This window comes from Sorex fumeus, unplaced genomic scaffold (assembly GCF_029834395.1).
Source record: "Sorex fumeus unplaced genomic scaffold, SorFum_2.1 ptg000006l, whole genome shotgun sequence".
Taxonomy (NCBI): domain Eukaryota; kingdom Metazoa; phylum Chordata; class Mammalia; order Eulipotyphla; family Soricidae; genus Sorex; species Sorex fumeus.
The window spans coordinates 59377865-59449953 of record NW_026606063.1 but is presented as its reverse complement, the minus strand read 5'-3'; positions in this window follow the sequence as shown (position 1 = coordinate 59449953).

Sequence of the window (72089 nt, the reverse complement as noted above, 5' to 3'; positions counted from 1 at the left end):
CAGGGGAGTTGGAGGCAAGAGAGCTGGAGAGAGGAGAGAGCAGGGCAGCAAGATGGACTGCGGAGAGGCTAGCAAGGGGTAACACATGCTTGAGAGAACCTGGGCCCTCCATAACATAAACTTCTTCTATGGGATAAAACTCCTTGCAGTAAAGTGCTACAAGATCAATCAGCCTTGCCCTCTTCTCTTCCTTCGTCTGCCCTTGGCCAGCAGCCATCCTGATCCAGGCCACACACAGTGGCTCAAGAGCACTAAATGCGAGCTGTGAGACAGAGCCATCTAGAGAGCCCATGAACACACAACCCACTGCGTGCAAAGTTTTTTAAAAAAATTTTTTATTAGTGAAACTCCATGTGGTACAGTTGTTGACCTTACAAATTTTTGTGCTTGGGTTTCAGTTATACAATGATTGAGTACCCATCGCTCCACCGGTGCCCATTCCCCACTTCCAATGCTCCTAGCATCCTTCCCACCTCACCCCCCCCCCCCCCCCCCCCCCGTCCCTCCATCCCACCCCACCCCTGTGGCAGGGCATTCCCTTTTGTTCTGTCTCTTCTTTTGGGTGCTGTGGTATGCAAAACAGGCATTGAGTGGCAATCATGTTTGGTCTATAATCTATTTTCAGCATGCATCTCTCATCCTGGGAGGGTCCTCCCAACACCCTTTACTTGGTGCCCCCTCTCTATCTGAGCTGCCTTCTCCCTCAGCATGTGTGGCTGGCCTCCAAGCCATGGAGTGAACCCCCTGGTACTTATCTCAGCTATTCTTGGGTATTAGTCTCCCAATTTGTTACTTTATATTCCCCAGATGAATGCAATCTTTCTATGTTTTCCCTCTCTTTCTGACTCATTTTGCTTAGCATGATGCTTTTCATGTAGTACCACTTGTATGTAAATTTCATGACTTCATCTTTTCTAACAGCTGCATAGTACTCCATTGTGTAGATGTACCAAAGTTTCTTTAACCAGTCATCTGTTCTTGGGCACTTGGTTTTTCCCCCCAGATTTTGGCTATTGTGAATAGTGCACCAATGAACATATGTGTAAACTCACACAAAGGGGACACGGCACACAGCGGCGGTGGCTCTATCTCTCCCGCCGCCCGCGTTCGGTAGTCTCACCCTTCTCCCACCCCGGGGAGGTTGATGGTGATGGTCAGGCGGAGGAAGGAACGAGGGCCAGGCTGGTAAGTATTAGTAGTGGTTTATTCTGATCCTCTCTTCATCTCTGTCTCTGCTTCCTCCTCTCCTTCTTCCTCCCCCATGCCACTTCATTCTCCTTCTCCATCCCCCTTCATCCTCCTTCTCTTCCTTCTGATCCTCTGCTTCTTCCTTCTGATCCTTTCTGCCCACTCCTACAGTACAGTTAAATTCCAAAGCATGAGGGGTTGGGGTAATAATTACACATAGGTGTGGTCACAATCAATAGGGGTAGAAATCTTAACCTCAGGGAAGGCCACTCCTAGGACAGATCCTTTCTCAGCAGGAGGACCCATCCTAGAGCAGAATCCCATGGGTGTGCCTCTCCTCTCCTTGTCCAACAAGCATATAAGCATATATGATATAAATCATTTTGTATGGATACAGTAAGAAATATCTTAAACTTACAGAATTGTTCTCCTAGGGCCATCTCAGTCTCAGACTACAGTGCTCAGGCCAGATAGTCTTTCCTACCCCTAGCAGGATCCTAGTCTCGTCGTTACCTTTGGATCATGACAGCATTTGTCTATGATCAAACTCTTAACTTATAGTTAAGAATCATGGCACCTTGACCTGACCCATTTCGCTGCCAGGGTAGCTCACCACTTGCCCTGGGTCCATTCAGTCCCTCATCGGGACCCTGCTTTTGGGGTGTTAGGAACTAAGGGCAACTGAGGCTTAAGTCGAGAAAGCAGATGCCCGGGAGTGAATAATATTCAAAGCCAATCAAATCCTAAGTTACAAAGCATAATGTTAACGGTCTTCCTATATCTATACAAAAGGATATTACTTTAAGGTAAACTGTTCATAAGGCATAAGGAGAGGAGAAAGGCAATATTTCACTCATACATATAAAATCATAGATTTCTGGGAAACTGACCTTACAAATTAACAGTCTGATTAAGAGGAAAGCTGATTAACTGGGTCGGAAGGAGAACATAGGGAAGACTGTTTACATATAAACACAATGGAAGTGCCTCAGGAGCACTGTGATGGGTGTAACCAGATTGATGGGTGTAAACAGATAAACCTAAGCTTCTTGTGGAAGAAGGACAAAACAATGTTATCCTACAAACATAGAAGTGCAGATGTCATTTTGACTGTACTTTTTTGCCTCTCTGAGATATATTCCCAGTAGTGGTATTGCTGGGTCAAATGGGAGCTCAATTTGTAAATTTTTTTTAATGTAGGAGCACTGCTATTTATTCAGCCACTGACTAGCTGACTGAATTGGGCATGAACTCCACCTTACTTTTTTCCCCCCATTTCTTATAATTTTATTCATTGGATCACCATGAGAGCAGTTACAAAGCTTTGGGGTTTAAGTCTCTGTCATACAATGAAACACCTGTACCTTCACCAGTGCCCATTCTCCACCCCCCAAAACCCCAGTATAACCCCATCCCACACCCTCCCCCTACCTGTGGGGCAGATGATTTCCACTTTATTCTCTCTCTACTTTGATTACATTCAATATTTTGACACCAGACCCTCCATATTATTTGGGATTTTACCCCAACACTCAGATCTGCTGAAAAGGCAACAGTAGACAATTTGTTTTCTATTGCTGATTATGAATAACATATGATGTCACGTGGCTGCAGTAGTGGGTGCTTGATTTTGAAATTCTGAAATTTTAACAATTAAATCTGTAGGGATTTCTTCTATAACAGACTGGGATTCGAGATTTGTTCCTGAGTCTCTTGGATCATGGCCGTTAAGCAGCTTGATCAGGAGTCAGAAAGGTCGTTCGTGGATGGTGACCCGGGGTCTCGTTGGGATGGGGAGGAAAGGGCCAGCTTCATCCCCATCCCATGAGGCCCCGCATGTCTTGTCACTGCGGGCCCAAATCTGACTGTCCAATGGCCTCTGGGGGATGGCGTCCATTGAGCCGCCAATGGGGGGCAGGCAGAGGGACAGCACCCTTTCCCCCCTGGGGTGGCCCGGCGACAGTAACCTATTGCAGGGTCTAGACACATTTCTGCCAAAAGCCGCTGGGTTTCAAGATTTGTTTTTGAATCTCTGGGATCATGGCCATTAAATGGCTTGTTCAGGAGCCAGAGAGGCCGTTCGTGGGTGGCGAATAGTGTCTCGTTGGGACCGGGAGGAAAGTCAATTTCTAATTTTTTGAGAATCGTCCATACTGTTTTCCAAAAGGACTGAACCTGTCGGCATTCCCACCAGCAGTGAAGGAGAGTCCCTTTCTCGCCACATCCACGCCAACACCAGTTGCTTTTGTTCTTTTGGATGTGGGCCAGTCTCTATGGTGTGAGATGATAACTCATTGTTGTTTTGATCTGCATCTCCTTGATGATTAGTGATGTGGAGCATTTTCTCATGTGTCTTTTAGCCATTCGGATTTCTTCTTTGGGAAAATTTCTGTTCATTTCATCACCCCATTTTTTGATAGGGTTATATGTTTTCTTCTTGTAGTATTCAACCAGTGCTTTGTATGTCCTTAATATCAACCCTTTATCAGATGGGTATTGGGTAAATCACGAATCACAACCATCCTGTTATTCTTTGATTGCCTCGAGCAGGCCCCAGTAACGTCTCCTTCATTCTTGCCCTGAGATTTTTAAGAAAGTGCTGTATTCAAGGCTCTTTAGGAGAATGAGACCCATCATTGTTACTGGTATTTGGCATATTGGGTACGCCACAGGGAGTTTGCCAGACTCTGCCGTGTGGGCAGGTTACATTCGGTAGCCTGCCAGTTTGTCCAAAGTAGGAATGAGATAATAAGATGAGGGTAAATATCCCTTCCCATTCTGTAGATTGTATTCTGGTTATTGTATCTTTTGTGGTGCAGAACCTTCTTAATTTAAGATAGTCCCATTTGTTTATCTCTGTTTCCACTTAGTTGGTCAGTGAAGTGTCGTTTTTGAAGATACCATTAGCTTCAATATCCTGAAGGGTTTTGCTGACCTTGTCTTCAATGTATCTTTTGGATTTTGGCCTTATGTTGAGATCTTTAATCCATTTTGATCTGACTTTTATGCATGGTGTTAGGTTGAGGTCTAAGCCCATTTTTTGGCATGTGGTTGAACAGTTTTGCCAGTACCATTTGTTGAAGAGGCTTTCCTTGTTCCACTTCACATTTCTTGCTCCCTTATCAAAGATTAGTTGTCCATACATTTGGGGTTGTGTGTACGCATGCAAAGTTTTTTACAGTCTTTGTGGGGATAGCAATCATTATGGTAGTGATGGTGTTGAGATGATGGTTAAGGTGGTGGTGGTGGTGGTGGTGGTGGTGGTGGTGGTGGTGGTGATGGAGATGATGATGGTGGTAGTAATGGAAGTGATGACGGTAATAGTGATAACAAAGTGGCACAAAAACAAAGCTGTGCAATACAAAGGTGGTAGGGGTGGAAGTTAGTGTGGAAGAAGGGTAATTATTATTACGGATTATGTATGGGATGAAAGGGTTGATTTGGAGGATATAGTGCTCAAGCTCCCTCTCAATGGGATTAAGTCTCTGAATCCCAATCAATCTTTGACATGGGAATGGAAGTGATATTTTCTGATTTTCCCCCTCTATCTAGGTGAAGCTAGTATTGGAAAGTTTTTAAATTATAAATGTGTGTTTCTTTTGGTCTTCCAATCAGTGCTTAGGGATCTGGGGTCCCTTTCCCTCTGATCTTGTTCTGCTATTTGAGCTGATGGTTCAGTGCCAGGGTCTGAGGATGTGGTGCTGCCTGGACCTGCCCTGCGAGAACCACCAGGGTCACCCCAGTCATGCTAGAGCCTTCAGAGTTGCTGGGGAACTCATGGTGCCAGGGATCAGATCAAGATCGGTTAGATTTATGCACCTTAATCTCTGCTCTATCTCTGGGGCTCCTAAAATTGGTAGATTTAAAAACACGAAGTAGCTTTGATGTAGGCAGGTAGACAGGGAAAGGCTCTTGGCAATGAAATTTAGATAACAAAATTTGGGGAAGGAAACAAGACCTAATAAGCCCTTCAGCAGACCCAGAAGAAATTTGATCCCTCACCGGGGAGCCATCAGACACATCTGCATCCTTTAATCCACTTTTGGTGAATCAGCCCAGAGAAGATTCCAGAACTTCCGGACCAAGACGACCCCAAGAGCCTATAAAACCCCACCCAAAAGCCCGTTCAAGGCTCTCTCCATTTCTGGAGAAGCCCGCGCTCCCTCTGAGCGCATTACTCTCTTATTCTTCATTTCGCAACTTATCTGCTTGCCCCTCTTTTCTTCTCCCAAAACCTCCAAATAAAACCTATTACTTCATTGCTTGTCTACTCCTGAAATTCCTTTCTGCGAGCGAGACAAGAACCCTAGAAACCCCGGGTAAGGCTTGGGACTGGTCTCTCCTTTCCTGCAAAGAGCAAATTCTTGCCCCAACTTGAGTCCGTGGGTCCCCGAGCAATCGAGCAATCGGGTCGCGGGGATTAACTCCGGTGCTGAGAAGACCAAGCGGACTTCAGGTGTGGCTTGACGGCCACCTTGTGGGGCTGGCGGGGCTTAGGCCTGTGCCAAGCAGGCGCTCACTGCAGACTTTACCGGTCCTAGCCTACCCAGGGACTCTTGGGTGGCAGAGGAGGAGTGAGAGAGAGTGATCGTCTTTCTCTCCTCCTGACTCGTGTGAGCCACCCGTGGGGTCCACCGACATCAGCTTAACTTTTAGAACACTGATAACATATTGCTTTAAAAGTTATAATACTGTGAAGGTCAAATAAATCCACTTGGAAATAATATCTGACCTCCAAGTACTTTGCTTTTTCTGTTTTATGTAATAGCACTGTCTTTAGCACTGTCCTCCTGTTGTTCATCGATTTGCTCAAGCGGGCACCAGTAACGTCTCCATTGTGAAACTTGTTCCTGTTGTTGGCATATCAAATACGTCACAGGTATCTTGCCAGACTTTGCCGTGCAGGTGGGATACTCTCAGTAGCTTGCTGGGCTCTCCGAGAGGGGTGAAGGAATTGATCCCGGGTCAGCCATGCTCAAGGCAAATGCCCTACCCGCTGTGCTATCATTTTATCTAATGAAGAATTTATTTTTTCTTTTTAAAGTAGAATGGTTTTATTTAGAGAAATATGAGAGTGAGAGAGAAAAATAGAGGTAAACACTTATCAGTTTGAGATTCAGACAAATCTCCAAGCTAGAGAGAACTTACCTAATAATTTCTGGCTTCCCAGTAAAGGTACAGAATAAATTGTCAGAGAATCAGTGTCTAAAGAGAAGAACTTGGTAAAGATCCATCTTCCTTACTCTCCCCTACCAACCTTCAAGAATAAGTCAGGAAAGAGCACTGATCTGAGATATTTTTAGTCAACTAAAGGTTTTAGGCCACTTCCCAGTGTTAGAAGCAGATTATGTTTGAACCTTTACTTGAGTGCTGAGGTAATTAACTTCAAATCACTCACCTGCTATTTTACCTGTACGAGAAAATTTGGGTAAGAGATTATTAGGTAAGAGATATCAAGAGATTAAAAAAAGTGTGTGTGTGTGTGTGTGTGTGTGTGTGTGTGTTCAACACTCTTACTCAACACTCAAAGCCAGTGAATGGAACTGATGAGTGAGAGACATTAGTTATTAGGCAGGGGAGATGCTGGAGGCTTAAGCCCACATCAGAACTTCTTTAAACTCTTGGCTTCTCTCTTTCAGAAACTTCACTCTAGGTCTACCTTTCTCCACAGAGTCAGGCTTTTAGGGACACAAAAGATGAGGATTTGGTTCTATCATTATACTCTCTTGAAAACTATGTGAGAAATTCAGACCTCCAGGCAAATTATCACCAAATGGGAGAGCTTTTTGTTCTGGTAAGTTAGAGCTTCCAGTTCCATGCAGTGAAAAACAGGCCAAAGGAAGTTTAAGAAATAAGAGACAAGGTCTTGAAGAAGGCTAACATCCAGGTGTTGCCTGACCATCTGCCCTAGAGACAGATTCCAAACTCAGACCTTAAGATGCTGATGGAGTGTGTCCACTGGGCACACTAGCCCTGGGGGGGGGGGGGGGTGTCAATTCTGATTCCCTCTAGTCTTTGGTTCTCAATATTTTTACTTCTGCAGACCAGCACCTATCCTGCATAATGGTCAATGAACAGGTAGTTTTAGCCAGGGTGGCAGACCAGTTGGTTGTAACTTTTCTTCCCTTGTGGATCATCAGAGTCCACTGTCCGGTCATTGAAAATGATTGTCTAGTCACTCCTGACAATTGTTTCTCCTTCCCTGAGGCAGTGACCACACTGTTGATGTGAAAGCATTGAGGCCAGAGCTTGGAAGGAAGGGAAGAACCTGCAGATGGGAGGCGCGATTAGACTGAACTTGGTGTTTTAGCATTTCTCACACATTACCCTGTGCTTTCCCTAACATGCTAATTTATGGAATTACAAAAGGGAAAAGAGGAGAGAGAAGATAGCTCAAAGGACAGGAGCACAGGCTTTGTATGCACTAGGCCCCAAATTTGATCCCCTCCACTTGTCTCCCAGAAGAAGTGGGCCTGGCATACATAATGAGAACACTGGGAGTTGCCATAGGGTCCTTTAAACACAGTTCAGGAGACTCCTCCCCACAAATAGTAGCCCATGCAAGGCTGTGACAGTAGTGATGGGCACTATGGTAAACACAGCAATGGATTCCCTCATTAAATCCTCAGCACCATCCTTCAGGTTTCACAGTAAAAAAAAAAAAATCTCTCCCCAGAAGAGATAGGGGGAAGGATTGGGACCCCATCCCTGGGCTGCACTCAAAGCCATTAAGCTCTAAAGAAGTCAGTTCTAGCATGTTCTACTGGCCTTACATTCTCTTTGTCCTTAGCACCACCTGTGGAATCTTTGTTTCCCAGGGGATGGACACAGAGATGCACAATCCCGAGAGACCTTCCACGGGCTTGTCAAGGCTTCCCTGCTTGTTCCAGAAGCTCTGCTATTGGATCTCTTCAGGCCTTAGGTTCTGAGGGGCTCCTGATTTGTCTTGTCACTTCCTCCTTCTCTGGCAGATCCTGGATTGGCTCAGAATGGGGGTGCCTGGGCTGTGATCACCAATAATCAACTAATCACCCCATGCTAGGGACTGAATGTTCATGTCTACCCCTCAACTTCAAATTCCTTTATTGAAATCTAAACTCCCAATATAACGACTTCTCTCTCCAAATACTGGCTCTATCAGCCCCTTCAACTTTGATTCTATCCTCTGGAGTTGTTTAAGTTATAGGCCTGTGGTTTTTGTGTTATAGTGGCTGAACTGAGTCTGAACTGCACTCTGTTCAGCAGAAAACAAAATCTGAGTCATTATGTGTGTGTGTTTGTGTGTATGTGTATGTGTGGGTATGTGTGTTTTCAATACTCTTTCTCAAAGCTAGTGAGCCAAGGACATTAGTTATTGGGCAGGAGAGGTGCTGAAGCCTTAAACTCCCCTCTCCACACATACACATCAGAGATTCTTTAAACTCTTGACTTGTCTCTTTCAGAAACTTCATGTTAAGTCTATTTTTCTCCACAGAGTCACCACACCTTTCACGTTCCATTGGACATACTGTTTTCGTAGATTGGCAGGAGGAGCACGGTGAGATGTCTGGCTGCTCCAAGTGCCCAAACCCAGAAAAAGAGAAGAAGCCAGTGTTGGAGGCAAGAGGACCATAATCCTCTTTAGGACTATGGAATAGCAGTGCAAGCCCTGACCTGGGCCATGCTGTGCTCTCTGGGCTGTGCCACTTGGGAAAGGCATTTGCCCCTCAAAATCTCAATTATCTTAACCTCAAAGTGAGAAGAAGGCTTCTGCTCTTTAGGTGATATTTTACTGGTATGTTCAATTCGATATGCCAAACACAGTAACAAGTCTCACGATGGAGATGTTACTGGGCCCACTCGAGCAAATCAATGAACAATGGGAAGACAGTGACAGTTCAATAGCAATGCTTATTTTGATATAATTAGTAGCTTTAATGCTTTTTCATTTCAACAATTATTTCCTCCTATTAATGAGGATATGACCCAATTTAAAAAATATCTTCTGGGTCCATACTATATGGCAAACCAAAGACCTATTTGCCTGATATTCTGCAACATAAGGTTTTCAGATGAAGGTGAGTGTTGAAGAGATGACTGTGAGTAAGATTTTGATTACTCAGGGAAGGAGACGTCCAGGAAGGAGGCTCTGAAGAGGTGGTTTTCAGGGTGGGAGAGGCAGAAAAGGATACTGATCCAGAAGGCAGGAGACACTTTAAGTATGAAGAGGCTATGAATCTGAGGAACAAGGAGAATCACAGGATTATTGACCTTGACTCCATCTACCTCATAAGGAAAAAGAGGACTAAGAAAGAGCTCAGGAGGGAAGATGTTGATAGGCCTGGGAGGTAGGAATCTCCTTATGCCATTGAGTCAAGATCTGTTCTGCTAGCTCAAGTGTTGGTGTGAGCCCTCCAAGCTCAGACCCAGGTGGGCACTCAAAGTTCAGAGGCCATTGGCCAACAGCCCATGGAGGTAGCTGTGTGCTCTGAGGATGGAGGAGTCTGGTCACACTCACCACATGTTCCTAAATGATCTCTTTGGATCCCATGACCTTTAGTTTCTCCTTTTGCAATCTGGGCTACTAGTATAAATGGTTTCCTAGAGCTTTGAAAGATCAAATGGAGAAATCCATGTAAATTACTCAGTATCATGAGAACACGTGTTTAATACATGCCTGTAAATGACACAGTAAGTACCATGCAGAATAGTGTTTAATACATACTGAGTGTTATATCTGGGTCTTCAGTTTTCTCATATTGCAGTTGAGATTGCAATTGCTTTCTTGTTCTGGAAAGAAAATAAAAAGTGCTATGTGTGTGAAAGTCATTTGGAAATGTAAGCTTGCAATATTGTATTATTGTTGGAGGAGCCTTCAGCTCAATTTTATCGGGGAGGTAGAAGGAATGTTAGGGATATGGGGAATTTTATGTGTTGAGTTAAGAGAACAAGATAGAGAATCACATGCTGGATTTTAAATGAAAAAAAAAAAAAAAGAAATACAGTCTTAAACAAAGCTGTGTGTTTCCCAAGAGGCTTTTGGAGAGAACAGAAAATCCCACATCACTGGCTTCTAGTTTAATAAAAGAAAGGTAAACTTGATTTAAAGAGCTTGCTGACCATATCAACAGTGTGTGGGTAACTTTAGTGAGAGATGGAAAAAACATCAGGACAAGCCAAACTTTTGAAAGGGGTGTGGACTCCTTGGAATCATTTACAATGTATACAAAGCCTTATGCCAGTCCACTCAATATTTGCAAAACATGGTACTTTCAGTAGTTACCTGTCTATTTTTGCTAAATAGAGGCTTGCTGTACATGTGATCTACACATGTTGCCTTATGCCAAATAAGAGGGCTTCTTTAATTTTGGTAAAGAGGAGAGAAAACCATTTTTTTGGGTTTCTTATTGTGAATTTCAACTTGAAATAGTTAGCTACATCTTAGTCATGATGTTGTCCAGCAAAGACTGTCTGGGTGCTTCCTCTTTAATCTGTACCATGTTGAATACAGTAAAGAATGTTCCCAACAAAGGAAGTTGTGGGGGGTTGTTAGAAAATATAGTGAGACTCATGATCATGAGGTGTTGAGCAAACAAAGCTAAGGGATGGGAGAGGGTGGCATCTAGGGGCTAGGAACAGGGGAGGGCATGTTCATTCCAAAGAATTCTTTGATGAAACCATGTCTTACAGTTTCAACCCAGTTCTGGCATTACCCAGAGTTAGTATAGACCCCATAGGAATGGGGCTCAGCACCAACAAGATCCTGACCTCCTCCCACTATTTATTCCAGTTAAAGATCTTGAGTCCTCAACTATGAAAGTTCAGTCTGACTTGCCTGCAATTTGGAGGTTCCCCTCACTTGCTAGAAGGACTCCCGGAGCTCAGGAAAGCACTATCCTTGAAATCCCCATGGTAATCACACATCTGAGCTGACAGATGAAGAAATACAAAAGGTATGGAGGTTAGCAAACAGAATAAGGAACATTTTTACAAAAATCTCTGTCCTGCTGGTATAGGATACACCTGTTGTTCCAGCACTCTAATATGTTCATCCACCGGGATTCCCTGTGTATCTCCTTGATCAGTCTCATCCGGGGTTTCATTAGTTCAGCTTGCTTGATTCAGCTGCTCATGAGGTCAGGCTAGGGCTGACAGTTCCTTTTTACTCTTGGTAGTTTTTAGTTGTAGATTGCAGATGGTGCAAGAACTGCCTTTGGGGATTTACACTCACATTGGATAGAAAGGTTTGCCCAGGGGAAGATTTGCAAGCACTAGAGGGGTCAAACCCTCGGTTACAGAGTGGTAGTGGCCTTGAGTCTAAAATCCCTGTCCACACAGCCCCTAAACAGTTCTTTCAATAATTTTATTTGCCTTTGTGTTGTAAAAAGCAATATTAAGCAAATTTGTTTATTTCTGCTAAGGGGGCAGGCTTAGCAGAAATAAACAAATGGTGGGTTCTGGGTGAAAACTTGGGACATTGGTGAAGGGAAAAATACTTACTGGTGGTAGGATTGATGTTGGAGCATTGAATACCCGACACAACTATATTATGAACAACTTGGTAAATCACTTGATCACTTGACTTCCTATTAATCATCGATTTGCTCTAGCGGGCGCCAGTAACATCTCCATCTGTCCCTGTCACGTGCTAATGTAGCCCAATAGCGTCTGTTCATTCTAGGAACATGAAGAGCCTCAAAACGATCGTTCAGGGTCTTAACGAAGAAGTCTGACCATCTGGTAGGTGAGCGGCCACTTGGTTTTTTGACGTCCAGTGGAATCCCGTGGAGTCGGTAACAGCTCTAGTCCAACGGTCATCTTCAAATCTCATTATGTGTCCAGCCCATCTGATTTTTGATGCCTTGGCAAATGAGATAGCGTCCCTGATTCTTGATCATTGATAGGTTGGAACTCCAGATTCTTTCTCTCATTTGAGTGAAACGTGATACTACAAGCATAGCTCTTTTGATTCCTCTTTGGGAGACCCGAATAGCGTTCTCATACTGTTTTCATAGGGTCCATGTCTCTGAGGTGTATGTTAATGCAGGAAGAACAGTGGACTCGAAGAGATGTGCCTGGAGCCGGAGGTTCTTCGTCCTTTTAGCTATTTCTTCAATGCTCTTGAAGGAGTTCCAAGCCGCTCTCTTCCTTCTGCACAACTCAGGTGCCAGGTCATTTGTCATGTTGACTTCTCTACCTAGGTACACATAACTGTTGCATTCGGAGATAGTCATTCCGTTAAGAGTGAATGGAGTGTCAGGAACGAGGCTGTTTCTCATAAACATTGTCTTCATGAGATTCAGCTGTAGTCTGACCTTTCGACACTCACGGTCGAAGTTGGTCAGCATTTGTGCTGCTTGGCTAATGTTTGGTGTTATTAGAACGGTGTCATCAGCAAAGTGGAGGTGGTGTAGTTGCTGACCATCTATCTTCACTCCCATTCCTTCCCATTCCAGTCATCACATGATGTTCTCAAGGGTGGCACTGAAGAGTTTTGGTGAAATGGTATCACCCTGCTGAACCCCTCTCTTGACATTGATGATCACTTTTTTTGTAGAATGGTGAGATCCTGGTAATTAATCCTGTAATACAGCTCACAGAGGATCCTGATGTATTGAGCAACATGGTAAATCATAGTGCTAAAATATGTATTTTAAAAAGCACATTATAAGATGAAGCTTTAAAAAGTATGCTAAACAGTCCTTTCAAAGCTTCGAAGGGCAAGGACAAGGCAAATACCTGGGTAATATTGGAATTTACTATCTTGATTAAAAGCTGAAATAGTCTGGAGATGGCTGAGAATGGTGTCAGCAAGAAGACTAAGCCTTCATGGGCTTTTTTTGGGGGGGCGGGGAAGGGCATTTTAGGAATCACACCTCCCTTGTTGGTTCTGAGATGGAAGGATTAGATTTCTATCCATGCTGTGTCCAAGAGTGTGAGGGACAAATTCTGTTCTTACTATGATGCCCTTTCTGGTGATGGGTGTCTTGATCTCACCCTCTGCCTCTCAGTGGGAGAGAGGGAAACTCTGCTGCCTTCAGTGTGAGGAAGCTGATGTGCTGGTTGTGAGCAAATGTCTCTGGGACAGAAAGTTGGTTTTTGAGTCAGACCAGGTTTTTATTTTCTTCCTTCTCACATGGGTAATCTCATAGCCAAGCCACTCAGATCTCTTAGGATGGTGTGAAGAGGAGCAGGGCTACAGGCGTTCACACAGCTAGGTTGGCAGGGAGAGCACCATTTATGCAATGGGTCCCCCACTGTAGGGTGGAGGGATCCAGTCATAGGCCTTTACCCTGGCTTTCCTGCTCTCCACTGCCCTCCCAGAGATATCACCTCCCAGCACTCCCTTAGGCCAGGCCTGATGTGCTTCGGCTGTCTCGTCTCGCCCTGCCTCCAGCAGCAGCTGTATGGATGAGATGAGTGGTCTGAAGCACAGTCACACAACTGCTCTAGGGCCTCCCAGTTCAACATGAGGGGGCTGGTTTGGTATTGAGTTGTGTCATATTTACTGGGAGCAAGAGAACAAGGCAGGAGAGAGGGGAAATCTGGCTTCAATGACCACTGAGGGATGGGGTAGAGAAACCACACAGAGAAGGCAGGAAGAGTAGAGGACAAAAATTCGGATAAAATTTACAGAGAGAAAGGGGTATTGTGGAGGGGGGGGGGAACAGAGATAGCCAGAGAGAGAGAGAGAGAGATATACTGAGTGACAGAGAGATACAGAGACAGACAGAGTCAGAGAGACAGAGAGACAGAAAGTAGAGAAAGATGAGAGACAGAGATCGATACAGAGACAGAGAGATAAAGCGATAGAGACAGAGAACAACAGATACAGAGAGGAGCTGGATTGATTGTATAGTGGGTAGAGTGTTAGCCTTGCATGAGGACGACCTGGGTTGGATTCTCAGCATCCCATATGGTCCCCTGAGCACCGCCAGGAATATTTCCTGAGTTCAGAGCCAGGAGTAACCCCTGAGCATCGCTGGGTGTGGCCTCCCTCCAAAAAAAAAAAAACAACAGATACAGAGAAAGACAGAAAGGTGGATATATAGAGAGACAGAGACAGATAGTGAGACATACACAGATACAGAGAGGAGAGACAAAGACACTCATAGAGAAAGAGAGACTGAGTGCCCCCCAATTTCCTGGGTAATTCCCCTCTTCTATGTGTGGTCTTGGGTCACCATGACTTCTTGGCCATTCCTGTGAAGGAGAGAGAGACTGTCTGTTTAACTTAGAAGCCCATGAAGACACACCATCCAGACCTTCGTTCTGGAACTGAGGATAATGTAAAGGAATGTTGAGCCAAGGTGACAAAGAACAGAAGTAAGCACAAGGCAAGATAATCCTCCAAAAACCAGAGCAGGTTTGTCTGTGGACTGTGGGAGGAAGGCACACTGACGGTTTCTGACCTGCTTTCTGCACGGGCTCATCTGCCCAGCAGTATCTTGAAGGCGGGAGGGAGGAAAGGGAGCAGGGAATTGAAACCATTTGGTCTCAGGACTCAGATTGTGTTTTGTGGATTTGGCAAGGACATTTTTAGTTGTTGCATCTATTAACCCTTGCTGGGAAGACAGAGGGTGGTCCTCTTTGTGCTACCCTTTCCTGGGGAAAACTAGGGAGCAGGCAGAGTCTCCCTGGGAGCCTCATCACATGCCCTGCAGAAGAAACAATCACCTCCCTGCATTTGTACCAATGGTGGGTAAATGCACAATGGGAGCAAAATTGAGATTGTTCTCTACTGGTGTGTCTGGTCTGTCTGGATTAGTCCCCTTGGTCAGATTTCTCTTACTCCTCTCCCAATCTTACCCACCTTGTCGCCATCAGTAAGCATGAACACAGTCAGAAGTTGTGGCACCTCAGGCTCCTGAGGAACACGTGGAGCAGAACTGACCCGTCCCTCACAGAGATCTGAGGGAAGTAGTGGCAGCAGAATTTTGGGCATATTGGTGCCAGTTTGGATAAACTGAGGGTGCACTGGGCACTCTAGTAACATGTGATGTGATAATCAATAAATGGCTTAAAAATCTAATGAAGAAAAGGGTGGGTAGATAGTACAGAGAGTAAGGCACCATGTAACTCCTGAGCAAGAAGCCAGGAATAAATGCTGAGTACAGGCTGGATGTGGCAAAAGCAAACCAATAAAGCAAACATTAAAATCCAACAGCATTACTCTTGGGAGTGTGATTTATCCATAGCATCTCAATAAGCTAATAGAAGAAGAGGAAAAGCTTATGTGTTGAACTTTTCCTTAAAAACGAAGAATAGTCTTGAGGGTAAGAGGTGTTGGAAACTCTCTTAAGAGTCTTGAGTCATGCCAGTTGCAGTCTTAGGTTCCCCTCTCCCAGTATAGAGTTGAAACAATCTTTATGTTTTACAGCATATATTGATTGAACTTGAGTTAAAAAATTAGTTCTCAGGTTGAATGACTTAATGACTTATTTCCTTCCTGAAAATGCAACGTTAGGTAATTAGGAAGAGAGTTCAAGGGCTGGACGGATAGTACAGCAGGTAAAAAGCACTTGCTTTGCATGTGACTGACTTGGATTTGATCTCTAGCATCCTTTATGGTCTCCCAAACACCACCAGGAGTGATCTCTGAACACAGATCTAGGAGTAATCCCTAATCACTGCCAGGTGTGCATCCATCCCTGCCTCTGCAAAGGGAGAGTATTCAAAGGGCTGGTGTGCATGTTTTACATGCAAGAGTTCTGGACAGAGTTCAATCCCTGGCACTGCATGTTAGGAATGACTCCCTAAGCACTAAGCTGGGAGTACCCTTGAGAACTCCAGAGGTGACCCCTGAAACAAAGCAAAAATATATGTATATAGATATATGAATATTCATATATATGTAGACATTTATCTATATATCTATAAAACTGTTGTTTATCAAAAACTGGGGTGAGGGGCCAAAAATATAGGAGAGTATGTGAGGCACTTGCCTTGCGTGCTGCCCACTTGTTTTCTATTGCTGGCACCATATATGGCCCCCTAAGAACTTCCTGGAGTGATCCCTGAGTACAGTTGGGTGTGGCCTCCCAAAACAAAACAAAACAAAACAAAACATCTTTGGTGAAATTAAATCAGAGAAGAGTAATTCCATTTTATTTTATTGTTTGTTGTTTTACACCTGTCAGTATTCAGAGTTTACTCCGGGCTCTGTGCTCATGGGTTTCTCCTGGTGGTACCTGGGTTGACTGCATGCAAGGCAAATGCCGTTTCTCCAAACTATTTCTCAGGCCCCCAAATAACTCATTTTTTAAACTAATGAATTATTCCAAATATTTATTTATTCATTTTTTAAAACGAAGTTGCTCATGATAATTTGTTATATTCAATATTCCAACACCAGTCCCACCACCATTGCACTTTCCAACCAAAATTATTTCCAATTTTTCCAACCACTTCTCAAGCCTGCCCCTAAGCAGGCCCCTGAATAATTTATTTAATATTGTAGCACTGTAGCATTATTGTTCTGTTGTTCATCGATTTGCTTGAGCGAGCACCAGTAACATCTCCATTGTGAGACTTGTTACTGTTCTTGGCATATCAAATACGTCACAGGTAGCTTGCCAGGCTCTGCCATGTGGGTGGGATACTCTTGGTAGCTTGCTGGGCTCTCCGAGAGAGATGGAGTAATCGAACCTGGGTTGGCCACTTGCAAGGCAAATGGCCTATGAGCTGTGCTATCGCTCCAGCCCTTATTTAATATTACTTGTTATAAATAATTAGCTAAAAATGATCAAAAACTGCTTTCTTAGAAGAAAGTGTGTGAAGGTTGTTGTATCTCACCATGGAGCTCTCAAATCCCCGTGCAAGAGACTACAGCATGTTGCTGCAGGTTAAGCCTTGCATGTTTAAATCTTCTTAATTGAGATTGGTTGCCTTCTACTTTACATCCTATCCAATCTGGTGTGCTACTCCTAGTTTATCAGTAAGGTAGAGTTTGAGGTGTTGTGTGGCATGGGGTGATAGAGCAGGAGTTAAATTTTTAACTGAATGGTGATATTTTGTGCCCTTGACAACTCAGCCTGGTGTGGGGTCTGGAACCATCTCTGCAACTTGATGATCTCCTTTGAGGTTTATATATGAGTTTCTGGATCATGGTCAGTTAATGAGCTTCTCTGGTGTCAGAGACAGTTCATGGGCGTGATTATCAGAATTCCAGAAGAACAGGGAGATGGTGGGGAGGTAGTCCATCCCTGATTCTGTGAGCTGAGTTACTCCATTTTAAAGAGAAACTTGAGGACAAGGGACAGTTCCCTGTCAGCCTGGGTGAAACAGAGATGTATTGTGCCCAACCTCAAGCCCATCAGAAACCATGCTGAGATGTGAGCTCTCACAAAAAGTCAGCAGAGAGCACATTTGTGGGTATTTTTGAATTTGTTTTTCTTCCCTAAGCTTCAGAATCAGCTGTGCCTTTGTGGACAAGGCAGCACTGGAACACTGTTGAACAGAAGTAAATCTCAGATTTTCAGTTTTCCTCTGGAAGGCGGTGGGAGGGTGTGGAATTTGCTGGTGGAGGATTGTTAAGGCAGTAGCATGGAGCAGGTGTCTCCCCCATCCTCCCCACAGCAGAACCATCTGAGGCTTTTCCAGTTACGTCTTCCTAACACAGAAGAGAAGAGTTTGTGTCAGTCTCAATCACTTACTCCATTCTCCGCACAGCCAGTAGATAGATGGAAACAGCTGGGCTAACAGGTGAGGAAAGGGATCCTGGGAGAGAGTAAGTGGCCATTTTAAGGCCATCCAGCGGTTAGCTCGGGAGCTGGGTAATAGGGGAAGGTGGGCTCTACTTCCCTGTATCTTGCCAGCCTGCACAGAGCACCTCCTGCCCAGTGCTGCCCTGTGTGGTAGGCAGGGATTTTGATACCAAACTGAGAATCAGTGCAAATTCTCTTTGGGCCATATTTCTAAATTTCCTATAACTGGATTCATGTCTGGGTCTCCAACACCAAAGGTGCGGTGCAGGCAGGAAAATTCAAAGAGGAGACATTAATTTGTCTTTCTTTTTATGGTTGGGATTCAATGTAGCTTGATGAGACTAAGAGGTTGGCACCCAAAGCCGTACATGTGTCTCAGAATGAAATATTGTGATTCATAGAACTACTAGAAGTCAGAAAGAATTTTCTTTTGTTTTTGGTTTGGGGCCACACCTGGCAGTGCTCAGAGCTTAGTCTTGGTCCTGTGCTAGGCATCACTTGTGGTGGGCTTGGGAATCATATGTGCTGCCAGAGATCAAACCCATGCAAGGCAAGTGCCCTACTCTTTGTACTATTTCTCTGACCCCTCAGTACAATTGTTTGGTGTCCAGACAGCATCTCTCATTGATACAAAACTTTGTACCATCAAGGTCAAGAGAGTAAATTTTGTAGAAATAATCTGGAAAGGAAGACGGATGTGCACCAATAATTAGACCCTTTTTTTCCTTCCCTGAACCGTCCTTGAGTATCTTTGAGGCAATGGTATCCTTTCACTTGGGCACAGTATTGCCAACTCCACACCCTGAGCAACCACATTATCCCTCTAAGCTTCCTTTTTTGTCCCTTGGGAATCAAGAATGTCTAGACCTAGTATTAAAAAGCAGTGATTTCTCTTGTGGCCATGGGTTTTGAAGGCGTTGGTTCTGTCAGTGGATGGAGCACAGTGAAAGGCTTGGGAGAGACATTCTTAGCCTATGCACTGGAAAATTATGATCTACTCACCGAAGCATAATTGAACACAACACCTTCCAAACAGTGTATTCACTTTTTCACCATGACAAGTCTGTCTTAGAAATACCCATAGATGTAAAATACAAGTTTCTTTTGAAAAAGCAGCAACTGTACACCAATGAAAATCTTTCCCATTGGAGACATTGATGGTCCAGTGATTTAGGATGAGATCTCTGGGCCAGATGATATTACTATTCCCACTTTGCAGTCTTAGAAGATGTAAAGACTGCTTCTAGAATCTCCATGAAAAGGGAAGCATGGTGGGAACCTTGATGGACCCATTCAGCAAGAGAAAGGCCACTGGGCCGCTCTGAAGGCAAAGGAAGAGCTGTTTCAAGGGTTGTGGCACGTTTGATAAGGGACCCATGTCCTATTGGCACTAGCTAGAATGGTGGGTAGAAATGGTACCAAAGACTATGATTCTCCTTACTGGCAACAGTTTGCCCTTTAATAGTTTCCACTAAAGGGAGAATGGTTTTCTAGGGCTGGTGATAATTTTAATTTTATTGACCAAGGAGCAGAATTTGATGTAAGAATTTAGTAAAACTTAAAAAGCAAAGAAACAAACAAAAATACCACCCTCTTTGCACTGCTTAAGAATAACATTTGGAGTTGATGGAGTTTTGTGTGTGGGATCTTTTGCATAATTTTTTTTAAACAGTGTGATGTCTTGGGACTGAAGAGATAGTACAACCGGTAGGATGCTTGCCCTGCATGTGGACAAATTCAGGTTTGATCCCTGGCATCCCTTACAGTACCCCAAACTCCGGCAAGAATGATTCCTGAGTATAGAGCCTGGAACAAGCCTTGAGCACTGCTGACCCCAAAACCAAAATAAATAATTCAATCTAAGTAAATCGAAAGTGAAATATTTTTTAAAAGAAACACACACGCGCACACACACACACACACACACACACAGAAAACAAACAAAAAAACAAAGTGATGCCTCTAGGGGGCATCAGTCTTAAAAGTGCATCATCTTTCTCTGCACATCTCACCCTCCATGCTCGGTTTAGGAGTGTTGGAATTGAAGTTCATCAGAATATTTCTTCAGAAATGATTCCAGCCTTGCAGAAGCTGAACTTGGTAATCTATAAAGGCAACCTGGACTCGTGTTACCACAGGGTGGTGTTATGTAGAGATGAGAAGTGTGGGTCAAGTCTTAGTTCCACTACTAACCAGTTGTAGGAATTTGGCAAGGTACCAACAATTTTTTTTTTGGATCTCTCTTCTCCCAATGTAAATTGGGGATGAACATGGTAAAATATGCGCTGTAGATTTATGGGGAGGATTAAACAAGTTAATAATATATCTAAAGTGTGTGGAATACTGCCTGACAGGTGGCGTACACCCAACTCTGCTGGTTAGCAGAGCTTTCAGAGTGGCTGAGACAGTTCCAAGAAGCAGTAGAAATGTAAGCAGAAGTTTGCACATTAGCCTTCCAAAAGCTGCCTTGTATTTCACCCTGGCCATCTTCAGAGACATTTTTTAGTCAGTTCTGTGTATGCACATTCTTTCCTTTTGTGCTATCAGAAAGAAAAATTGGATATGCTTCAAAACTTGGCGGAGGAGGCATATGAGATAAGGTAGCCCATGTGGATGGAGTCATCTCTTCCAAATGTGCCCGTTTCTGATACTCAGGGAAGCAGCTGCTCCATCTCAGGCGGACCCTTGATCCTTCCTGGCAAAGTTGATGAAGGGGACTCTGGGTCTTGCTTTGTGATTCTGCCCGCAGATTCTGCTCAACCTCACTCTCACCTGCCTGATGTCTGCTCACACTCCAAGAAGTTTCTGGATGGCTCTTCCAATGCTTTTTCTTGGGTAAATCTTTTTAAGTATGACACACATTGAAACTATGTGTACATTGTGCTAAATTATGACAGTCTCAACATACTACTACATTATCCAACTAGAAGAAGAAATTAAGCACTGCTAGTTCCAACAGGTATCTTACACACCTCCCAAACACCACCTTCTTCAAGGTAACCATTAGTCAAAATTTCCTCAAAATAAATTAATTTTACTTATTTTATTAAATTCTGGATAGATAGAAGAACACATTTTGTGATCTTTTGATCATGGCTTTAAAAAAAAATTGAACCACCGTGAGATACAGTTACAAAGCTGTCATGCTTGAGTTTCACTCACAGAACACTCTAACACCCATCCCTACACCAGTGCACATTCTTCACCACCAATGTCCCCAGTACCCCTCCCCATGCAACCCCTCCACCTGCCTCTATGGCAGACAATTTCCCCATACTCTTTCTCTACTTTGGGGCATTATGGTTTGATGTACAGATACTGAGAGGTTATCACGTTTGGTCTTTTATCTATTTTTAGCACACATCTTCCATCTCAAACGATTCTTACAACCATCATTGTCTTAGTCATCCCTTCTCCATTCCAGCTGCCTTCTCCCCCAATTCATGAGACAGGGTTACAATTATGGGGCAGTATTGGTGTCAGTCTCATATTATGTTATTTTATTTTCCATAAATGAGTGCAGTCATTCTATTTCTGTCTCTCTCTTTCTGCTTCATTTCACTTAGCATGATACTCTCCATGACTATCCACTCAGAAGCAAATTTTATGACTTCATCTCTCCTAACAGCTGCATAGTATTCCATTGTGTAAATATACCAAAGTTTCTTTAACCAGTCGTCTGTTCTCAAGCACTCGGGTTGTTTCCAGATTCTGGCTATTGTGAACAGTGCTGCATTGAACATACAGGTGCAGATGTCATTTCTACTGTGCTTTTTTGCACCCTCGTTATATATGCCCAGAGGTGGTATTGCAGGGTCATATGGAAGCTCAGTTTCTAATCTTTGAAGGAATGCCCATATTGTTTTCCAAAAAGGCTGGATCAGTCGACATTCCCACCAACAGTGAAAGAATGTCTCTTTTCCCCCACATCCATGCCAGCACTGGTTGCTTTTGTTCTTTTGAATGCGTGCCAGTCTCTGAGACTACTGTGAGAAGATATCTCATTGTTGTTTGGATTTGCATCTCCCTGATGATTAGCATGTGGAGCATTTTTTCATGTGCCTTTTGGCCATTTGTATTTCTTTTTTGAGGAAGCTTCTGTTCATCTCTTCTCCCCTTTTTTTGATAGGGTTAGAGGTTTTTTCTTGTACAATTCTACTGAGGCCTTGTATGTCCTGGATATTAATTCCTTATCAGATGGGTATTAGGTAAATATTTTTTCCCATTCTGTGGGCTCTCTGTATTTTGGTCACTGTTTCTTTTGAGGTGCAGAAGCTTCTTAGTTTAATGTAGTCCCATATATTTATGTTTGTTTCCACTTTTTTGGTCAGTGGTGTTTCACCCTTAAATATGCTTTTATCTTCAATGCTTATTTCATGGCTTATTTTATATAATATATTGTCAACGCTATTATTCAATGTTATAGACAGTGGGGTTCTTCCTTTTTTATTAATGTGTAGAGAACACTGTCGCATTAATTCAGTCATACATTTTTTTTTCTCAGTGACATTTGAGTTCTTTTCAGTTTGGGATTATAAGGCTGCCATGATCATGACTTTTGATGAATACATGGAGGCATTTCTGTTGACTATGTACTTAGGAATGGAACTGATGGTAGATCAGTTCTACATACATTCAATATTCAATTAATTTCAGTCAATGTTGCTTAATAGTTATTGAAATAACTATACCCCCCACTAGCAGAATACCAGCATCCTTAGCAAAATTTTGTACAACTAGTTGATTTTATGAAGTATATGTAGTAGATTTTTTGATTTGAGGATTAAGAATATTTTATACTTTAAAAGTAATTATTGGGGGCAGGAGAGATTGTACAGTAGGCAGGATGCTTGCCTTGCATATGTCTGACCCAGGTTCGATCCCCTGAACTGATATGGTCCCCTGAACCTTATTAGAAGTGATCCCTGAGCACAGAGCCAGGAGTAAATCCTGAGCACTTCCAGGTGTGGCCTCCAAACATAAAACAAAATTTGTTCACGACTTGGATATTTCCTTGAGTGAAGTTCCTGTTTACTTTAAGATTTTTAATGAATAAATGAAAGAACAAATATTTTGATTTGGGGGTTGTACTTGGTGGTGCTCCGGGCTTACTCTTGACTCTGTGCCTAGGGGAAGTGACCATATGTGGTGCTTGGGATATCATATATGGTGTTGGGGATTAAACTAGGGTCGGTCACAAGCTTGCAAGGCAAGCATCTTACTTCCCTGTACTATCTTTCAGGCCCTGGTTTTGTCCAATATTTAAATTGGGTTTTTAGATTTTACAGATTGGTATATTTTCTTTATATATTCTGTTTGTTTGTTTTACTTTTTGGGTCACACCAAGCGATGCACAGGGGTTACTCTTGGCTCTGCACTCAGGAGTTACTCCTGGCGGTGCTCAGGGGACCATATAAGATGCTGGGAATCGAACCTGGGTCAGCCGTATGCAAGGCAAATGCCCTACCCGCTGTGCTATCTCTCCAGCTTCCACTTTATATATTCTGTATACAAGTCCTAGTGCTGAGACTACTCTCCACACATCCAGACAAGCTTCATGCATGAAGGAACCAGCAGAGGAACCCAGGCATGCGGTTCCCGGGACTGAGATCTCCAAGCCTGCTCGATTAGAACTGGGCCTTCTCCACCCAGATCCCCCATCTTCCAGTAGGTAGGCGTCACACCCACCAGCTGCCCCTGGCTCCAGGTGGTCCCATCAACGGCCAAGACCCAGAGACTATAAAACCCAGTTCCCGGAAGCATGCGGCTGCATTTGTGGCCATGCGACATCTTATTATCTTGTTCTTACTTTGGAGAACCCAGCAGGCTACCGAAAGTATCCTGTCCACACGGCAGAGTCTGGCAAACTTCCCGTGTCGTACTCAATATACCAAATACCAGTAACAATGATGGGTCTCATTTTCCTAACTCTGAAAGAGCATTGAATATGGCTCTTTTAAAATCTCAGGGCTAGGAAGAAGGAGATGTTACTGGGGACTGCTCGAGGCAATTGACGAACAGGATGATCATGATGGTGATCGTGATACAAGCCCTTTGTTGGATATATTTGATATAGTTCTTATGACATATGGTTTTCTTTTCACTTTTTGTTGGGGGTCTCTTCTTTGCCTAGATTTTCTTGATTTTAATAAAATGAAATTTAACATTTATAATATAATTCTTAGCTTATGTTGTATTCAAGAAATATTGCCTAGCTTAATGTCAAATGATTATTTTTCTATTTGACCTTGTGGAAACTTACCTTATACATTTCAGTTATAATACTACTGGCCTGGTTCACTTTAGTTTTATATTCTCAATACCATTCATTTAATACCATGAATTGTTATGTCTATAATGTTTAGCCTTATACCGTATCAGTAACATACTGGTATGTAATTTACTTAACTATGTAGATTTTCTATTTTGGTAGATTTTTCATTCAGAAAGTGTGGGTCACTGTGCTCTTTTCAACATTGTTTTGGCTATTTTGTATCTTTTTCTGTTTCATGTGAGTTTTAGAATCAGCTTGTCTATTTCAGATAGAAAGATAGTTGGAATTTTGATAGGAATTACATTTTATCTATAGATGAATTTGGGGATCAGAGTCATATTAACAACATGAAGTTTTCCTGTCCATGAGCATAAGCTACCTCTTTATTATCATGATCACGATTATCCTGTTGTTCCTCAATTGCCTCGAGCAGGCACCAGTAACGTCTCCTTTGCCCTAGCCCTGAGATTTTAAAAAGTGCCATATTCAAGGCTCTTTCAGGGTTAGGAGAATGAGACTCATCATGTTACTGGTATTTGTCATGTTTGGTACACCACAGGGAGTTTGCCAGACTCTGCTGTGTGGGCAGGTTACATTCGGTAGCCTGCCAGGTTGTCCAAAGTAAGAACATGGAAATAAGATGTCGCGCAGCTGCAAATGTGGCTGCGTGCTTCTGGGAGCTGGGTTTTATAGTCTCTGGGTCTTGGCTGTTGATGGGATTACACAGCGCCAGGGGGCCAGTTGGTGGGTGTGACCCCTGCCTACTGGAAGATGGAGGATCTGGGTGGAGGATGTTCAGCCCCGATCTGAGCAGGCTTAGTTAGAGATCTCAGCCCGGGGACCCACATGCCTTTGTTCCTCTGCCGGTACCTTCATGCGTGTGGAGAGTGGTCTCAGCATGATTGTGCCTGGTTATACAGATCTCAAATTTTGAGATTCAAGTTATAAGTGTTACACTCCAATTGTTTAAATTTTTTGTATTTTTCTTTCTGATACTTTTGTGAATAAGTTGTTTTCTCAATTTTGTATTCAAATTGTTCATTACTGTAGAAAAACAACTTACTTTGAATATTTATTGTGTGTCCTGTAGACTCACTAAATTCTTTATTAGTTTTAATAGGTGTGAATTCTTTCAGGTTATGTATATAGGACCGTATAACCTGCTGATGACATCACCTTAGCAACTGAGATGGGAGGTTTTACTTTTTTTTCAGTAAGTTACCTCTATTTCTCATACAACTTTGTAAATATTTTTTTCTTTTCTTATTTGCATCCATGGGGATGAAACCTAAACCTCATGCATGGAAGGCATGCACTTTACCATTGAGTCACATCCCCAAACCCAAATTTTAAAATATTCTTATTTTAAGTGCTCCTGGTTTGTGGAAATTCTTTGGTTAATTTTCAGAGTTTTGAGAAAATTGACTTTAGAAATTTTGTCTTTTAAAAATTTCTTTAGACAGAATGTCCTGACCCCAAACCAGGCTGTCTTCATGGAGGCACCTCCAAGAGGGGTGGGTTGAGTTTCCCTCCCCGCCCCAAGCAGAACCCCAGCAGCTGAAAACCTCCAGAACCCAATTGTCACCAAGTTCAAGGCCACTCTCTAAAAGCTCAGACGAACCTCACCAAGAGGGGACTGGCAGAAAAACCTAGGTATGTGGGACCCGTGGCTGAGATCTCTAAGCCTGCTAGGATTGGGACTGGGCCTCCTCCCTCAGCTCCCCAGTTTTCCAGTAGCTTGTCAGTCACACCCAAAAACTGCCTCCTGGCACCATGTAATCTTATCAATGGCCAAGATCCAGAGAGTATAGACTAAAGATCCCAGATGAGAGCACCGCAGAATTTCCTGGAGCATGCGGCCACAATCGCAGCCATGTGACCTCTTATGTTCTAGCCCACTTATGTACCAAAAGTAGCACACTTTTGTTTGGTTTTTAACATACTTGCTTGTATTCTCTTATATACAGGCTTAAATGGCTACAGAATGAAATACAACAACCTTCACACACTTCCCTCTTATTATGGTGGGAAGGTGCTCAATGGTGGGATTGGTGTTTGAATATTATCTGTAATGAATTACTGTGAACTACTTTTATGAAAATAAAATATATATAAATTGCAAAAAATAAATAAAAATTTCTTTATAAAGAAGCAACATTTTGGAGATTCTTGTTCTTCTATTTTTACCAGTATAATCTCAGTATTTTAATTGGAATTCTTGTTTTATTTACATTTTACACATAATGCTTTCCCTGTCTTCATATATATCCATATATCCATATATATGTGTGTGGCTGGAGCGATAGCACAGCGGGTAGGGCGTTCGCCTTACAAGCGGCCAACATGGCTGACCCGAGTTCGATTCCTCCGTCCCTCTCGGAGAGCCCGGCAAGCTACCGAGAGTATTCGATATGCCAGACACAGTAACAACAAAGTCTCCAATGGAGACGTTACTGGGCCCGCTCGAGCAAATCGACGATCAACGGGAGGGCCTTTACCTTTACCTTTATGTTGTTAATGAGTCATACCCAGCGTTGCTGAGGGGTCACTTCTGACTCTGCACTCAGAAATTACTCCTGATCGTGTTCTGGGGACCATATAGGATTCTGAGGATTGAGCCTGGGTTGGCTGTGTGAAAGGCTTTACCTTCTATACTATCTCTCAGCTCCTGTATTAATATATTATTTTTATAATGTAGGAGTACTGCTATTTGTATTAATGTTTTTGTATTAATCTTCTTTTCTATAAGTAATATAATGTGTTTTTAATATAGTTTTTACTTTTCCAGAGGTGTGCTAGTTTTTTTCATTTGGGCCTATTAAACTAGTATATATGAGTTCTTAAAAATATTTTATCTTATAATGCTTTAATTCTATTTACCCCTTTCGTACAATCATGAATTTTATTCCTACATATATTTTAGTTACCAGCGATAGCACAGCGGTAGGGCATTTGTCTTACAAGCAGCCAACGTGGCCGACCCGAGTTTGATTTCCTCCGCCCCTCTTGGAGAGCCCGGCAAGCTACCGAGAGTATCTCGCCCGCACGGCAGAGCCTGGCAAGCTACCCGTGATGTATTCGATATGCGAAACACAGTAACAACAAGTCTCATGATGGAGACTTTACTGGGCCCGCTCGAGCAAATCAATGAACGGGAGGACCGTGACCGTGACCGTGAGAGTCAAATAAATTTGGAACCATATGTGATGCTGGGAATCGAACCTGGGTCGATCATGTACAAGGCAAATGCCCTACCCGCTGTGCTATCAATAGCGCAGCAGTAGGGCGTTTGCCTTGTGCGCAGCCAGCCCAGCCGAGCTGGGTTCGATTCCTCTGCCTCTCTCCGAGAGCCTGGCAAGCTACCCGTGACATACTCAGTATGCCAAACACAGTAGCAACAAGTCTCAAAATAGAGATGTTACTGGGCCCGCTCAAGCTAATTGATGAACAATGGGAGGACAGTGACAGTGACAGTCAAACAAACACAAACAATGTCATGTCCTCCCGTTGTTCATCGATTTGCTCAAGTGGGCCCAGTAACATCTCCGTTTTGAGACTTGTTGTTACTGTGTTTGGCATATTGAATACATCACAGGTAGCTTGCCAGGCTTTGCCATGCGGGCAAGATACTCTTGGTAGCTTGCTGGGCTCTCCGAGAGGGGTAGAGGAATTGAACCCAGCTCGGACGGGCTGGCTGCACACAAGGCAAATGCCCTACCGCTGTGCTATCGCTCCAGCCACACCATAGTCTTCATTACTTAATTAAAATATTTTTTGGGTCACACCTGGCGATGCACAGGGGTTACTCCTGGCTCTGCAATCAGGAATTACTCCTGGTGGTGCTCAGGGGACCATATGGGATGCTGGGCTGGAGCGATAGCACAGCGGGTAGGGCGTCTGCCTTGCACGCAGCCAACATGGCCGACCCGAGTTCGATTCCTCCGCCCCTCTCGGAGAGCCCGGGAAGCTACCGAGAGTATTCGATATGCCAGACACAGTAACAACAAAGTCTCCAATGGAGACGTTACTGGGCCCGCTCGAGCAAATCGACGATCAACGGGAGGGCCTTTACCTTTACCTTACCTTTATTCTCCTCTCTGAAAATGGGCTCTATAACACCTATAACACCAGAATCGAACCTGGGTTGGCTGTGTGCAAGGCAAGCGTCCTACCTGATGTGCTATCTCTCCAGCCCCCACTTAATTAAAATTTTAACATAATAAGTTGTATTTATTTTTATTGATTGAGATTCTGTGATTTACAATGCTGTTAATATTGGTTTCCCATGCACATAATTCTAACACCATCCCTTTCATCAGTGTACCCACATGTTTCTTTTCTTTTTGCAGGGGATTATTTCTTTTTTGCTAAATACTTAGTATTTAGTATTTAATTTAGTGTCAATTTTCTTCTGATTAATATGCTCAAGGTTTTGCTGAAAGGACCCGAGATCTGAAGTATACTTATTACTCATTCAGTATTTAGCTACACACACACACACACACACACACACACACACTCAAGCAGTGCTTAGGAGTTCGGGGCAGCCTCTCCTGGTGATTATTGACCAACTGGGCTAAAAGTTAAATTTTAGGTCTTGAGGACTGAGGATGTGGCCTTGTGGTACCAGCAGTCTCCAGCTTGACACCTGTTAGGTGAAGCCCTGGGGAAAATGCAGTGCTGAGTACTGGGGTTCAGTGTGTGACTTGTACTGTCTCTTCAGTCCTGCTTTCAATTTTAAAACCATTTTGCTATAAATAGATTTATATATGGTAAAATAATTTTCTTTCAACACTTAAAAATAAAAAAACAAAAAAAAAATCCATCCAAAATTTGTTTTTGGTTTTCATTGTTTGTTAGAGACTTAGCTGTTACTTTTGTTGTAGCTCCTTTAAAAGTAATATGTTTTTATGATATCTTGTTCCTTTGGGGATTTAATTTTGTCTTTGGTGTTTTGTAATTTTATAATAGTATAATGAAGAAGATGCTGACAATGTGCCAAATGTATTTCCTTGGACATTTTCAGCAATAGATGGTTAAATTAAGATCAGTGCAGTGAGATACAAAAGAAAAAGGTTTCCAACATTCCTAATGATTAGTAAATTGAAATAGCAAAATTGATGACTTTTTTAAATGAATTTTAATTCTTTTATTTTCAAGAGATGATGAATCAAGTCCAGTTCCTAGCATGCAGTTAGTGTTGTGTTAATGTATCAATAAAATATTTGAATGTTTTTGATGAATGAATCAGACTAAACAAATGATCAGACCAAATTGAAAATAAATGGGCATCTTTGGGGCTCAGGTCATTGTGGATAACAAATGAGATGACACGTCATGGACATTGTAGACTACCTAATTCCAAGAAAGTCAATGGTAGTTATTTTCACAGTCTCTGAGATAAGGTAAATAAACTCTTGATCTGACACTCACCTAGATTTTTGGGAAACTCTTCTAGGAATACTGTTTCCATGACTTTTTGTTTCATTTTTTCTTTAAGAAGGAAAAGGTAGGCGTGGTTATTCACTAGCATTATTAATTAGGTCCTTCCCTAAGTTTAGCAGTCTGTGAGCTGTCTTGAAATAAAGTGTCCATGCACAGAACTCTGGTCAGCCATCCTAATGAGTTTTCAGCTCATCAAGGTTTTCTGATGAACAGAATTGCCTAATCTGTAAGTTTTTCTGAACACAACCATTATATCTAGGAGTAGGTAGATGATTCTGGTTGCCCCTCTTCAGTGCAGACCTGATGTTTCCACAGAACCCTTTGCCATGTTGTACAGCATAACTTTCTTCATGTGTGTTGCCTCTTCCTTTCTGCTTGAGTCTTTAGTGACCACTATGGTGAATATGTGGTGGACATTCAGTGAGGTCTGAGGGTTAATCCACAAGAAAATGATGTTTTAGGGATAGTGAGAATTCCAAGGCACATTTTTCTTTTCATTAAAGGGAAACGCCTTTCTCTTCTTCAGATATGCTTTACCTTACCTATAAGTTCTGGGCAAGAGATTGTTTTTAAAAAGAGAACCAGAACCACAGAAAAGTTCTTCCTTAAGTGCAAGCTGCTAACTATGGAGAAAGAAAACAGGGAAGGAGAAGAAAGTGCGAGGCTAGCTTCCCTTTCCTGGGGGTGCTTGATCCCACCTGCCCTGCCACAGGTGTCTCTTGTCCAGGTGGATCTCCAAGCAGGAGGAAGATCTGCTTGGTTGACCCTTTTTTTGGTATGTGTGCAGGTGTGACTTTTCTTGCGCTTGAACCTCACGGAGTCCCTCACAGAGCTCAATGAGTCCCCTGTACTCAAACCCTAGCAGCAGTTCCTCTTTTTTGCTTCTTGCATTTCCCTCGTTCCAGCTCAATAAAATCCTCTGAGACGTTGGCAGCTCTATCTACTCTGTGATTGCCCATCACTTACTTGATCAACAGAAAATCTTTTCCATGGAAAACCTTTCCCTACTATACTATCTACCTCCAGTAAGTCTGTGTCATTTGGGGAAAATAGAATGCATCTTCTTTTCATGTTATTTTCTTGTCTCCAATCCCTTCATGTGGATGAGCTTTGAGGGCTCTTTGGTATCTTAGTGATGACTATTCCTTGTGGCTAACAAGGGCAGCAGCTGTTAGCTGTGACAGTTCTTCTTCATGGTGTGGGCCTGGGCTTCATGGTCTACTGCTAGAGACACTTGGCCTCTGCTTCTCTATCTGCATTTTGGGGTCTCAGGTCTTAGGTATTGTGAATAACAAACGAGATGACACATGTCATGGGCATAACAGACTACCTAACTCCAAGAAGGTTAATTCCATAGTCTCTGAGAATGGTGGTTATTTCCACAGTCTCTGAGATAAGGTAAATATTCAATATACATTTTTTTTTTGCTTCTGGCTAACAGGTGTTGGAGGAACAAGTCAAATTGTGATTTCTCTCTTTATTTTAGGAATCACAAGCAGAATGAAAGTGAGAAAGAGATCTCTTCTGACGCCCCCAGGGTTCCCAGCTGAGGCTGCTAGAACAGGTTCAAATGGAAAAACCATCACACACTTTTATGAGCTCTTGATGTTTGCTGTTTGCTGAACTGAACGGGTTTCTTCATACCTGGCTTGCCTACATTTCACCAAGTGGCAGTTTTCCTTCCTTTGAATAAAGGAGAAGTTTCCTGTGAAGACCTTGACAAAACTCTGTGGGAAGACAGACCCTGCTGCCTGGGTCTTCACAGAACACAAGGACCGTCCAGGGTCATGGTTGCTGTGTCACGTCTGAACCTTTGCAAAAGGAGGAAATAACATCAAATATGAAAATTGAAAAGTCATTGAGGGAGTAACAGTGGGTGAAATCCCTTTTGTAATTCAGTAGCTTATTCTGCAAAAAACAGTTTATTATGATTGTTATCCCTATTAGAAATCTGAGAATTACCGACAAAGAATACTCACAGACTGCTCTTCTTATGTGTCAACTCACAATTTTTTTTGTGGTGCTTTTTGTTATCTTGATCTTCCTCATATGAAAGAAACCACACTGCCCATGAAGGATTCTTTGCCCCTTTAACTGAAGACATTTTATTCTAGATTTACATGTGCTTTCTTTGACGTCCTTGAAAAAGAATTTTTTAGATGGTGAGTTTTGCTGGAGACAATAATCTAACAGTGCAGAGAGTGAAGTGAAGATTGGTTCTTAGTTTTCTTTTTCTTTATTTGGGAGTGAGTGAGCAATGCTCAGTAAACTTGGGGCCACTCTCATGATACTTGGCTGTGCAGATCTGCTGATACTGTGTTGCTTGGGCACAGAGATGTTGGGGGCCAACTGGGTCCACTCCAGCAGTTCTTGAAGGGGGGGGGTAAGTGGTTCTGGGATAAAACACAGAAACTTGTGCATAATAGGAATGTGCTCCAGCCTTGTGAGTTTTTTTTCTAATCCTCCAAGATTTTCTTAAGAGCACAACAGCATTCTGTGGAATGGTTTTTACCTATTGTAGCAACTACTGAATCTGAAGCATCTCTTTTTTATTTTAGGTCAGGTAATATTAGAATATTTCTAAGTTTGGCTTTCTAACCAAAAAGTTCTAAGTAGTCTTGTAACCAAATAATATAACTGAACATTCCTGTAAGAATATCCTGCAGTCTGACCAGTTTGGAATCCAATCTCAACGCCCTACTGTGTGACTTTGTGACTTAGGTCAAGGAAATTGACTCTCTCTGACATTTTCTCCCATTCTAGAAAGTGGAGATGACAACACTGGTTATTCTGTGCCAGGGCTGTAGTAAAAATGAAACACAGTCAGGCATAGAAAGCCCTCAGCATAGACCTGAATGATTCATACTCTAGCACCCACTTGGTTTCTATTGCTGCCTTCACACACCACCATGGACCAGTGGCTTAACACTGTACATATTTATGACCTAGCCGGTGAAGGTCAGGCATCTGGCCATGTCAAGTCATGATGTTGGTAGGGCTGTCTTCCTTTTCAGAGTCTCTAAAAAAGAATCTGTTTCTCTGCTCACTTCAGATTGTTTGAGGAACCCTATTCCTTGTGATTCTGGGATTGAACCTCCCAATTTCTTCCTGATTATAAACAAGGGCTTAATAGCCACTGTATACCTCAACTCCTGACATTCAAATTCTACTTCAAAGTCAGCAATGGTGGAATGAGATTTTTCACATTGTATCTCTGACCAATTCTCTCCTCCTTTTTCTCATTTCTCTACCTATCTCTCTATCTATCTATATACCTATTTATTTGCTTTTTTATTATTTATTTGATTCACTCGTTTTGTTTTGGGACCACACCTGGAGTGCTCTTGGGCTACACTTGGCTCTGTACTCAGGAGATGATATTCAGTGCTGGGGATGGAACTGGGGGAAGCTGCCTGCCATGCAAGAGCCTTAATCCTGTACTGTTCCTTCTCCCCTCTTTCACTTTTAATAGCTCCTGCAGCAATTATCTGGATAATGTTGGATCATTCCCCATTACCTCTGAGGATGCCTAAATTCTCCCTCAAACTGCTTTCCATCTTGCCACATTCCTGTCCTGGGAACTACCCTTTAGGGATGATTATTTTTCTTTCCTCCGCCCCTCTGGGAGAGCCGGGCAAGCTACCAAGAGTATTCGATATGCCAGACACAGTAACAACAAAGTCTCCAATGGAGACGTTACTGGGCCCGTTCGAGCAAATCGATGATCAACGGGAGGGCCTTTTACCTTTTTACCTTTTTTATCCAGGCATATCATGGAGAGATTCCCACAGGCCTCAGTGTGCAAAGATGTACAGGTACTCGTCAGATAAGAATAGGATCTGTTGGGTGGGCAGTACAGATTTAGGGGATGGGATGCTAGTTGTGGCAACAGTGGGAACTAGTGGACCTGTTGGACATACTACATCCTGTCCTCTTTCCAGCCTTACATGACTAATTCTTCTTGGTGTTCCTAATGCCCACATGACTTTTGTCTTGGCAGAAGGGGAAAGCTTTTCTTCTTTAGACTCGTTCTTCCAAGAGCTGGGATTGTGTTGGGTGCTTTAGAAGCAGGCAGGTACATAGGCACCAGCCACCATCACCATCCCCACAGAATGGCAATGAGTTATTGGGGAGTAGTAAAACCATAATAGGATTTAAAGAAGTTACTTTGTCATGAGTCCTAAAATAGCAAAATGCTTTATGGTTGGATGCACTTTGTATACGCAGGAACTGAGATCTGATAAGACTCTAATTTATGTAAGCATAGACTCAGAGAAGGCAGGACTCCTGCTCTGGAGGGAGGCTTCAGTAAGAATAAAGTGTCCACCTTCATGGTAAGAGATGAAAACACCAAAATTTCAAGCTCTTCCCCTTGACAATGCCATGGCAACAGACTGTTATCCAGGTAGAAATCCCCACATGAAGGCAGTTTGGAAGAAAACCTATTAAAAACAGCTCTGCAAAGGCAAGTGGGTTGCCTCCCCATTCTGGGGTGGGGGGGTGGCTCAAATTTCTACCTGAGGTATGTACTTTCAACTCTCCCATTTATAGAAACCTGTGTTCTTGATTGAATGTTATTCTCTCTCTCTCTCTCTCTCTCTCTCTCTCTCTCTCTCTCTCTCTCTCTTCCTCATAATCACTAAATAGAACTATTTTTATCCACAATTCCTCTCCTCCCCTAAATTATCTTCCATGAGGAAAGGTGAAATATCTGGAAAGCTTGGGTAAGAATTTTGGACTAACTTTTCTTGCATGCAGAGTAATCCCTCACTACAGCCTTTGTTCCATAACTCCCTGAGAAATTGGGTGGCAGGGACCATTTTCCATGCTGGGCTGAACAAGTGGAACCCAGGTGCAGTTTGATGACTGCCACTTGGGGCAGGTTCTCAAGAGATGTAAGTCTGCTCATTGCAGACTTTCACCAGTCCTAGATTTCTGAGGCACTTCTCTGGGTGACTGAGGTCGGTAGACAGGGAAGGGGTAAACTTGTTCCTTGTGCTGCCATCTTTATTCTCCACACTTTACATAAGTCATCTGCAACACTTCTTTTTTAAAATATAATGAATCATCTTGAGATATATTTACAGACTTGCAGATTTTCATGATTGCTTTTCAGTCAAACAATGTTCAAGTACCCACCCCTCCACTAGTGCCCATTCCCCACCCCCAGTGTTCCTAGTATCCCTCCCCCCATCCCACCCCCTCCTTCCCACCTCCTGCCTCTATGGCAGGCACAATCCCTCTTACTCTCTCTCTGTCCTTTTGGGTGTTATGGTTATCTGCAACACTTTGGATATATCATTTCAGACACACCCAGATTGATTTGTTGGCTTAAAATCACAGAGGATATTAAAGTTATTAATGCCCTGGCAATGGGCATGGGTTTATTGAAAGGCTTGAAAGCTCACTTCCAGAATCTTGGAGGAAGTTAGGTGAGTAAGCTGGGAATGAAAATCTTCCCTGGAACCCCTGCGGCTCAGCAGCAGGGCTATTGGCCTTCTGGATGAAAATCTGGGAAGGCAGGATCTGGGTCCGTAAGTTCCCTGTCCAGTGCCATGTAAGCTGCCTCGGAGGGCGGTTTGGTGTTGACATGTTCCCCCTTATATGTGGGGTTTTTAGATCTCTGAGATTGACTTTAGAAGCACACAAAGGTTGGGATTTTACTGAACCCTACTTTTAAATGAAATGCTTCATCGTGGGAAAGGAGGATTTTCCATGGCTGTTAATTCTATTGTGAAAGTGGTGGGTCATGGGTGTCTCCCCAAATGTCCAGACCAGAGACATGGACATAGTGTACCCAGCCCCTGGAAATGAGTTATGGATGAGACAACCACCCCAATGATGGCGACCCCCTCCCCCCAATCCCCTAGCTAGTGGCTGGAATAAGAAGAGAAAAGAAAATGATAACCCAGGGATGGGAGAGAGAATACTGTGGGCAGGATGCTTGCCTTACACACAGCCAGCCTGGTATCGATACCCAGAACCCCCTATGCTTTTCTGAGTACCACCAGGAGTGATTCTGTGTGCAAAGCCAGGAGTAAGCTCTGAGCACTGCTAGATGTGGCCTCAACTCACTGCCTCCCCCCAAAAGAAAAATAACAAATGAAAACCCAGATTTGTTTGCCTCACATCTCCTGTCTGCAACTCTACCTTGTCCATAATTTCATCCTCCAGAGGACTAATCAGTTAGTATGGGTTGCATGATCAGTGAACTTCCCTGCACTTCACAGTAATATTTCTCATATGGTCCCCCAAGCCCACCAGGAGTGATCCTAAGCACAGAGTCAGGCATAAGCTCTGAGTACAGCTGGGTGTGGCCCCCCAAACAAATAAACAATAAAACAAATGAACAAAAAATCCATACCGAATGTTTTTTGCAAAAGCCAAAGGATGGGAGCAACCCCAGAGACCATCGAGAATGAAGAGATAATAAAAATGTATTTATCCTGAACGGGATATTGTTCTTCCTTACAAAGGAAGGGCAGTCTAATCTATGCTCTCACATAATAAGTCCTGAGGACATCATACTAAGTAAAATCATCTAGTCACAAAAGGACACACACTGAAAGACTCTCTATCTGAAAGTACCCAGAGCAGACAAATGCATAAAGATGGGAGAAAAGTGGTAGTTGTCAGGGAATGAGCAAGGAGGAACAGGAAGTTAGTTTCAATCAGGTGAGGGTTAGTCTGGGACAAACTCCCATATGTTTGTCCTGACATTGCTGGCAGTATCTGGAAGTATGGATATAACTACCATGCTGTCCTCTGGTCTGACTGCTGCTTCCTGAGGTTCTCTTAACTGTTCTCTTGATTGTCTCATAATAATTCTGCCTCTGAACCTTAGCTCTAAAGTGGTGGCACACTCCCCACCAGCGCTCAGTGGGTTTGGGCCTCTGGGAGGGGTGTTTTTGTGGGCAAACCAGGGTCTGTGGTTTCTTAAGACATTGATGAGGCTTCATGTTGCAACCCTGGGAAGAAGCACTAGGGTAATTTTTGCATTAAAACAGAACAACAACATAACTAAAACATTGTGTCCTAGTTTACACATAGGTGACTAGTTACACTACATGGTTTCCTGAGCACTTCCAGGAGTAATCCTGAACACAGGGTCAGGAGCAGCTCAAGAGCACCACTGACTATGGAGTTAAAACCAAAAAAAACTTTAAAAAAGAGGGAAAAATAAAGAATAAATAAACACTTTCTGGTAATCTCTAAAAAACTTGGGATGAGAGTAAAGGCATATAAACTTCCTTAAGTTAGTTTTTTCTTGAATCCTTTTTTGGGAGCAAGTTTTATAAGGAAACTGAGTTCCAAAGTATGTAAGGGAGAGAGAGAAAGAGAAGATGACTGTTGAAATCGTTTCCACATGTTCATTGTGCTGTTAGGCCTGGCTCAAGCTCTGGGGCCCATCACTGGCCAGGGTGACAGATAAGGTTTACCCTTTTCTTCCTTTTCCTCTGTATTTCCTAGACTCTTCCTCCTTCCTGTCTCAGAACAGGGTGCAGGGAGAACTTGGTGATGGTTCTCGGTGTTTCTCCTGTAGTTTTTGCTGGCAATAGGCACCTTCGCAGGGTCATCATTCATGTGCTGGGTCTCCTGGAAGATACACTGGGATGTTCTTTGGCCATAGATCCAAATAGAACTTCTGATGGAAACACAGTATTTTCACAACACATAATGTGTGCTGCCTCTACTCGCTGAGGTGGGAACATGGGTAGACTAGTTGGGATAGGCTTTATAGAGAATTTGAGTCTTCCACAGATCTTGAAAGATAACTGGTCATTTTTTGAGGATAAAATAAAAAAGTACAGTGGAGACTTTGAGGTAGAGGTGGAGTTCATAGCCCCAATACCAAACAGTGAGGTAGGATTAAACCCCTCCTGAATCAGCTCTTCATGGGGACAGTTCTGTGTGAGGAGGGATTAAGTGGGGACAGGTCAGATGCAGGGGCAACCAGCATTTGCAGTCCTGAAACCTATTTCAGAAAGACATGCCAAGTAGAGTGCTTCTGTTCTGGAATCTCTGTGTACCCTCAAGTATATGTATACTCACTCATTCACTCAGACACTCACTTACTCATACACTCACTCATTCACTCAAACACTTACTCACTCATACACTCATTCACTCACTTGTTTTCATGTGCAATCAGATACAGAAGTAAGTTACTGAACCCGAATCATCACTGAGCCTGGTGCTGGGCCACTGTTGCCATGGAAGTATAGAGTCCTTGGTAACCATAACTGAGAACCAATATCCTTATAAAGCATCTCTTCTTTAAGCCCTGGAGTGATAGACATGGCTGAGTTTGAGAAGGGAAGCAACACCTTCAATTATGCAATTGCTCACAACATGTGGCAGGAAGGTAAGAAAGGGACGCTTTTGTACATAGTGATATAATCATTTAGGATAAATTTATCAGGGTGCTTGGAGTGGGATGTTGACTCATCCAAATGATACTTCACCTTGTGCATAAGAGAGAGAGAGAGAGAGACAGAAGCCAAAGAAAAGATAATTTATGTAGCTCCTGTCTGTGTACTGTTAATAAAGATGTAGTAGCTTTCACAAAAGACTACTAGGAAATTGTCAGGGTAGATGATTGTCTTAGGGACACATCCTGAGTCCAAACAAGTGAGCTTAGAAGTATCTGGCAGCCTGCTACATCTGTAGTGTTAAGTCACACACGTCCATTTACCAGTCAGGCTCAGTTCCAGGGCCTGCAGTGTGGCCTTCCAGATTTCCTTCTCAGTGATTGAAGGCCTCTGGCACTGATCTTCGTAATTAAAATCGAGGTCTAGGATAGGAGTATTCTACATTTTGGAAATGGTGTCATCCAGTGCACAATTCATGCTGATTGTAATTGAGTAACAGTTCCAACAAAGCTAACCCCAAACCCCCTTTTCTCCTTCGCACTATTTTCTCGTAGCACAGCTGTAATTGAGTTACCCATGGCATTGTCAGATTTTATTTTGGTTTGAAATATCTCATGTTCGATTTTGGCACAGAAACATTTCTTTTGGAGAGTGTTATAAAATATCCTTTTAGCTATTTTATTATAGCAGAAAAGTAGGGGAAAAAGGGAGTTTCACTTTTGTGTATTTTAGCCAACAAGGTCTTATGTTTCCCTGTCATGATCTTAAAACCATCAGGTGTTGTATGGGGTGGGGAGATGTTTACAGAATAAATGAAAAACGCTTTATTTATCCGGAGGTCATTTTTCTAGCAGACGTGATTATCTGGCACACAGCCAACAATAAGAATGTAGTAAAAATAGCCACTAAACTGCCAAAATATTATCAAAACTCCAAACACCCAAATTCTGACTCAACACACAAGTCTGTTCGGAGCACCTTCACAGTCAATTTATTTTTAATTTAGATACAATGTGAGCTGTAGGATTTCCTTGACCTTCAGCAAATTAGAAGTCAGGACTGAAATACCTATTTTTCTAAAAGTAGGGATCCAGAACTTAGAATGACAGCTGGGATGTTAGCAGGGAGGAGACGAGAGAGCTGCAGTTAGTAGGTAAAAAACAGGCCCACTTCATGTGCTGGTCCAAGGATAAGAGATCCAAAGCAAAGGATGGAGAGCACCAAAGTGAAGATAAATGATCTAGTTTGTGACTGTGTAGTATAATGAGAAAATTTTATGCTCTGCTATCAAAATAAGAGTGGCTTTGAATTAAATATTATTTTGCAAATGACTGTCTTCTTCCACATCTACTATTAAGAAATCAATAGTCTCGAGGACAGAGATATGATTTAAGTAGTAGAGCACATGCCTTGCATGGATGAGGCCCTGGGTTTGATCACTGGCACCACCCTCCTGCATTGCCAGGTGACATCTGACCAATCAGTACTGGGAATGACCTTAATGCCTCAAAGAACAAATCCAACCCCAAAGGAACCGGTAGCCTAGCCCAAAGGTAGCTGATCTTCATGGTCCAGAAAATCTACAGAGTCTAGGAGGGAGAGCTTGGGTTTGTGAGTGTCTCATGATGAGCCCTAAATGCCTTGTACAGAGTGGGCGTCAAAAGTCTATGTTTCATTCCAGTTTCCAAGCAAGTTTCTGTGTACTCATTTACCCCTGCTCCTCCCTGCTAAATAAAACTAGATACTCTGGAAATTAGTCAACAGAAAGTTTAAAGGAATCAGAGATGGAAGGGAAGGGGAGGAGTGGTTAGGGACCTCAGGGCTAGAGGAAAATAATGTGGTAAGTTCCTTGGGTTTTCATTTCACCTCCCAGGCTGGGTGCAGGCGAGGTCAACAACCTGGAACTGCCAACAGACAGAGATGAACAATTCCAAGAGAAGCCCACTGTCACTGACCCAATCATGATGAAAAGGATTATCAATTGATCTGCTGGGAACTCACAGTCTCTATGCCACAGCTTGGGCCCCTTCAGAAGGCCTATTTACCATAGCAGAAACAAACGCCCAACCCTACAAACAAGCTGGGTCCAATGAGTAATACCATATTACCCTAATAATAGTAACGGGGAAATGCTAGGTCTATCATGCCTCACCCAGTGGTATAAGGAGATCCAGGCCCACATGACCTCTATTCCTTCTCCCTGAGATTGTTTCCCAGAGACAGGAACTCGGAAAAACACCTCTGACCCTTCTGCAAAGAATTAGTATGGGTTAAGCAAGAATGTTAAAAGCAGCGGAGGAACAACATAGACTCGATCAGCAGTTCAAGGGCCCCTCCAAAAAAATTGAGACAAAATTAGTAGCTATTTTATTGGAACTAAAATTCCCCAATGGACAAAACTTGTGCTTTAAGCCTGTCTACTAAAAATGAAAATATACAATTTGGAGAAATATACAGGGGTTCAGGTATTTACCTACATGCAGCCAAGTTGAATTGGAGTTTTAGAATGGCATAGGGTTTCCTTGAGCACTTCCAGGAAAGACCCCTAAGCACAGAGTGAGGAATAATCCCTGAGCACTGCTGAAATCAAAACACAAAGAGAGATTGAAAGAGAAAGAAGGGAGAGAGGACGGGGAGAAAGGAGATAGAGAAAGGAGAAAGAGAAAGGACAGAGAAAAAGATGGGCAGACAATCGTAATGCTATTGCAAAAATGAAAATAAAAAATAGAAAATTTAAATAGGTCCGGCTTCTCATAATTTTTTAATTCATTCATCATCCTGTTATTCGTCGATTGCCTCGAGCAGGCCCCAGTAACGTCTCTTTCATCCTAACCCTGAGACTATATTCAAGGCTCTTTAGGAGAATGAGACCCATCATTGTTACTGGTATTTGGCATATTTGGTACGCCACGGGGAGTTTGCCAGACTCTGCCCTGTGGGCAGGCTACATTCGATAGCCTGCAAGTTTGTCCAAAGTAGGAATGAGATGATAAGATGTCATAAAAGATGTCCTGATAAGATGTCCGGGAGCTGGATTTTATAGTCTCTGAGTCTTGGCCATTGATGGGATTACACGGCGCCAGGGGGCCAGGTGGTGGGTGTAATAATTATCAAAATATAAAGGACATAGGGAGAAAAGTCTCTTGTATCATAGGAATTCACAATTTGAAAAAAAAAGGAGAACCAGGTGGTGGAATGCCAAGATGAAATACAAATGACTTATTGAACGGTTATCTTTCTCCCCTCCTTGTTGCTGTTGTTCTGGGGGTTCCATACATTTGATTGCTGTGTTCATATTCTTGTTATGATGCTTGCATACTTATTTGCGTGCTTTGCTGTGGGGTGGGATAGGTCACAGACTTGACTGTGGCATTTTCTGGGGATCATGTACTTTTTAGTTGTGTTGCTCACACACTCTTTGTTGTGGTGATCCAGTGATCACAACTTTTATTGTGGCTCTGGAGACCATGGATGGAGACCATGGATGGTGGAATTACTGAAATTATACTTATCATATGAGAGTGCTGGTGACATAACTTGAGACCTCATGCTTTTAAGGTGGATCTCTATCAATGGGCCTTCCCCAAACTTTCCTGGACAATTTAAAAGCCATCATGGGCCCGTAGATAGCACAGGTATAAGACATTTGCCTTGCATGCAGACTACTTTGGTTCAAACTCTAGGACCCTGAGCCCCTCCAGGAGTGACCCCTGAGTACAGAATCATGAGTAAACTTTGACCACTGCTTGATATGGCCCCCAAGCCCAGCCCTCCCCTCAAATAATAAATAAAAATAAAAGCAGTCATGGTAAAAATGTATTGGTAATCAAATACAAATTCTGCTGGATGTAAAGAAAAAACATTTCAGCAAAGAAGTAGAAATTAAAAAAATGCAGTAAGTGAAAATTATGGCATTGAAAAATATACTAGCCAGGGGCTGGAGAGATAGCACAGCGGGTCGGGTGTTTTCCTTGCACACGGCAGACCCGGGTTTGATTCCCAGCATCCCATATGGTCCCCTGAGCACCGCCAGGAGTAACTCCTGAGTGTAGAGCCAGGAGTAACCTCTGTGTGTTGCCGGATGTGACCCCCCCAAAAAAGAAAATCATGTTAGCCAAAATAATCATTAGATGAACTCAATAGAGTGGAGATGAGAGAAACTAGATTCAGTCAACTCAAGAAGAAATTAGTAAAATGTATTTAGTCCAAACAAAAAGAATGGAAAACAAAAGACTGGTCTAGAAAAAAAAATCAAATGCTCAAAGATCTTTGGGATATAATGAAAGACTTAACATTGGAGTCCCAAAAAGAAAATGGAAGACTGAAAAAATATTAGAAGCAACAATAACTGCAAATGTCCCAAATTTAGAAAGCTCTCTCTCTCTCTCTCTGTGTCCTGGATATGAATACCAGAATCTTATAAATCTTACGCATACAAGACAAATACTCTACTGTTGAGATATATACACAGCCTCAAAGCCCCAAATTTGGTAAAAGTTTTATACATATATGTGTGTGTATACATATATATAGACATATATACAGATTTATAAAGCAAAAAAAAAAGAATCCAAATTATTTCAAAAACATGCAAAGCAAGATGCATTATAGTCACACTTGTAGAAGCTAAAATGCTTAAAATATAGAAAAATGTCTTGTTATCTATCAAGGAACACCAACTGGAATAATGGTGGATTTCTCATCTGAAACAATGAAGATTAGAAGAAAGTGGAATGTATTTTCACATGCTGAAAGATAAGAACCATCAGCTCCACATTATACAGCCAGAGATGGAGAAAAAGTAAAAACGTTTTCAGATGAAGGAAAACCAAGTTAATTTGTTGTTAGTAAACCTGACTTAAAAACATGCCTAAAAATGTTCTCCAAACAAGAGTGATCCTGGGGAAGGGCTCTGACTCAGCTCTACATTTCAGTAACTGGATTCCCCCCCTCCCCAAGTTCTCACATTTCTATCTGGCTCCTTATGAAGGCTCCTTTTCTATTTATTTCCTATATTTTGAATTTATTTGCTGGGAGTTTCTATTTTTTGTTGGTTTCAAGTGTGTTTACAATTACTTGTTAAGGCTGTTTTGTGGGGCTGCTATAGAATCTTTGTCAGCTAACTTCAAGATCTGTGACTAAAGTATTATTACCTATTTCAGTCTCTCTGGTTGAAAAGGTAGGAGTGTCTGATTACTGCTCTTGTGTGGCCTTGAATGGACATCCTGGGGTGGGAGGAAAGATGCTGGCTTCATGACTTCTGAGCTCTGGTGAAAATTCTGACTTTCCATTCTCCTTTAAGACTATCTGAGCAAGGAAGGAAAAGAATTGTTAGCGCAGAGTTGAGTTGGAAATCCATATTTCCCAGGTATTATCCATGGACACCAGTTGGCAGCAGGGGGTTTGCCTTGCTGCTTGGCCAGTGATGGAAGTTTCAGCAGCCTTATCAGTTTTCTCCAGTACCATACAGCATGCTCAGTATGGAAGTCTGGGCTCTCTACTCAGTCATTCCCGTGTGGAAAACACTGGGGCAATATTTTTTCTATGGTATTTGGTTGAGCAGTTGTTGTCTATTTCATTGACCCTTTGACTTGATATAGCAAGTTTTTGTTGGGGTTATTATTGTTTCTCCAAATTGGTGTTTTCCAGTTTGCTGGCCGTTTTAGCTCCACATCTAGAGTATGAGAGTCATAAAGTTAACTCAGAGAACTCAGCATCTACATCTTCCGGTTTCTTGGGTTCTGAGTTCTGTCCACGCCCGTGTGTGTGTGTGTGTGTGTGTGTGTGTGTGTTTGTGTGTGACTTAATGTCCAGAGTTTTTAGTTAGATTTAACTAGAAGCGCAGAAAATGTGTATGTATTTAATTTCTTCTAAGCTGAAATTCTGGCATGACATTTTAAAATTTTAACACTCATTTTAACTACCTTGGGACAGATTCCAGTCTGTAGATTTATTAATTTTGTAAATGTGATCAGGATCCAAATAGAATAAAAAAAACATCACCGAAGGGGTTGCATTCTCGATACCATGTACCAATTATACTGGCTTTTACAACTGTGACTAGCTTCTGGGAGCAAATCTTGTAATCTGAACCTTCACTATAGCTTTCTTCTTAGAAATCCATGTTGGGAAATGCCCTGCTCTACTGGGTTTAAGTAAGATTAGCATCTGAACATGTTGCTTAACAAGCTACTATTTCTACACAACTGTGATTTATATCAGGAAATCTACTCTTGACATTTTTAAAAGGAACACGACCAGCTAATTCGCAGAAAGTACTGGGAAGACTTGGATTTTTGGGGTTGAGGAGGCAAGCCATTCGTAAAAATGGTGTGCCTGGTCAGTGTGAGAAGGACAGAAGAAGTTAGAAATGAGAGATGAGGTGGTGGTTTCTCATCTGAGATTCACTGTCATGGGGAGAGAGAGAGATAAAGAAATGACTCCCATGCAAGGGTTAGCCATTCTAATACAGGGAAGACTAAGTCCTGGGCACAATAGGGGAAACTCTCTGACTTGGAGAATGCAGGGCACAGATAGTGGGAAGTTATAGTGGAGAGGTAAGAAGTAACAACTGAATGCTCTAAAAGAAAAATAAATAAAAATTTAAAAAACTTTAAAAAAGAGGTAAAACAACTGACATTCTGGGGCAATGGTGCAGTGTGTGTGTGTGTGTGTGTGTGTGTGTGTATGTTGGGGGGGTTCATATGATAGAATCATAAAGGAGAGCCTGCAGGAAAATGTGGATGTGTGTAATGTCAGAAGAAACAGAGGAAATTTAGGCTGTGGGATGGATTACAGGTTTCCCTGGATTGGTTGCCAAAGTGATAGCATAGTGGGTAGAGCATTTGCTTTGCACGCGACCAACTGGGTTTGACTCCTCCGCCTCTCTCAGAGAGCCCAGCAAGCTACTGAGAGTCCCTGTCGCATGCTAGTGTAGCCCAATGGCGTCTGCTCACTTCAGGAACAGTAAGAGCATCAAACTGTTCGTTCAGGATCTTGACGAAGAAGTCTGACCTTGGTGGGCGGCCAGGCATCTTTTGACATCCTGTGGAACCCACTTGTTAACTGCTCTAGTCCAGCAGTCATCTCCAAATTGCATTATGTGTCCGCCCATTTGGTTTTCCATGCCTTGGCAAACAAGACAGCATCCCTGATCCTCAATGGAGGATGGAACTCCGGATTCCTTCTCTTACTTGAGTGAAGTGTGATACTCCAAGCATAGCTGTTTCGATTCCTCTTTGGGAAATATATATATATATATATATATATATATATATATATATATATAAATCACTGTTACTGTACTCCCATTGTTCATCGATTTGTTCAAGCGGGAACCAGTACCATCTCACAACAAATTGGGAGACTTGTTGTTACTGTTTTTGGCATATTGAATACATCATGGGATCATGGGTAGCTTGCCAGGCTTTGCTCTGCAGAAGAGATACTCTCGATAGCTTGCTGGCCTCTCTGAGAGGGGCGGAGGAATCGAACCAGGGTTGACCGTGTGAAAGGCAAACACCCTACCTGCTGTGCTATCGCTCCAGCTATATATATGTCTCCAAAGATGAACTCAGGACATTTGGTGGTCTTTAGTGATTCTCAGCCAACCAACTGGACCGTTGGTTATATTAAAAAACCAGAGGATGTAATGCCACTCAGTGCTTGCAGTGGAGGAATGCCTGGACAAGCCAGCAGTGCAATGCTCTGGGGCCATTGCTGACAACTGAACCTAGATTGCAAGTGTGCATCCCAACTACTGTACTATCTCCTGGCCCCTCTGTGAATATTCTTTAAAAGAAAAAACTGCTTCTGAGGAAATATTACTCATCTAAAGTGTTGATTATAGCTTTGTAAAAAGTAAAGTAAAGTAAAGTAAAGGCCCTCCCGTTGATCATCGATTTGCTCGAGCGGGCCCAGTAACGTCTCCATTGGAGACTTTGTTGTTACTGTGTTTGGCATATCGAATATGTCATGGGGAGCTTGCCAGGCTCTGCCGTGCGGGCGAGATACTCTCACATAACTTTGTAGTGGCTCCAAATATGCACACCAGCCCAAGAAAGTGAAAAAAAAATCCTATTATAGGTAGGGAAAAAAATGGAAGTGATACTCTCCAGAGGAATTGCTGACAAGGTTGGAGGTGTTTGCATGCACCCGGGAGCACTCATGAAGGAGCATCTTTTTGATATGAAATATCTCTGTGCTATCCAGCCAGTTCTGTGGAGGCCAGTCAAGCCAATTCTCTTCATTGTATTCTGCAAAGGTGGGCCCAGCGGCTTTGAGTTGCCTTATGATGTAGTGAGTGCCCTGGTATTAGAAATGTTCAAATCTTGGAAATCCATCCACTGAACTAGTGAAGGTTTCTGAAAGTTTAACTCTCCAGTGGCCAATTGGGTGAGAAGATTTCTTGGGTCACTTTAATACTAAGAGTCTGTAAGTCTCTCTGAATCCTAAGTAGTCTTATGTAGAGCAAAGGGATTTATTGGTGAATATTTATTGAATGACCAGCTAAAACTCGAAGTATAAAGCACTGCATTATCACTCTCCTCTTTGAAAAAAATGCAAAGGTGACTTTTTCAGTATTTATATTTCTCCATGTCTCCACCTTTTAAAAGTTTTTAAAAGGATTTTCAGTCTTTTCTCTATGTCTAATTCCTTTAGAGGTATGAATTGTTCCTTTGACTCTAGGTCCCCAGGCCTATCCCAGGATCAAATTTACTGCAAGTTGGGGTCTTCTTAGCCCCGGGTCATTCCTATCCATGCTAGACAATATTTTTAGAGTTAGAAGTCAGCTTAGAAAATTGTGTGTGGAGAAAGTTGGGGGCAGGATGGGCAGATATAAAAACACCTACTTTGTAGGATAGGGTGTGTTTTTCTTCACTGTGTTTTCCTTCACTTTATGTTTCTCTTCTTTTCTTAGTCTCCTATCCATGTTAAGACTAATTATAAAAACTAAGGACAAAAACAAAGAGCTATTAGATTGGCTATTTACAGCTGGAGGTCATGAAATGTGTATTGTGTCTCCTCTGTAATGTGAGAAATAGGTTTTATCAGTATTTCCATTTAAAAGATGTGGAAACTGATGCCCAGAGTGACTGGGAAATTTGCTCAAGCTTGCTCAACTCTGCCTTCTGATTTTGTTTTGGGGCTACACCTGGTGTTGCTTAGGGGTTACTCCTGGTTCTGCACTCTGGGATCACTCCTGATGGAGCTCAGGAGACCATCTAGGGTAATTGGGATTGAACCTGAGTAGGCCTTGTATGAACCAAGTGCCTTATCCATTGTACTTTCTCTCTATGCATTAGAGTCACTAATGCTTGAGGAAAGTCTTCCATGGAGCACTCATTTGATTTCTTTTAAAGGTTTACTCCATCATTTTTACTTATTTGCAAAAGGAAGTGCAAGCTCTCTTCACCCTCCTCCTCATCAAGATGTGTGTAAGTGTTACTCCTTCAGAACTGTGAAAAAGAACAGTTTGTCCCAAGTGTGTCAATGGATTTTCACACACTGAGCATGCCTCAAATCACCACCAAGACCAAGATACAGAGCTCTACCAGTTCCCTGCTATGTTCCTCATCTCACAGGGAACAAGTTATGTTTCTGAACTTATTAGAGAATCACTGTCTTGTTTTATATCTTGCTACTTCTCTTGGTGTTAGTCAGATCTTTTTCAAAAATAAAATAGGAAAAAACCCCAGAGTTTTAAAAAGAAAAGAAAGAAGGATTAAAAAGAAAAAACCCTTTAGTAGTGTTGGCCAATCCCAGTGGTATAAACGTATCAAATATGCAGCTTTCAAGCTACCAGTGGTTTTGCAATATGCTTGAACATTGTTGAATTTCACAATTGTTTCTTAGAATCCATATGGGCTGGCCCCACCCTGCACAGGCTTCATATTCATATGATGCAGTTGTGTAGCTTTCATTCACTTTATTGTTAGTGTCCCTGACGCACATATTTAAAGCCTGAAGGAGTTAATTTCCCTGTAAACCTTTGGGCAAAAGTCACTGGTGTTCAGGAGACATTCTTTGGGAGTTCTGTTTCTGTAGCTCACCGCTTAGAGGCCCGAGTTCTGAGACAGCAACTTCCTTCCTGTCATGGCCCTCTCTCCACTTGGGCATCTCTCCCACTTCTTGCATGCAGCCTTAACTCTAGAGTTGGGGAACACCGTGCCTGCCTCCCTGGCTGTGGAGAGCACTTGGCAGTCAGAGTACACTCAATCAATATATCCTCCTCCGCTTTCTCTTATTCATCTCATCTACTTTGGGGGAGGCCTAGAAGGCTGTGAGGACTGAGGTCCCTGGACAGGTCTCAAAGCTTTGATGCTTGGTGCACCTACAGGATCCTTTGCATTTTTTTAATTAAAATTTTTTTTTATCGAATCAGCATGAGATACAGTTATAAAGCTTTCATGTTTGAGTTTCAGTCATATTATGATCAAACACCCATCCCTCCACCAGTGCACATTCTCCACCATCAATGTCCCCAGGATCCCCACCCCCATCCCAACCCGCCCCCTCCCTCTTTGGCAGACAATTTCCCCCATACTCTCTTTCTACTTTTGGGCATTACGGTTTGCAATACAGATACTGAGAGGCTATCACATTTGGTCCTTTATCTACTTTCAACACACATCTTGCATTTGGTCTTTGTTTTTTTTTTTTTTTTGTTTTTGCATTTGGTCTTGTTGAAGATGAATAGGAAAAGGGGAAGGGAGGAGCAGGAGGAAAGAGGGATAGAAAAAAAATAAAAGCCTGTCTATTTTGTTGCTTTTGTCACTGTGGGTCTGGCCTGGAGGAAGAGTTCTGTTTAAAAAGAGCCCATTTGGTTCTGTTCACACATGAAGATGTTGTTTGTTCAACTACCTTCTGAGCTACCTTCCTGCTTCTAAATATATCATCCCAGTACAAGTGTCCCCTGAAGATATCCCTGTCTGTGAGAGCAGGAAAGGAAGCCCTGAGGAATGCATGACACATATGGGACAAAGACAAGTTGTGTGACAGCCTGGGAAACACAGGCTGCTTACAGGACAAAGGAAAAGCGAGAAAGGAGCTGCAGGGAGACTGTTGGCGACTTCCCTGGTCCTGGTGCTGGGGGTCTTTGGACCAGAGAGAGCCCCAGACATTGAGCGTGGCTCCTGACAAGAGAGCAGGAGCATCTTCCTTGCAGCTGGCAGCTCACGTTCTCTCCACTCGGCAGGCAGGAAACCTATCTCCTGCCTCTCTCATCAACTGTAAAAGTACATGGATCCTGGCCAAGTGAAACAAAATGTCCCTCCCGCCTGCAAGTTCAACCCTCATACCCTTGACAGCTGGCCATGATGGAGTGCAGAGTCTCCTTCCAAACCCACCACTGTTTTCTTTGGATCCTCCTCTGGCACCCCAATTCCAGGACTTTAGGCCTCCCGGCGAAAGTTGCTGGTTTGCATGACCTCTTGAATCAACTTCTTGAGCCCCAAGGGAAAGCCTATGTTCAGTACCCCTGGCTGGCCCCCTACTTCTTGGCTGGCCATGTGTAGTTCTTGCTGCTGTTGCTTCCCTGAGGCTTTGGGGAGAAAAATTACAAAGAAGCAGGATGGTACATGGACAGAAAAAAAGTCCTTGCACAGGATAGTCCTAATTTTAGTCATTTGGGTGAAGGTCTGCACTCTATGGTGCTTGGGGCTTAGATGCCCAGCAGTGCTCAGGGGACCGTATCAAGCTAGGGACTGAAACTGGGGCTCTTTCCATGCAAAGCATATGATCCACCCTCTGGAGATATCCAACCCTTGGTCTTAATTCTAAATCTTAACTCTGCAATGTGTGGCAACCTTGGGCAATGCTAGCTCGCATGCATCTGACCAAGTGTGATTCCTTGGATAGTCTGCAGTCTCAGAATCCCAGCCCACTTTCCATGAGAGAGACACCTTTTCAGGTGCCATGGACCTGTGGCCAAGGCTAGAGAAAGTTGAGATTTGAGCCTGTGCTGATCCAGTCACATAACCACTCTCCATGCTTTCCTACACATTTAGATGCCATAGACTTGGAATTACCCCAAAGTTTTCAAGAAGTCCCCTAACTCTTTTTTGTTCGTTTGTTTGGATCATATCCAGTGATGCACAGGGGTTACTCCTGGCTTTGCACTCAGGAATTACTCCTGGCGGTGCTCGAGGGGACCATGTAGGATGCTGGGAATGGAACCAGGGTCAGCCGTGTTCAAGGCAAACACCCGACCCACTGTACTATCGCTTCAGCCTTGAAGTCCCCTAACTCTTGGAGGTGGGTGAGGGGTGGGGGGTGCTGAGGAGATAGGCACGAGGAGCATGCATGTGTTGCCACTTGCTGTTTGCTAACTGACCTGTTTTTTTTCCATCATCCTTTCAGAGAAGATACTAAAGTTGCTACAGGATTTTATAATCATAAACAAACTATGTAAGACATTGGGGATTGTAAGTCTTTTTCACATCCACTCCCTGTGAGACTTACTTAAAAGCTAATTTATTAGGACCCAGGATAAAAAAAAAATCAGACATTTAATTGTAATAGTTATTGCCAAATTGCTCTCAGTGCGAGCTTTTTGTTTTTTAAAAAGAGTTTTGATGGCGTATACTCTCCCCACTTGGAATCTTTTCCCTTATAGCTGGAGGCACTCTCTGAGTTAAGGTCAATGCTGGTGTTGTTTTGATCTTTGGTTACTGATAGCAAAATACCCAGTGTGGCATGTGTATTGGGGGAACAGAGAGTTGCAAAATCATTTTGTATTCAATCAGAAAGTCTTCAAAGTTCTCTCTTCTATCCTCATGACCTGTTGTTTAAATTCCTTAGTACAAAAGCAGTGCACAGGGACTCTTAAGAAAATTTGAAGAAAAAAACCCCAGAAATAAAAAAAAGGAAAAATTCTCTTTCCTGGGATAGTGATTGAGAATAGTTTTCTAGAATATATATATATATATGTATATATACATATATATATATATTTCTTTTTTGGGTCACACCCGGTGATGCACAGGGGTTACTCCTGGTTCTACATTTAGGAATTACCTGGCAGTGCTCAGGGGGGACCATATGGGATTCTGGGAATCGAACCCTGGTCGACCACATGCAAGGCAAACACCCTATCCGCTGTGCTATTGCTCCAACACCTCTAGAATATTTTTAATAATAAAAATGGAATACGTGGTCATGGCATTGCTCACAAGAGTTGAGTTAGGAACAACCTAAATGTCCAGTAACACAAGAGTGGATAGAAAAGATGTGGTGTATAAACACAGAGGAATGCCACTCAGCAATACATACATATAAACATATGTAGGTGAAGATGAAATCCTGCCATGTGCTATTCCAGAGATTGACCAGAGACTTCATTCATTTTTGAAAAATAAAATTTATATTTTTGTTTGTTTTGTTTACTCTTTGGGGCTACAGCCAGTGGTGCTCAGGTCTTACTCCTAGCTCTACACTCAGGGATCATTCCTGGTGGAATGATCATTCAGGGGAACATATAGGATGGTGGGGATCGAATCCAGTGTAGCTGTGTGCAAGGAAAATGCCCTACATGTTGCACTATCACTCTGACTCTCTAGACATCCCATTCTTAATAAAACAAGTCAGACAGAGAAAGAGACACCTTTTGATTTCACTCAGATGTGGTCCATAATCTAAACAAAAAAAGACAAAATAGACTTCTGGACTCTTCTGGACTATAAATCACCAAATTAATGGTTATCAAATGGGAAAGGGGGTAAATTTGATGGTGATGGATGGAAACCAGAATTCTTGTAATGAATATAAGGGAGTATATTCAGATGCTGATTAAAAAAATCTGTACATGTGCAACCTAGCTATTGCTATACTATATCCAGTGTTCCTTCAATATGAAAAGTAAAATGGTGGGACAAGATAGATCTCAACCTGAATCAGAATGTGAACCAAGCTCTCTTATTCATATGTATTTGGCTTTGGGGGCCATACCCAGCAGTGCTCAGGGCTTACTCCTGGCTCTGCACTCAGGGATCACTCCTGTCAATGTTCAGGGGACCATATGAAGAGCCAGGGATTAAACCTGGGCCAGCTACGTGCAAGTCAAGCACCCCACCTACTGTACTATCACTTTGACACTTCCAGCTCCCTTAGATGATAGGCAGATGGATATAGACAAGATCTGTGCATGGGGTGTGAGGTCGGAAATATCCCATTTATTGAGCCTACCTAGAAAAGTAGGTCTGCGGCTGCCTGTTTGTCTGGCAGAGGCAGCACTGCCTTTCTGCCTGTGCTCCACTGCTCAATAAAGTCACTTACATTGTGCTTCACAAAGAAGTCACTCTGAGCCAGCCTTGCTGAACTGCACTAACTTTTACTCCAGCACAAAGCAGGCATCCATGCTAGCTCAGCAAGTGTTCTGTCTCAGACTGCCCATGCAAGCAGCAGGGGGGAAACAGCAAGCAGTCTTAGGTCAGAGAGACAGTACATTGGTTTAGGTGTGTGTCTTGCATGTGGCAGATTCAGGTTCAATTCCTGACACTCCATAATATAGTTCCCTGAACCTTCCCAGGTGTGATCCCTGAGCACAGAGCTAGATAAACCCTGAGTGATGCTGGTGTGTACCTACTCCCATTGCCAACCCCTTCCAAATACAAAGAACAACAGTTTCTGTGGATGGAATAAGGAAGATGATCACTGACTTACAGATCCTAAAGTCTCAGGGACTTCCCTGATCATCTTCAGAGGCAGTATTACCCTTCATACTTTACACAGGAGAGACTCACCAGCTCTATTGGGAATAGTGATATCAGGAATTGATTTAGGGAAGATGACCGTAGCCAAAATCTTATCTTGAAGAGCTGGAGTAGGGTGTCATAAAGTTTACTAGAGCAGAGACTCCAGAGAGTGCTCAGAACAATGCTTCCTTCATATCTCTTCCAGGGGCCATGAGGGTCTGGAGAAGGGACCATTCCTGGGTGGTGTGGGGGTTCGCACAAGGAACACAGGTCTATGATTGGTTGCCAATGCAAAAGAGATGAGTTTCCAAGACTCTCAAGAAGAGTTTCAGGAAGGTGGGTGTGATAAAAACCAGGTGTTTTTCAGACAAAAGGATTACATTGTGAACAGGTCATTTGAAATAAGCATTAGATGCCTGGGTGAAGGGCACCATGGAACTGACTGGTGGCTTCTCCATGTATGCCACCTTGAATTCTCTTCTTTTGGTATTTTATGAAAGGTCCACCTAGGGTAGCCATGTTGCCTGGCCATGTCTATTATTTGCTGAGTAAGTAGAGTCAGATCTGCCACTGTGTTGACTCTGGGTCTAGCTCAAAATTTCTTAACCATGATCCATCAGGTTACTTTTGGAGTCACAGGATATTCCAAGGGGAATGCAGGTGAAAATTGTGTAAATGGGGGCATAGAAGAGTGGGGGTCTACTAGTAGGATAAGGGTCCACAGGAAGGAAACAAGATTGGAGAGGGGCATAGTCGGGAAAAGGCTGAGAAACACCTTTCCAGCCTTCAGTTCTCTCTAATGATCTGGGAAGTATTTGGCTAATCTTTCACTCTGAATACAACATAATTAGAAGCCTGAGAAGCTGTGGGCTAATCAGAGTCTCAAACACTGGAATCTTATGCAGGGCCATTGGAGGCAATGATTGGCCAAACTCAATTGCTTTTGTGACATTTTGCTTCTTGGTGAATGTGTCATTTGAGGTCCTATTATTTAGTTTGTTTGTTTAATGCTGAACTATTCTTCTGTGATAAATATTTGTGAGTTGAATATTTGGAAGAGACTTTGCTGTCTTGGTCAAAAAGGGAGCAGCAGAATCAGTCTCTTCAGAAGATTCCTCCTCTTCCTCCCTATGTCCCTACCCTTTTAGCAGTCTTAGTTGTTGAAAAAACAATGTATATACAGTCCTTGGAGCCTCAATTCTCTCTTCTGGAATGAATACCATGTTGTTTGTGCATTATCCCTAGTTGGGATGTCAGGGGTTCTTATTTTGTTTTTGTTATTGTTGTTGTTTTTGGCTTCCCTTTCAACCCTTTAATTTCCAATTTTTAATTATTTCATTTCTTGCATTGGTTCTATTTACTGACTATCAAATAGGAAGTGAGGGAGAGATTGGCACTGAGATGCTTGTGGAGGTGAATTATTGCTGTTAGACAGCTAGATAATCCAGGACAGTGGAAAACCCCAGAATTGAGAGGGATGCAGGCTCTTAGGGAAAGCCTGAAGCTTTGGAGACCCTCTGTCCAAAGAGCTGTGTTTGGGCAGAGAGAACCCCCTTCTCTGTGATTTGGAATCTGATCTGAACATTCTGATAAACATATGACTTTAGTCTCTTTCTGAGTCAGTGCCATGTCCTGGGATTCCTACAAAATGGCCTCCTCCTCTGATCTGCTCAGGCGCTGAGCTGAAGTTGGGTGTCTTCCAGACACGTTCTAGGTTTTCCTCCTTCCAAGTTGAACTGAATGAGCAGCTGATCACACAGATATCAGCTAGATGCCAATAATCCTTAGAAAGGTGGCTGCTGAGATGACTTCCTGAAATCAGTAAACACATATTTGTGACTCCGCTTATTGGGCTATGCTGTCATCCAGAGAATTATCTTTTACCCCTCCTAGACAGGTTTGAATAGTGAAGCTCTTTCAACCATCTGTTTCCTGCTCCCTTGGAAGGATAAGTGGCATGGGAGGCATGGGACTCTGCACTGTTGCGGGTGGTTGTGCTCAGACCACATTGTGCTGGTGTTGATTCATGGCAGCTCCTGTTGGAACGAGCCTTGCTGAGGCTTGTTGGAAATAGTCCGTCCTATGTAATTTGGACTTGTTGAAGCCTCAATTTAGAAATGATTTCTTGGCATTGCTAGTTCTCTTGAGCAGGTGTGTGGTGCTTAACAAGGCACAAGAATTTCAGAGCTCTGGGGATTGAAAACCTTTCATAGAGCAAGTATGCAGATAATCTCATAAATAAGTGCTTTGGGGCATCAGTTAAATGGAGGTTCATAACAGGTGACCCAAATTGAGCATGTCAATCAGGAAATGATTTCAAGCCAGGTGGAGGCATAGTGTCCTCTTGGGTCTCAAACACGGTCTGTTCCTGATCACTTGGATAGCAGTGGCTTTACAATGCGAGGTGACCTCTGGGTTGCCACAGGAAGCGCCTGCGTGCGGGGAGGTGAGGGTTGGAAATTCTTTTTCTGTGGAGGCTTTTCCAAAGCTCACTCCATGTACCCCACTTGCAGATCAAAATGGTCAGTGTCAATGAGGGTGCAAATATACAAAACCCAAGGGAAGAGGTTTGAAATAAATTGCTTTATTTATCTTGCCCTCAAGAAGTCTGTGTTGGGTGGGGACAACACAGTGGGTAAGGTGCTTGCCTTGCATGTGGTTGACCTGAATCTGATTTCTGGCACCATATATGATCCCCAGCACCACCTCAAAAGCTTGCAGGAGTGATTTTTGAGCACAGACTCAAAAGTAAGCCCTGGTCATAGCAGGACATGGCCCTGCAACGCCCTCCCCGCCCCCAAAAAACACTTAATCACTTAATCCCCGTTATTCATCGATTTACTCCAGCGGGTGCCAGTAACGTCTCCATTCATCCCGGTTGCGTGCTAGCGTAGCCCAATGGTATCTGTTCATTCTAGGAACATGCAGAGCCTCAAACCGATCATTCAGGGTCTTGATGAAGAAGTCTGACCATCTTGTAGATGGGCGTCCACGTGATCTTTTGATGTCCCGTGGAATCCAATCAGTAATGGCTCTAGTCCAGCGGTTGTCTGTAAACCTCATTACATGTACAGCCCATTTGATTTTTGATGTCTTGGCAAATGAGACAACGTCCCTGATTCTTGAGCGTTGACAAAGATAGAACTCCGGATTCTATCTCTCATTGGAGTGAATCGTGATATTCCAAGCATAGCTCTTTCGATTCCTCTTTGAGAGACCCGAATAGCGTTCTCATCCTGTTTTTGTAGGGTCCAGGTCTCTGAGGCATATGTTAATGCAGGAAGAACAGTGGAATCAAAGAGATGTGCTCGTAGCTGGAGGTTCTTTGTCCTTTTAGTTATGTCTTCAACGTTCTTGAAGGCATTCTAAGCCGCTCTCTTCCTCCTGTGCAACTCAGGTGCCAGGTCATTCATCATGTTGATTTCTCGACCTAGGTATATATAACTGTTGCATTCAGAGATGGTGGTTCCGTTGAGAGTGAATGGAGCGTCAGGAACAAGGCTGTTTCTCATAAACATTGTCTTCGTAAGATTCAGCTGTGGTCCGACCTTTCCACATTCACAGTTAAAGTCGTTCAGCATTTGTGCCGCTTGGCTGGTGTTTGGTGTTATTAGAACGATGTCATCAGCAAAGCGGAGGTGGTGTAGTTGCCGACCATCTATCTTCACTCCCATGCTTTCCCATTCCAGTCGTTGCATGATGTTCTCAAGGGTGGCACTGAAGAGTTTTGGTGAAATGGTATCACCCTGCCGAACCCCTCTCTTGATATGGATGATTACTTCTTTGTAGAATGGTGAGATCTTGGTAGTGAATCCGCAATAGAGCTCATGAAGGATCCTGATGTATTGAGTTTGTACGCCCTGATTGGCTAGGGCTTCCATGACCGCCTCCGTCTCAACAGAATCAAAGGCCTTCTTTAAATCAATGAACGTTAGACAGAGTGGCATCTTGAACTCCCGAGAAACCTCAATGAGCTTAGTAATCGTGTGGATATGGTCAATGGTACTGAATCCTTTTCGGAATCCGGCTTGTTCACATGGTTGTCCTTCATCTAGTGTTCTGCTAATCCTATTCAGGATGATTCGAGTGAACAGTTTGTAGACGACAGACAATAGGCAGATTGGGCCATAGTTGCCAATGTCGTGAATGTCTCCCTTCTTGTATAGTAGTACAGTCCTGCTGGTTTTCCATTGGGATGGAACGTTGCATTCAGACAGGTAGCGTGTGAAGAGCCGAGCCAATGTATTGATGAGTACTGATGGTAAGTTCTTCAGGTGTTCAGGTCTGATCTTGTCTGGGCCAGGTGCTCTTTGTTTCTTTACTGACGAGATGGCATGTTGGATTTGGGAAGGGAGAACATTAGAAACGACATATCCATCATGTTGTATGTGGTATGTGGGCAGGTGGACGTGGTTATTAAAGAGATCTGAGTAGAAGTCATGAATAATTTTCTCCATTGCCCTTCTGGAAGATGTGATAGATCCATCATGATGTCGGAGGGCAGTCATCTTGGTTTTGTAGTTGGTGAAGGACAGGCGGGCTTTACGAATGCTTTTCCCAGCTTCTGCCGCATCTACCAGTACTGCTGCTCTCCTGTTTTTGAGGTCATCCTTGATGGCTTCTCTGCACTGTTTTGCCAGTTCGGATGTTCGCTTGTGGTTGCCTGAGGTATGTGCCAAGCCACGTTGGCGAATAAGTTCAAGAGTGTTCGAAGAAAGGCGGTTTTTTGTGGTTATCTCTCTCTTGGCAATCCTCGCACAATCATGGGGGTGTTGAATCATTCGATCGTATTCCTCATCAATGTTGTCAATGACGGCATCTTCCCATGTTGCCGCAACAGAGCCAAAGAGCTCCCAGTTGGTGGTTGTTCTGGGAGTCCTCTTCTTAAACCTTGCATTCTTTTCTCCTCGTTCTGTGAGGTAGAATTTTGCACGAAGAAGACGGTGGTCTGATCCCGTTTGGAATTTTGGGACAACAGCAACACTGGTTAGGCAAAACCCCCAAAACACAAAAAACTAAAAACAAAAAGAAAACCAACCAAACAAGAAGTCTGAAAGTTGTAACTAACTGCCAAGAGTGATGGGTTAGGAGGTTCAAGGACACCTGAGTTAATGTCTTTTCCATGCAAGGTATTGATGCAGATGAAGTGCACTGGGGGGAAGGAAGAGGGGCTGAGGCTGGTGTGGGGCTGGTTAGCAGGAGGATTTCTTCCTTCCTGACTAGAAAGTGGGGCAACTGCCAGAATTCCTTTCTTCTCACTGCTTTGTTCTACTTTTATTTTAATTTCTTCCCACCTCTCCCTTGAAGCCCTATTGCCGCCTAGATCCTCATTCATTTCCCAAGCCTTTTACCTGGAGCACGAAGGAAGAACTCAACATACTGCAACCAACCTGTCTTGGGGGCAGGCTTAAGTCTCAGGATCAGGATTCAGGGATGCAAGTAATGCGCCTTGGTTTTTCTTCAACATTAATTTTTTTAGGAAACTTATTCTTGGTCACTCCTGCCTTTCCTGAGGCAGTGGCCATGCTAGTGGCTATAGTAGCTGCCTGGCTCTGGTCTCTTGTCTTCTCTCCACCCTTACTATGTTCTGTCTCTTCACTCTGGGACATAGCTCAGCTCCTTCCCACAGCTTCCACCTGCCTGTCTTCCCTACCCAACCTTGGGAGCTCTCTTGTCATTGGGACTGGTTTGCTGATTCTGAACCATTCCATGGATATTGGTTCTGCCTATCTCTCCTGTGGAACATTAGGGTTTGCTCTCCACACTGCAGTTTGCCTTTGAGTGTGAGTGTACCTTTCTCCTTCATGATCCTCAGAAGTACAAAATGGGCATGGTAGTGCTCTGTGGGACCCTGCACCCCACACAAAAGGGTCTCTATGCAGCTGACAAGAAGCACAGAAGTAAAGAGAGCAAAAAGATTTTCTCATCTTAACATAGTGCAAGTAATGTTCCCACTTTTTTGGATATCCTTTAGATGACCTAAAACTACAAAATATATTAGTAAAAATAAATTTTCTTTTGTGGGGCAACATGCCCAGAAAACCGACCTAGGAAACTGCAAGCTCCCCCCACCCCCGCCCCCGCCAAGGTTCCTACAGCAACCAGGCCAGAGGCGATCCCCAACAAGGTTTAGGATCAGAAGTTGAACTTTATTTATTTATTTATTTATTTAATTTGCACATTTTATTGAATCACTCTGAAATACAGTTGCAAGCTTTCATGTTTAAATTACATTCATACAATGATCAAATACACATCCCTTCACCAGTCCACATTCCCCACCACCAATCTCCCCAGTATATCCCCTTTTCCCACCCTTCCACTGCCTCCATGGCAGAAAATTTCCCCATATTTTCTCTCTAGTTTTGGGCATTATGGTTTGCAATATAGATACTGAGAGGCTATCTCGTTTGGTCCTTTATCTACTTATTCCCATCCAGACTGATTCCTCCAACCATCATTATCTTAGTAATCCCTTCTCTATTCCTAGTGACTTCTCCCCCCATTCATGAGGCAGGCTTCTAACTATGGAGCAATCCTCCTGACTCTTGTCTACTGTCCTTGGGTCAGTCTCATGTTTTGTTACTTTACACTCTACAAATGAATGCAGTCCCATGTCTGTCCCCTTCTTTCTGACTCATTTCACTTAGCATGATACTCTCCATGACTATCCACTTAAAATCAAATTTCATGATTTCATCTCTCCCAACAGCTGCATAGTATTTTACTGTGTAGATGTACCAAAGTTTCTATAACCAGTCATCTGTTCTCAGGCACTTGGGTTGTTTCCAGATTTTGGCTATTGTGAACAGTGCTGCGATGAACATATAGGTACAGATGTCATTTTTACTGTGTTTTTTGCACCTTCGGTATATATTCCCAGAAGTCGAATTGCAGGATCATATGGAAGCTCACTTCTAGTTTTTGAAGGAATGTCCAGAAAGACTGGATCATTCGGCATTTCCACCAATAGTGAAAGAGCACTCCTTTTTCCCCACATACATGCCAGCACTGGTTGCTTTTGTTCTTTTGAATGTGTGCCAGTATCTGTGGTGTGAACTGATATCTCATTGTTGTTTTGACTTGCATCTCCCTGATGATTAGCGATGTGGAGCATTTTTTTATGTGCCTTTTGGCCACATTTGTATTTCTTTCTTGAGGAAGCTTCTGTTCATTTCTTCTCCCCAGTATTTGATGGTGTTGGAATTTTTTTTTTTTTGGCTGGAGCAATAGCACAGCAGTAGGGCATTTGCCTTGCATGCAGCCAACATGGCCGACTCGAGTTCGATTCCTCCGCCCCTCTCAGAGAGCCCGGCAAGCTACCGAGAGTACCTCGCCCGCAAAGCAGAGCCTGGCAAGCTACCCATGACGTACTTGATATGCCAAAACACAGTATCAACAAGTCTCATGATGGAGACGTTACTGGGCTCGCTCGAGCAAATCAATGAACAACGGGAGGACCGCACAGTTCTACTAGTGTCTTATATATCCTGGATATTAATTTCTTATCAGATGGGTATTGGGTAAATGTTCTTTCCCATTCTGTGAGCACTCTCTGTATTTCAGTCACTGTTTCTTTGAAGTGCAGAAGTTTCTTAGCTTGACGTCCCATTTGCTTGTGTTTGTTTCCACTTGCTTGTTAGTGGTGTTTCATCCTTAAATATGGCTTTGACTTCAATGTCATGGAGGGTTCTGCCTACATTTTCCTCCCTGTACCTTGTGGACTCAGGTCTGATATTGAGGTCTTTAATCCGCTTTGATCTGACTTTTGTGCTCGGTGTTAGACAGAGATCAGAGTTCATTTTTTTTTGGAGGTAGCTGTCCAGTTTTCCCAGCACCACTTGTTGAAGAGGCTTTCCTTGTTCCACTTCACATTTCTTGCTCCTTTATCAGAGATTAAGTGATATTTGAGAGTGTGACAGAATATTCAACTCTGTTCCTTGGTCTGCTGGTCTGTTTCTAGTCCAATACCATGTTGTTTTAATTACTACTGCTTTGTAGCACAGTTTGAAGTTGAGGAAGGTGATGCCACCCATCTTCTTTTTCTCAAAGGATTGCTTTAACTATTCGTGGAGGTTTATTATTCCATATAAATTTCAGGAGCGTTTTGTCTATTTCTTTGAAGAATGTCACAGGATCTTAGTAAATCTGTATAGTTCTTTGGGAATATTGCCATTTTGATAATGTTAATTTTCCCTACCCATGATAAGGGGTTGTGTCTCCATTTCCTAGTGTACTCTCTTGTTTCTTGTTGAACATTGAGCTGTTTAATTTCTAGAAGTTTGATTTGATTCTCCATTTCTGTGTGTGATTAACTTCTATCTTCAATGCACCATGGTCTGAAAAGATAGTTGATACAATTTTTATATTCCTGATACTATTGAGGTATGTTTTGTGGCCCAGCACATGGTTTACTTGGAAAATGTTCGGTGTACACTGGAAAAGAATGTATATTCAGTTTTGAGGGCATGAAAAACTCTGTATATATCTATTAGCCCTCTCTATTCCATTTCTTCTTTCAGAGCCAGTACTTCCTTGCTGAGTTTTAATCTTGTTGATCTACGAAGAGGTGATAAGGCAGTGTCGAAGTCTCAGACTACTATTGTGCTGCTAGCCATGTCTTTGTAAACCTTTTTTTAAATATAAGATGTATGCAGGAAAACAAGAAACGCCTTTTTCCTTCGCTTTTTTGGTCTCACCTGGCAGTGCACAGGGGTCACTCCTGGCTCATGCACTTAGGAATTACTCCTGGCGGTGCTCAGGGGACCATATGGGATGCTGGGAATCGAATCTGGGTTGGCTGTGTGCAAGGCAAATGCCCTACCCACTGTACTATCACTCCAGCCCCAAGAAAGAGGTTTGTAAAAGCAATTTCAGTAAGAAAAGAGGATACAAAGAAATAAAAAGCAGGATAAGAAGGAAAGGGAAAACATTGAGTCTCATTGTTGACAGACTACAATGAGGGTTTACAATGAGTGTTACGGGGACTACATAGGGCATTGCAATAACAGGGTGTTGGGATGCCTGCCCAGAAATATGGCAAATATGGTGACCATGATTAGAACATGAAATCATAAGGATTTTCTCTCACCAAAATGCAAAGGTAGACTACACTGCCCAATACTTCCAGATGAGGGAAGTCTTTGGTTCCATTTATTGAGGAAGAACATACCAGAGGTAAGACACAGAGGTGAGTAAGCACCCTGTCCTCCTATAAATCAGGAGTGCAAAGGCAGCTAAGATACCACTCCTAGTGGATGATGGGGATCAAGATCAGGAATTACAGCATGATACCATGAGAATAGAGATCAACTCTGTCCTGGAGCCACAGATGCACTTTGGACTGGAGGACGGACACATGAGCTCATGTTAGTTGAGAATACTCTCTGGAGGAAGTGGCATTGAGTTCCAAGGGATGTACTAGACACAGCTATGGGTGAAAAACAGGGGTCTCAAAGGAGTCAGCTCTTCTTCCAGCTTTGACCCTAGCCCATGTGTTGGGTGTCAGGTAAGCTGAACCCAGTTAACATTATTCCTAGTAAATCCACAGTCCTGGCAGATTTGATGTCTAATCTAGAATTTAGAAAACTATTCGACCAGGCAAGGGAAATCTCTCTATTACTTTGACATTCTAACCTTGTCCATTTGTTCCTAAGTGTCAGCCATGACATGTTGTTCTCACTATTTTGCTTCTAAGAAATCTTCTTCCTGAGTCCCTTGAGCCCTTGATCCACCTGTCATCATTTTTTCACTCTCCTCACAAGAAATGCTATCCAGGAACTGGAGCGATAGCACAGTGGGTAGGTAATTTGCCTTGCATGTGGCGGACCGGGTTTGATTCCCAGCATCCCAAATGGTCCCCGAGCATCGCCAGGAGTAATTCCTGAGTGCACGAGCCAGGAGCAACCCCTGTGCATTGCCGGGTGTGACCCAAAACGTGGGGCGGGGGAAGGAGGGAAAGAAATGCTGTCCAAATTGAAAGAAGGAGCAAGACCAGGGCAGACTTCTAGAGTAGGCTGTTGAGACTTGCAATTGAGACTGCTCCTTTCTAACTGGGCACTTGAGGCACATTATGTATTTCTTTGTGTCTTGGGTTTCCTCAAGTGTCAGAGAATAATAACTGTTCCTCCATCCTAGAGCTATGTAATGATGAAGTGTGTTTACATAGAAAAGCTCTTAGAACCATGCAGCATGAAGCAAGAGAGATCCAGGTGTCACTGTCAAACAGGGCCACAGAATGGCTTGCGAGGAGGAAGCAGATCAAATGGTAAGTTCACTATCAAATGAAAGACGCTGACAAAAAAAGAAGGAACTTTAATTCAACCGTAGGAAAGAAGGTGAAGTTGTGACCAACTTCCCAGTGCTACAGGGACCCAGAACCTTGACTCATTCCCCTCCTATGGAGGAGTGACCCTGGGGAAAAGAGTAACATCAGATCTGTCTGGGTGTCTATTTCATAATAAAATACTCGAAAACTGGAGTCTTCAAAACACTGATTTTTTTCTCACACTGTTTTAGGGATCCAGCAACCCATGAGCAGCTTCACTTGATGTCTCTGACTCGTGTTTCTTGAGATTGCCCCTCATGTGTCAGGGACAGCAATCATCTGAAAGCTTAACAGAAACCGGAAGATCTGCTTCTAACTATAGACCTCACACCTGACTGGCTGCTGGCAAGAGGCCTGCTCTTCCCATACTGACTTCTTCTTGGGGTAGGCTGGACTGTCCTAGTGAGACTACATCTGGCTCTCTGCAGAACAAACTATCCCCAACGGACCATGGCAGAAGGGACAATGTCTTGTATGATTTAGACTTAGGAGTCACTCCTGATTTTTTCACAATGTTAACACAGCTGAGCCTGCTGGAGGGAGAAAAACAAAGTCAAGAATCACTGGGGCATCTGGAAACTGGCTATTACAATGAGGAATGGCAAAACAGAGGACTCTATCAGGCCAGATTTTACTTGGGAAAAGGTAGGTGGGTATCCATGGGGGACCCACAGTCACCAAAGCCTGTGGTGATGCATCCAATGTCTTCGACAAGGGGAGAAATTGTATACATGAAAACTAAACTATTGGTATATTATAAACAAACCAAAGAGACGAAGAGGAGTAGAAACAAATGGATGAGGAAAAAATGGCTGGGGAAGGAAGAGGAAGAAGAGAGGACTAATAAGAACAAGTTCTGACTCTTCTCCAGCTTGTGGGAAATAATTATCTGTAGATGTATGTAGAGTTATGATATGCAGAGCTGTGCATCTTTTGGTCTTGAATCTGGGTTTGAAACAGAATTGCTCACCATATTCTTCACTTGATCATTAAATATTTCATAGAAATTCACTCCCCTGAATTTCTCAGTTTCCTTATTGCATTGTTAGCATTCACAATCTACCACCCTTTGTTCTATAAAACTACTGAGATTATGGGAACTTTTTTTTTTTATTAGTGAAACACCATGAGGTACAGTTGTAGATTTACAATTTTTTGTGCTTGGGTTTCGATTATACAATGATCAGATACCCATCCCTCCACCAGTGCCCATTTTCCACCACCATGGATAATATCTCCCCACCCCCATCCCCCCATTCCCCCCTGCCTCTGTGGCAGGGCAATCCCTGTGTTCTCTCTCTCCTTTTGGGTGTTGTGGTCTGCAAAAGAGGCATTGAGTGGCAAACATGTTCAGTCCATAGTCTACTTTCGACATGCATCTCCCCTCCTGGGAGGATCCTCCAAACACCCTTTTCAAACACTCTTTATTTGGTGCTCCCTTCTCTATCTGAACTGCCCTTTCCTCTAGGATACCTGGCTGGCCTCTAAGTTATGGAGTAATCTTCCTGGTGCTGATCTCAGCTATTCTTGGGTATTAATCTCATATTTTGTTACTTTATATCTCCCAGATGAACGCAATCTTTCTATGTCTATCCCTCTCTTTCTGACTCATTTCGCTTACCATGATACTTTCCATATTGTACCACTTGTATGTAAATTTCATGACTTCATCTTTTCTAACAGCTACATAGTACTCCATTGTGTAGATGTACCAAAGTTTCTTTAACCAGTCATCTGTTCTTGGGCATTCAGGTTTCTTCCAGTTTCTGGCTATTGTAAAGAGTGCTGCAATGAACAAACAAGTGCAGATGTCACTTCGACTATACATTTTTGCCTCTCTGGGATATATTCCCAGGAGTGGTATCGCTGGGTCAAATGGGAGCTCAATTTCTAATTTTTTGAGAATCGTCCATACTGTTTTCCAAAAGGGCTGAACCAGTTGGCATTCTCACCAGCAGTGAAGGAGGGTCCCTTTCTCGCCACATCTGCGCCATCACTGGTTGCTTTTGTTCTTTTAGATGTGGGCCAGTATCTGTGGTATGAGATGATATCTCATTGTTGTTTTGATCTGCATCTCCCTGATGATCAATGATGTAGAGCATTTTCTCATGTGCTTTTTTGACATTCGGATTTCTTCTTTGAGAAAGTTTCTGTTCATTTCATTGCCCCATTTTTGGATGGGGTTGGATGTTTTCTTCTTGTGGAGTTTAACCAGTATTTTGTATATCCTGGATATCAACCCCTTGTCAGATGTGTATTCGGTGAATATCCTTTCCCATTCTGTAGACTGTCTTTGTATTTTGGTCACTGTTTCTTTGGAGGTGCAGAAGCTTCTTAGTTTAAGATAGTCCCATTTATCTATCTCTGTTTTCATTTGCTCGGCCAGTGGCGTGGCATCTTTGAAGATACCATTAGCTTCAATGTCATAGAGGGTTTTGCCAACTTTATCTTCAATGTACCTTGTGGTTTCTGGTCTGATGTTGAGGTCTTTAATCCATTTTGATCTTACTTTTGTACATGGTGTTAGGCAGAGTTCTGAGCCTATTTTTTTGCATGTAGCCATCAGTGATGCCAACACAATTTATTAAAGAGGCTTTCCTTACTCCACTTCACATTACTTGCACCTTTATCAAAGATTAGATGATCATATGATTGAGGGGAGATGTCAGTGTATTCAACCCTGTTCCATTGGTCTGCAGTTCTGCCTTTGTTCCAGTACCATGCTGTTTTAATTATTACTGCTTTATAGTACAGTTTGAAGTTAGGGAGGTTGATTCCTCCCATTTTCTTTTCCCCAAGAATTGCTTTAGCTATTCGTGGGGGCTTATTGGAACTTTTCTTACTGTAGCAGAGTTGTCCACTGTGACTAATGTTAGAACTCAAGAGGAAATCAACTTTCACTGGCAACCATCCTATGGGGAAAAGTGATGGAGCACACTTTTTTAAATATCTTCTGTGTATTATAAGCAGTCACTTAACAAAAGGATGGCCAGTGGACAAGGAGAGGAGATGCAAGGAAGTCATGAACAGAGGCACAGCTCAAGAATCAACCACATCTGTCAACTGAATCATCAATAGACACCTCTAGCTTGTTCACTTCTCTCTGTCTCTAAGGTCACTTTTGAGTTCAGATCATATGATACACTGTTTGGTCTCCCAGTTAATTCACTACTTCCATATCCCCACCTCTTACCATGTCCCTTCCCAAAAGGAGTCAGGGCGATCATTTTTCCCCTCCTTGTTGTGTTTTTTTTTTTTTTGCTTTGCTTGGGATCAAACTCAGGACCCTGCACATACAAGACATGTGACCTATTACTGACCTCTATTTCTGACCTCAGAACAACCTCTCAAAAATTCTGTTCAAGATGACTGGTTAAAGAAACTTTGGTACATCTACACAATGGAGTACTATGTAGCTGTTAGAAAAGATGAAGTAATGAAATTTACATACAAGTGGCACTACATGGAAAGTATCATGCTAACCGAAATGAGTCAGAAAGAGAGGGACAGACATAGAAATATTGCATTCATCTGGGGAACATAAAGTAACAAAATAGGAGACTAACACCCAAGTATAGCTGAGATAAGTACCAGGAGATTTACTCCATGGCTTGGAGGCCAGTCGCATCCTAGGAGAAAAGGGAGCTCAGATAGAGAAAAGAGCACCAAATAAAGGGTGTTGGGAGGATCCTCCCAGGATGGGAGATGCATGCTGAAAGTAGACTATAGACCGAACATGATTGCCACTCAATGCCTCTTTTGCAAACCACAGCATCCAAAAGGAGAGAGAGAACAAAAGGGAGTGCCCTGCCACAGAGGCAGGGTGGGATGGGGGGATGGGGATGGTGGGAGGGATACTGGCATCATTGGTGGTGGAGGATGGTCACTGGTGGAGGGAAGGGTACTCGATCATTGTATAACTGAAACCCAACACAAAAATTTGTAAGTATACAACTGTACCTCATGGTGTTTCACTAATCAAAAATTTTTTAAAAATTCTGTTCATATCTGTCCATTTCACTTCCTGGCTGAAACTCTTTGTTGGTTACCCAGTGATCATGTGCCTTTGAACCCCTGCTTCATCCCTCTCCTCATTCACATGGTGTCCATCACTGTCTACCTTTGTTTCTTCCACATAGAAAGTACTTCAGTACTTTTCTTCTCCAGGGTGATGGTCAGCATTAGTTCTGCCCCAAACGTTCTCTCCTAACCCTCTCTCATGAGCATCCTTCAGATATCACATGCTAGACCCCACAAAGACCCTCTTTGACTTTCTCCACCAGCACGATCTAACTTGGTCAGTCTTTTGTTGTCTGCTTGTAAAGCTCCTTAGCTCTTCCCAGCAACTGAGCAACTTGCATCTGCTAAGCAGATAGCTTGTTTCTCCTTTCAAAGGTCAGCTCCTCTAACAGGCAGACTATTTAATTTAAGGTGCCCCCTGCTCCTGGCACAGACCTGGCATGCAGGAGGCTCTGATGAATATATAGTGAGAAAAGGCTGCAGAAATTCCAGGCCCTTCTACCTGGTACATGCTGACAGAAATTTGCAAGCTCATGAGTCCTGCCACTGGAGGAAGAATGTTCCAAAGGGGCAAAACACTCTCACAATCTGTGTAACAGTACCTTAGCACCCAACACACACACACGCACACACACACACAAACTCATGTGTACACACTCATGCGTTTAATACTTATGCACACAATATACCAGATAGCCTATAACAGCACCAGCCAGACAAAGCAGTGAGAACCCAGCAAGTAGCTTCCTCGTAGTCCCTGCGCCTTCTCCCTGCCCTCTGTCCCATTCACCAGGGGGCGCCTGTCCACCACCAACAGGATACACAGGTCTTGATTAAGTAGAATCCCACTGGAAAAGGCAAATCCAAATGGTAATCGCTCTCCCTGGTGTTCCCTAAACAAGCATCAGACCTGCAGCTGTAAGAGCAAGACTGTGGGCCTGGGTAAGGAATGGAGAGAGACTGTGCCACTGGCAGAGTGACAGCAGAGACTCCATCCTTCTACCCAGCCCTGTCTGCCCTGGCAGCTCTAAGTAGAATCAGTTAAGATAGAAGAAAGAAAGACCAAGTCCTGACAGGGCCCTAAATGTCACCCCTGGGATTCATACTCAGATTCATTCTTCAAGGGCACTTCATCCTTCTGCCAGGAGCCATCGTCCCAAAGGAGGACCAACGTGCCTGGAGCTTCCCTGTGTGCCACGGGTTCATCTTTCCCTATAACACACCCAGAGAGGCTGAGCTATGCATCTATCAGAAAGCACGTGCTGGGGAATTCTAAAACACCACCCCCCAAATACTGCTGTACTATGCCAAGAAACCACAACTGTACATAATGCCCTTACTCCCAGGTTATAGCAGAGCTGCTACCACAAGGCAAACTGTTCACATAAAATTCAAAATATATCACACTTTATCTTTACATTTTACAAAATGTGTTGTAAATACATTTACTGATCTTTATAGCTGTGGAAGGCTAGAAGACATACATTTAAGCTCATGTCTTTTATGACCGACCAAGTGAAACGGCTCCCTCTGATTTATCATCATGCCCAGCAGCCAGTCAGCTTTTATGGCAACTTATAAACATGTCATTTTACCTGGAATTTCTCAGGAGTCAGGACTCCTTGGCTGTTTACTAAGAAACTCTCAGTTCAGGACCAGAACAAATAAATGGTTTAAGTACTTTCTCAGGTCACTGGAAAGGGACTTGGAAATCCTCTGGAGGTAGTTGTTAACTGTGGACCACTGAAGCCATGGGAAGGCTCAAACATTCCTCTGATTTATGTCTCTTTCCACATGGGGAAAAAGAAGAGGTTCCCTTTACCAAGGAGAACTTTCTAAGCCTTTTTTTCTGTCATTGTGGCTAGGAAACTTGTGTCTCCATTCACCAAAGAAAATGGAAAATGGAAAAGGAAAACTTCGGATGAATTTCTTTAAAATGTTCTTTAGACAGAGGTGGCAGGGGGCATGGCCTCTGGGGCAGCCTGCCAAGTAAGCAGCCACAGTGAACTGGAAGACTTCTCCTTGGCTAAAGTGCCCACATGAGCACTTAGGCCAGAGGACTATTGCTGTTTTAGAAGTACTCCAGAAGTAGAACTGTATCCCAGGACCAGCACCAATGCAGGGCCCTTCCCCTACAGGTACATTGGTGGTAGGGGGCGTGGCCTCTGGGGCCTCCACCACTCATGTGGCCACAGTTTATTTCCCTTTTCATAGCACTTTGTTACCTAATTCTTAGCTCAACCTCTGTTACCTAATTCTTACCAGGACAGCCTGGATATCCCAATCACATTATGCCAATAGTCCACTAGCCTTATTCCAGTCAAAATAATCCCAAACTCACCAAAATAACAGTAAACACAAGACTCTGAATGAAGCCTAATGTAAAAGAACACATCCCCTGAAGCTGCACTAGATGCCCCACATAAATCACACAGAGAGCACCGAAGAGGAAGTTAATGTTCCTGAAGGGAAGAAAGGAGAACACCATCGACCAAACTCATCTAGAATCCTCCCTTACAGCAAGAGGGGGACACTGATTGTGAACTGGAGGGATCCACCTCCATACTACTACAACAACATGGGGAAACAGTGCAGATTCCCACCATGTGGACTGGATGAAGAAAAGAGCCCTAAAGCCTGAAAAGAAAATACCCACACATACAACCATACCGACAAAGAATTTAGAGATAAAATGTTGAAAATGTTCAATGAGCTCAAGAAATGGTGAAACAGACATCCAGTAAATTAAAGGAGGATATGAAAGAAACAGTGCAACAAACAACCAATAAAATATAGGAAGAAATGAGAGCAGAAATAAGAAAGCTACAAACAGAAGTATAGATGAAATTAAAAACTCACTGGGTGTCCTCAACAGTAAAATGTAAACAGTCGAAGACATAATCAAAGAGCTTAAAGATGAACTGCAGAAAGCATACAGGCAACAACATAAAATGGAAAAAGACCTATTTTTAGTGCAAGGGCAAATAAAAAACCCAGGGGATGAATTTAAGAGGAACGACATAAGAATCATCAGGTACCAGAAGGACAGGGAGGTAACTTTACCCCAGTGAAGTAGCAACAGTTACAGATATCATTGCTGAGAAGTTCCCGGAGCCTCCAGATCCAAGAAGCCCAAATGATGCCAGATAAAAGAGACCATAATAAAAAGACTTCAAGATATATCAAAATCAGAATGATGAATATACACAGACAGAGACACAATACTGAAAGCAGTAAGATCAAAGAAGGAAATCAAATACAAAGGAGCATCACTTATATTTACAGCTGACTTATCAGAGGAAACCATGTGAGCCCAAAGATAGTGGTGGAATATAGTGAAAAAAACTCAATGATATGAACCCCTCACCAAGAATACTCTACCCAGCTAAACCCTCACTCAAACTTGAAGGAACAATACACCATATTATGGATGAACAACAGTCCAGGAACTCCATAGACTCAAAACCTGTTATTCATCGATTGCCTCGAGCAGGCCCCAGTAACATCTCCTTCATCCTAGCCCTGAGATTTTTAAGAAAGTGCTGTATTCAAGGCTCTTTAGAAGAATGAAACCCATCATTGTTACTGATATTTGGCATGTTGGGTACGCCACAGGGAGTTTGCCAGACTCTGCCGTGTGGGCAGGTTACATTCGGTAGCCTGCCAGTTTGTCCAAAGTAGGAATGAGATAATAAGATGTCGCACGGCCACAAATGCGGCTGCACGCTTTCGGGAGCTGGGTTTTATAGTCTCTGAGTCTTGGCTGTTGATGGGATTACACGGCGTCAGGGGGCCAGTTGGTGGGTGTGACCCCTGCCTACTGGAATTTGGAGGATCTGGGTGGAGGATGCTCAGCCCCGATCCGAGTAGGCTTGGAGATCTCAGCCCCAGGACCCGCATGCCTTTGTTCCTCTGCCGGTACCTTCATGTGTGCGGAGAGTATAAAACCCAGAGACTATAAAACCCAGCTCCCGGAAGAGAACAGCGCAGAGTCTCCTGCCCCCGCGCCTGGCTGTCCTCGCGGGGGTCCCTTGGAGGGGAGCGGGTTGAATTTTCTTCCCCGCCCCGACCAGGGCTCCGGCAGCCGAAGACCTCTAGACTCAAAACCAATCTTAAAAAAGTAATGAAGGGGCTACTGTAAGACAAGACAAACCCCTCCAAGAACAGCAAACCTCTACAGAATGATTACACAAAATTCCATGGCAATAATCTCTCTCAATACCAACGATCTAAATGCACCAATTAAGAGACACAGAGTGGCAAAATGAATTAAAAACCTGAACCCAGTATTCTGCTACCTACATGAAATACATCTGAACAGTCAGAACAAACACAGACTCAAAGTCAAAGGATGGAAAACAATCCTTCGAGCAAACAACTTCCTCAAAAGAGCTGGGGTGACCATACTAGTATCCAACAACAAGGATTTCAGGCTGAAAAACATTAGAAGGGACAGTAGAGGCCATTTTTAATAATCAATATCAGGAAAAAAATCACATTCCTAAACATATATGCACCCATGGAGGGGCCAACAAAATACTTAAAACAACTGCTAATAGACTTCAAGGAGGACACTGGTAGCAATACAGTAGTAGTCAGAGACTTCAACACCACCTTATCACTTCTTGGTAGATCAATAAGACTAAAACTCAGGAAGTACTGACTCTGAAGGAAGAAATGGAAGAGAGAGGGTTAATAGATATATACAAGGATTTTCATGACCCCCAAACTGAATACACATTCTTTTCCAGTGAGAACAGAACATTTTCTGAGATAGACCACGTATTGGGCCACAAAACATACTTCAATAGAATCAGAAAGATAGACAATGTATCAACTATCTTTTCAGACCATGATACATTGAAGATAAAAATTAATCACACACAGAAACAAGAATCAAATCAAACTCCTGGAAATTAAACAGCTCAATGTTCAACATTGAAGTTAGAGGAAATCAAGGAAGGTTAGAGAGGAAATCAAGAAAGAAATCAAAAGACTCCTGGAAACAGATGAGAATGAAGACACAAGCTACCAGAACTTTCAAAGTTTACTTTGAAAGTCTGTATGCCATGAAGCAAGAGAATC